This window comes from Pristiophorus japonicus, chromosome 4, assembly GCF_044704955.1.
Source record: "Pristiophorus japonicus isolate sPriJap1 chromosome 4, sPriJap1.hap1, whole genome shotgun sequence".
Taxonomy (NCBI): Eukaryota; Metazoa; Chordata; class Chondrichthyes; family Pristiophoridae; genus Pristiophorus; species Pristiophorus japonicus.
Window position 1 is genome coordinate 82,035,655 of NC_091980.1, and position 72,089 is coordinate 82,107,743.

At 45.1% G+C, this 72,089-nt stretch overlaps 1 long non-coding RNA gene across 1 annotated transcript; it reads right to left on the reverse strand.

The window, feature by feature from the left end:
* Nucleotides 1-14,373: 14,373 nt before the first annotated feature.
* Nucleotides 14,374-47,135, reverse strand: LOC139262975 (uncharacterized). Its single transcript, XR_011593013.1, has 4 exons — nucleotides 47,087-47,135; nucleotides 30,711-31,091; nucleotides 15,379-15,535; nucleotides 14,374-15,145 (listed from the first exon to the last, which is right to left on the reverse strand). It is a non-coding gene; the product is annotated as an uncharacterized lncRNA (long non-coding RNA).
* Between the last annotated feature and the right edge of the window lie 24,954 nt (nucleotides 47,136-72,089).

Here is a 72,089-nt window from a genome sequence, read left to right on the forward strand (position 1 = left end):
AGAGAGGCACCACTAGGTTTGTGGTCCAGGCCCTCCAGACGATGGTCGAGGATCCATGTCGACTTTGCGGGCCCGTTTCTATGTAAAACATTCCTGGTGGTGGTGGATGCTTTTTCAAAATGGATTGAATGTGAAATAATGTCGGGAAGCACTGCCACCACCACCATTGAAAGCCTGAGGGCCATATTTGCCATCCACGACCTGCCTGACATACTGGTCAGTGACAACGGGCCATGTTTCACCAGTGCCGAATTTAAAGAATTCATGACCCGCAATGGGATCAAACATGTCACCTCGGCCCCGTTTAAACCAGCCTCCAATGGGCAGGCAGAGCAGGCAGTACAAACTATCAAACAGAGCCTTAAACGAGTCACAGAAGGCTCACTCCAAACCCGCCTGTCCAGAGTACTGCTCAGCTACCGCACAAGACCCCACTCGCTCACAGGGGTGCCCCTGGCTGAGCTACTCATGAAAAGGACACTTAAAACCAGACTCTCGCTGGTTCACCCAAACCTGCATGATCAGGTAGAGAGCAGGTGGCAGCAACAAAATCTAAACAATGGTCCCACGACTGTGTCACGGGAAATTGATCTGAATGACCCTGTGTATGTGTTAAACTATGGATGTGGTCCCAAGTGGATCGCGGGCACGGTGATAGCTAAAGAAGGGAATAGGGTGTTTATAGTCAAACTAGACAATGGACAAATTTGGAGAAAGCACCTGGAGCAAACGAGGCTGCCCTGAACAACCCACAGCAGACACCACCTTTTTCGAGCCCACAACACACACCCAAAGGATCAACAGCACCACCCCGGACCAGGAAATCGAACCCATCACGCCCAACAGTCTAGCAAGGCCAGGCTCACCTAGCAGCCCTGCAGGGCCAACAACACGCCAGCCCAGCGAGGGCACAGCCAACACACCAGAACAGGCATTTGTACCGAGGCGGTCCACCAGGGAAAGAAAGGCTTCCTACCGCCTCACCTTGTAAATAGTTTTCACTTTGACTTTGAGGGGGTGGGGGGGGTGATGTTGTGTATCTGTAAAGCATGCACTCCCATGTTCCGCCACCAGGAAGCTCATCCCCTGAAGTCCCAAGGGATCCCAGCATCCCTTGGGAGCACTGTATATAAGACGGCCCCTAAGGCCTGTTCCTCACTCTGGAGTGTCTTATTAAAGACTGAGGTCACTGTTACTTTAACCTCCCTGTGTGCAGCCTCATCTGTGTTCGGAACACAATAGCTATGATTTTTAATATCAGTTCTTCCACCCTCCCTGGGCCCGACTCCATCCTCGGCGGCACTTGGGCGGCAAGAGCCTTTGCCGCTGAGATTGAGAGCTCCCGCCCGCTGCCGCCCAGACATTTGCCATTGTTTGGCATAAGCCATTGTTTGGCCGCCGGGCAGTACTGCCACCTCTTTTAGAGGAATCTTCCAGGCAAAGTACCGCCCAGTCTCTCAGCGGCCATCGGCGGTCCTTTGGGCAGCACTTGGGCGGGCCTTGGCTTCGACCGAGTTTGGGCCCTATGTAATTTGAACAGATCAATGATTTTTTTAAGTGAGAAACAGGAAATAATGTATCAAAATAAATGTTAAAGTGAAAAAGAGACATGAACAGATTAATGAAAAGGTAAACGTAAAGAGGATAACTATAGCAGCTCTTCCCCAACCCACTCAACTCAACCCAGCCCAACCCAACCAAATGGTGAAGGAATACAAACTAGGTTGATGGCCACTGTATATTTGGAAGCTAGTGCAAGATGATTTGCTTTTGGAACTCCAAGCATTTTGCATTTGAAGATTTGACAATAAATAAAAATAGCATGAGATTCTCATTGTGCTGCCACCCTCAAGCAGCAGTTTAATTGAAATTATAGCCTATTAGTGTTGGCAGGAATCCAGTAATGTTTTTAACTGAATGTGATTAATATTGAACACCAAACTGTGACAGCAGCAATGGTCAATTATTGATTGATGCCACTGTTGCAGTTTTATGTTCAATATTAATCATGCGGAGTTGCAAACTCACCGAGCTATTCCATCCACTGCTGCTGGTCCACCTACACATGATTCATATGTATATCCAGTTAGATAGCCTGCTGTTTGAAAAAAAAGCTCAGTTTGATTCTAATTACATTTCTATTTTCACCAAAGCAGGAGATTGTAAACTTGTAAGAACTGCATTCAGTGATTTTTTTTTTGTTACTCAAAGTGGAATATGGATGCTTACCATTAAATAAAACTTGTTACACAGATAATGATGATTACAATATGATTTAACTTGGTAAATCAGAGGTTATTTTTGATTTATTACACATTAAGAACCATATAACCTCCATACAGCCATATAGCTGATGGCCATATAAGCTCCAAATGCTTATCAATCATGTGCAATAAATATAATATCGGCAGCCCATCCATCAGCTTAAACATCCCCTCCCTTGGTGCGCTCAACAGTGCACCAAGGCTTCAGTGTAAACTATCTACATGACACATTACTGCAATCCCAAACTTGTGACCTCCTCCAACTGAAAGGACAAAAGCAGCAGGTGCACGGGAACACCATCACCTTCAATTCACACACCATCCTGACTTGGACTTATATCGCCATTCATTCATCGTCACTCAGTCACTGGAAGTCCCTACCTCATGGCATTGTGGGAGTATCTTAACAAGAAGATGCAGTAGTTCAAAAGTCAGGCTCACCACCAACTTCTCGGGCAACTAGCAATGGGCAATAAATAGAAATGCCAGCTTTGTCAGTGATGCCCACATCCCAAGACTGAATCTTAGAAAAAATCTCTGTCTTGTGGAATCAAATATGTTGAGGTCAACTTCTACTTAATGGAACGGCATTTAAGATTTTTTGAAAAGATAGATTCAAACTCAAACTGTAATTTTTAGTTTTTTCAAAATAAGTAAATGTAATCAGTCATACTTGGATAAGCTATCCCAATTTTTTTAAAAGAATGAAGTTTGCCCAGATATCTTAATTTATGCTAAGCATCAAAGCCAATTTGTACTGGTCAATGACCTTTACATTACAAAAGCAAATTACTGCGGATGCTGGAAATCTGAAATAAAAACAGAAAATGCTGGAAATACTCAGCAGGTCAGGCAGCATCTGTGGAGAGAGAAACAGAGTTAACGTTTCAGGGCTGTGACTTTTCATCAGAACTGGAAAAAGTTAGAGATGTAACAGATTTTAAGCAACTACAGAGGCAGGGAAAGGGAGAGGGGAGAGAAGAACAAACGGGAAGGTCTGTGATAGGGTGGAAGGTAAAAAGTATTATGTTGAGAGACAAAGGCGGGGGGCGTAATGGTACAAGAGAAGAAACAAAAGATGGGTTTAGAGGAACTGTAAATGGCAACAGCAGAATAATTACCAGTAACTGCTGACTGAAAAAATGGGAGCAGCGATTATGATCTGAAATGTTGAACTCAATGGTGAATCCAAAAAGCTGTAAAATGCCTAATCAAAAGATGAGGTGCTGTTCATTGAGCTTCTGTTGAGCTTCATTAGAACAGTGTAGGAGATCTAGGACAGAGAGATCAGATTGGGAATAGGGTGGAGAATTAAAATGACAAGCAATCAGAAGCTCAGCATCACTCTTGTGGACTGAATAGAGGTGTTCCACAAAGCGATCATTCAAGCTGCGTTGGTCTCCCCGATGTAGAGGAGAGCTCAGTGTGAGCAGCGAATTCAATGGCCCAGAAATCTCGGCCTCCCCGGGTCCGTACGGAGTGTGTAGGACCCAGGAAGGCATCGTAGAAGCCGGTTTTCAGCGCACAATAAACATGCACTGAAAGACAGCTTTTCCGATCTGTCAAGCTGTGACAGATTCTCCGCATTTTGCAAGCAAGGACATTCGCATGGGCAAGATTGCGATATTTACCCATATCTGACTGCAAGGGACCGACATTTGTCTTTGCTAATCTTTTTCTCTTCACATATTTATAGAAGCTTTTGAGGTCAGTTTTTATGTTCCCAGCAAGCTTCCTCTCATACTCTATTTTCCCCCTCCACATTAAACCCTTAGTCCTCTTCTGCTGAATTCTAAATTTCTCCCAGTCCTCGGGTTTGCTGCTTTTTCTGGCCAATTTGTATGCCTCTTCCTTGGATATAACACTATCCTTAATTTCCCTTGTTAGCCACGGTTGAGCCACCTTCCCCGTTTTATTTTTACTCCAGACAGGGATGTACAATTGTTGAAGTTCATCCATAAGAGTTTTAAAACACACTAAAACATCATAAAATAAAATTGAAAAAACACATTTTATTGTTTAAAAACCCTGCCCACGATGGTAAGTTTATTTTAAACCATAATAAAAAAAACTTTTTTAAAAATTGGAAAAACAAATTTTTTCCATGATATGTATTAACTTTAATTTCAATTAATTTTAATTACGTGAGATGTTTTTTAATTTTCTATTATGGTGTTTAGTGTGTTTGTTTTTTCTCATTTATAGTAATGAGAACTCGTAGATACAGAGTTCTCATTGCTATTAATGAGAAAGCTGTGGAATACTGTACCTGATTAGTTGTGCAGTCACACGTGACTGCATCTTCTGCGTGGGAACCTGGAGGATGGGAGTGCGCTTCGCAGCGCGGGAAGCGAAGGCCTCCCCACCGGAATCCCACGCTCCACCAGGACCACCAGGTACTTTCGTAAAAATTCTCCGGTCAGAGGTGTTTGTCCGAAAGAAGCCTCCGACTGGAATTTCAGGGCCACTATACTTAATTGAATGAAGTACAAGTAAATCAATGTTTCACCTGTAAGGAGTGTGTGGGGCCTTGGACGGTGGGAAGGGACGAGATAAAAGGGCAGGTGTTGCATCTCCTGCGGTTGCATGGGAAGGTGTTGTGGGAAGAAGAAGGGGTGTTGGGGATATTAGAGGTGTAATATAGTTCCACCTTATGGACTACTGCTCCACCTAGTGAACTACTGTGGTTATGCTGCCATTGCTGTTTACAAGAATAAACAAGTCGGGTCACCTGACAAGTTCCTGAGTTAACAGCCATCTTGGACTCTCTGCATTTGTTTGGTCGTAAACAATATGTCACAGGAAGAGTGGTCCCTTTGGAATGCTGAAAGGGGAGGGAAAGGGAAGATGTGATTGGTGGTGGCATCACATTAGAAGTGGTGGAAATAGCAGAGGATAATCCATTGAATGTGGAGGCTGGTGGGGTGGAAGGTGAGTACAAGGGGAACCCAATCATGGCTCTGGAGGTTGGGGGATGGGATGGGGTGAGAGCAAAAGTGTGGGGAATGGAACGGAAACAGTCAACCACGATGGAGGTGATTTCTTGGTTGCGGAAAAAGAAAGATATATCTGAAGCACTGGTATGGAAGTGTTCAGCAAAGTGATCATTCAATCTGCATTTGATCTCCAGTGTGGAGTAGCGAATATAGTATATTAAATTGAAAGAAGTACAAGTAAATTTCTGTTTCATCTGGAAGGAGTGTTTCGGGCGCGGGGAAGGAAGGAGGTGAAAGGGCAGATGTTGCATCTTGCACGTGAAGTTGCCGTGGGAAGTGGAGCAAGTGTTGGGGGTGATTGAAGGAATGGTCCCTTTGGAATGCTGAAAGGGGAAAATGTGTTTGATGGTGACGTTGTGCTGAAGGTGACAGAAATGGCAGAGGATGATCCGTTGAATGTGAAGGCTGGTGGGGTGGAAGGTGAGGACAAGGGGAACCCTATTATGGTTCTGGGGGTGGGGGGGATGGGAAGGGGTGAGAGCAGAAGTGTGGGAAATGGGACAGAAACAGTCAACCACGATGGAGGTGAATTCTTGGTTGAGGAAAAAGGAAGACATATCTGAAGCATTGGTATGAAAGGTGTCATTGTGAGAACAGATGCAACAAAGAATTGGAAACTGAAAGAATGGAATAGAGTACTTAGAGGAAGTAAGGCAGGAGGAAGTATAATCAAGGTAGCTGTGGGAGCCTGTGGACTTATAGTAGATATTGGTTGACAGCCTATATCCTGAAATGGAGACAGAGAAGTCAAGGAAGGGAAGGGAAGAGTTGCAGATGGACCATGTAAAGGCAAGGGAGGGGTAGAAATTGGAAACAAAGTTGATGACGTTTTCCAGTTCGGGTCAAGAGAAGGAAGCAGCATTTATACAGTCATCAATGTGCTTGAAAAAGAGGTGAGGGAGGGGACCTGTGTAGGACTGGAACAAAGAATTTTCCACATTTTCCATGAAAAATTAGGTATAGCTAGAACGCATACGAGTTCCGATAGCAACGCCTTTTATTTGGAGGAAGCGAAAGGAGTTAAAGGAGAAGTTGTTCAATGTAAGAACAAGTTCAGCCAGGCAGAGGGTGGTAGTGGTGGATGGGGACCAGTTGGGCTTCTGTTCAAGGAAGAAGCAGAGGGCCCTCAGGCCGTCCTGGTGGGAGATGGATGTCTAGGTGTACGTGGGGATGGAGTTTAAGGATCTTGGCTCAGAAGGTCAGGAAGTAGAATCGCTGAGGGTGGTGATAAAAAATAACAGGAGGCAGAAAACACTGATGGGAGTCGTTTTTAGGCCCCTTAACAGTAGCTATACTGTTGGACAGAGTATTAATCAACAAATAATAGGAGCTTGTAACAAAGATAATGAAATAATTGTGGGGGACTTTAATCTTCATATAGACTGGACGAAGGAGGACGAGTCCATGGAATGCATTCAACACAGTTTCCTAGAACAACATATCATGGAACTGACCATGATATGTAGGTGCAAAGTTAAAGCACATGGGGTGCAAAGTTAAAGCACATGGGATTGTGGGTAGTGTGCTGACATGGATTGAGAACTGGTTGTCAGACATGAAGCAAAGAGTAGGAGTAAATGGGGACTTTTCAGAATGGCAGGCAGTGACCAGTGGGGTACCGCAAGGTTCTGTGCTGGGGCCCCAGCTGTTTACACTGTACATTAATGATTTAGACGAGGGGATTAAATGTAGTATCTCCAAATTTGTGGATGACACTAAGTTGGGTGGCAGTGTGAGCTGTGAGGAGGATGCTATGAGGCTGCAGAGCGACTTGAATAGGTTAGGTGAGTGGGCAAATGCATGGCAGATGAAGTATAATGTGGATAAATGTGAGGTTATCCACTTTGGTGGTAAAAACAGAGAGGCAGACGATTATCTGAATGGTGACAGATTAGGAAAAGGGGAGGTGCAAAGAGACCTGGGTGTCATGGTACATCAGTCATTGAAGGTTAGCATGCAGGTATAGCAGGCGGTTAAGAAAGCAAATGGCATGTTGGCCTTCATAGCAAGGGGATATGAGTACAGGGGCAGGGAGGTGTTGCTACAGTTGTACAGGGCCTTGGTGAGGCCACACCTGGAGTATTGTGTACAGTTTTGGTCTCCTAACCTGAGGAAGGACATTCTTGCTATGGAGGGAGTGCAGCGAAGGTTCACCAGACTGATTCCCGGGATGGCGGGACTGACCTATCAAGAAAGACTGGATCAACTGGGCTTGTATTCACTGGAGTTCAGAAGAATGAGAGGGGACCTCATAAAAATGTTTAAAATTCTGACGGGGTAAGACAGGTTAGATGCAGGAAGAATGTTCCCAATGTTGGGGAAGTCCAGAACCAGGGGACACAGTCTAAGGATAAGGGGTAAGCCATTTAGGACCGAGATGAGGAGGAATTTCTTCACCCAGAGAGTGGTAAACCTGTGGAATTCTCTACCACAGAAAGTTGTTGAGGCCAATTCACTAAATATATTCAAAAAGGAGTTAGATGAAGTCCTTACTACTAGGGGGATCAAGGGGTATGGCGAGAAAGCAGGAATGGGGTACTGAAGTTGCATGTTCAGCCATGAATTCATTGAATGGCGGTGCAGGCTAGAAGGGCTGAATGGCCTACTCCTGCACCTATTTTCTATGTTTCTATGACCAGGGATCAGGCTATTTTAGATCTTGTATTGTGTAATGAGACAGGGTTAATTAGTAATCTCATAGTAAAGGATTCTCTGGGGAAGAGTGATCATAATATGATAGAATTTCATATTGGGTTTGAGAGTGAAATAATTCAATCTGAAATTAAAGACTTAAATATAAATAAAGTCAATTACATAGGTATGAGAGGTGAGTTGGCAAAGGTAGATTGGGAAATTAAACTAAAAAGTATGAAAGTAGATATGCAGTGGCAAACAGTTAAATAAATATTCCCAAATTCTCAATGAATATACATTCCATTGAGAAATAAAAACTCAACAGAAAAGTGATTCATCCATGGCTAACTAAAGAAGTTAAGGATAGTATTAGATTAAAAGATGCAGCAAAAATAAGCATTGGTTCCTTAGAGGCTGAGACAGGACAAATTATAATGGGGAATAAGGAAATGTCAGAGAATTTAAGCAAATATTTTGTATCTATCTTCAAAGTAGAAGATACAAAAAGCATGCCAAAAATATTAGGGAAGCAAGGGGCTAATGAGAGTGAGGAACTTAAAATAATTGAGATCAGTGGAGAAAAAATACTTGAGAAACTAATGGGACTGAAAGCCAACAAATCCCCAGGATCTGACGGCCAACATACCAGAGTTTTAAAAGAGGTGGCTGCAGAGATAGTGGATGTATTGGTTGTGATTCTTCCAAAATTCCTTTGATTCTAGAATGGTCACAGCAGATTGGAAGTTAACAAATGTAACCCTGCTATTCAAGAAAGGAGGGAGAGAGAAAACCAAGAACTACAGACCAGTTACTCTGACATAAGTTGTCGGGAATCTGTTGGAATCCATTATTAAGGAAGTGGGAACAGGGCATTTAGAAAGTGATAATATGATTAGGCAGAGTTAACACAGTTTTATGAAAGGGAAATCGTGTTTAACAAGTTTATTAGAGTTGTTTGAGGATAACTAGCAGAGTAGATAAAGGTGAACCAGCGGATGTAGTATATTTGGATTTCCAAAAGGCATTCAATAAAGTGCCACATAAAAGATTGTTGCGCAAGATAAAGGTTTATGGGGTTGGGGTAATATATTAGCATGGTTAGAGGATTGGTTAATGGACAGAAAACAGCTAGTATGGATAAACGACCATCTTCAGGTTGGCAGGCTATAACTAGCGGGGTGCCACAAGGATCAGTGCTTGGGCCTCAACTATTTATAATTTATATTAATGGCTTAGATGAAGGGACCAAGTGTAATGTATCCAAGTTTGCTGATGATACAAAGTTAGTGGTAAAGTAAGCTTTGAGGAGAACACCAAGAGCCTTCAAAAGGACATGGATTGGTTGAGTGAGTAGACAGATGGAGTATAATGTGGGAAAATGTGAGGTTATTCGCTTTGGTAAGAAGAATAGAAAAAGAGAATGGCCCACATTTTGCGGTTGAAGGTCGATTCCTCCGACCTGCAAACAATCTATGAACTTACCTGCTGTTCTGAGTGGTTCAGTGACTTGCGGTCCTGGGCTTCTATGCGTAGGCTTGCGAAGAGGCCCATGTATCCCAGGAGCACAGGTGCTTTGGAAACGCTCGGGGATCATGTGGGCCAGCCCAATCAATGAAAGTAGGGGAATCCCCATTCATATTTATTGCTAGTTCCTTTTCTACCTAGGTGCCATACGTATTAATGGGAATGCCCACAAAAACACACAAACACAATAAATACACTTTTAAAAATTACATATTTAAAATTAAATAAAATGCAATTTAATTAAATATTTTATACAAACATTTATTTTTTTGAATTTTTTTGATATGTTTTAACAGAGCTAAGAATAAACTTACCTTAATGGACAGGGTTTTTAATATATAAATGAATGATAAAATTTTATTTTTCTATTTTTTAGAACTCTTCTGCTGGTAAAAGCAGATCTACCAGGCATAAGAATCTGAAGGGCATTCATGGGCAGAAATTGGAAAAATAGCCCAACTCTCTGTCCGCGGATGCGTGCGAAGTTCTGGGTTTCGGTACATGCACAGTGCATGCCTAAACCCGAAACTTGTGGGGGCCTTACAGACACGTGTGCACCTCGTACACACCCGTATAAGCTGCGAATTCAACCCTGACATTTTTAAATAATGAGAAACTAATAAATGTTGGGGTTCAGAGAGTATTAAGTGTCTTCGTACAGGAAATACAGAGAGTTAACATGCGGCTACAGCAAACAATTAGGAAGACAAATGGCATGTCGGCCTTTATTAAAAGGGTTTGGAGGAGAAGTGTAGGAAGTCTTGTTACAAATTTACAGGGCTTTGGTGAGACCACACCTGGAGTACTGTGCACAGTTTTGGTCTCCTTATCTGAGGAAAGATATACTTGCCTTAGAGGCCGTGCAACAAAGGTTTACTAGATTTATTCCTGGGATGAGAGTGTTGTCCTATGAGGAGAGATTGAGTAGATTGGGCCTGTACTCTCTGGAGTTTTGAAGAATGAGAGGTGATCTCATTGAAACACAAGATTTTGAGGGGGATTGACAGGGTGGATCCCGAGAAGTTGTTGCTCTTGACTGGAGAGAGTAGAACTAGGATACATAAGGAGAAAAATTCAGTACCGCCCCATTTGGAGGCAGTAACAGTCGGGAGGTGTGAGTCTTCGCACCAGGCACTGAAGTCTCGCCCTCTCCAGAAATTCAGCATACCGCCTCGGAAGGAAATGGAGTACTAAATCAAGCGCTCCACTTCCTTCCTGGGGTGCTAATGGGGCGGACGCCTCAGCAGCACTGTGCACTGGGCCCCGCAACGCTGCCGCAACCGAGGAGCCCTTCCCTCACTTAAAGGGAAGGGCCCACGCTGCTAACTCTGCATAAGAAAATGGGTTAACATAAGAACATAAGAAATAGGAGCAGGAGTAGGCCATATGGCCCCTCCAGCCTGCTCCGCCATTTAATACGATCATGGCTGATCCAATCATGGACTCAGGTCCACTTCCCTGCCCGCACCCCAGAACCCCTTATTCCCTTATCGGTTAAGAAACTGTCTATTTCTGTCTTAAATTCATTCAATGATCCAACTTCCACAGCTCTCTGAGGAAGCGAATTCCACGGATATACAACGCTCTGAGAGAAGAAATTCCTCCTCATCTCAGTTTTAAATAGGCGGCCCTTTAGTATAAGATTATGCCCCTAGTTCTACTCTCCCCTATCAGTGGAAACATCCTCTCTGCATCCACCTTGTCAAGCCCCCTCATAATCTTATACGTTTCGATAAGATCACCTCTCTTTCTTCTGAATTCCAATGAGTAGAGGCCCAACCTACTCAACCTTTCCTCATAAGTCAACCCCCTCATCTCCGGAATCAACCTTGTGAACCTTCTCTGAACTGCCTCCAAAGCAAGAATATATTTTCTTAAATATGGAAACCAAAACTGTATGCAGTATTCCAGGTATGACCTCACCAAACCCTGTATAACTGTAGCAAGACTTCCCTGCTTTTATACTCCATCCCCTTTGCAATAAAGGCCAAGATTCCACTGGCCTTCCTGATCACTTGCTGTACCTGAATACTACTCTTTTGTGTTTCATGCACAAGTACCCCCAGGTCACGCTATACTGCAGCACTTTGCAATTTTTCTCCATTTAAATAATAACTTGCTTTTTGATTTTTTTCTGCCAACATGCATAACCTCACATTTTCCAACATTATACTCCATCTGCCAAATTTTTGCCCATTCACTTAGCCTGTCTATGTCCTTTTGCAGATTTTTTGTGTCCTCCTCATACATTGCTTTTCCTTCCATCTTTGTATTGTCAGCAAACCTGGCAACTTTACACTCGGTTGCTTCTTCCAATTCATTAATATAGGTTGTAAATAGTTGGGGTCTCAGCACTGATCTCTGCAGCATCCTAATGGTTACTGATTGTGAACCATTTATCCTGATTCTGTTTTCTGTTAGTTAGCCAATCCTCTATCCATGCTAATATATTACCCTCAACCCCGTGAACTTTTATCTTGTGCGGTAACCTTTTATGTGGCACCTTGTCAAATGCCTTCTGGAAGTCCAAATTCACCACATCCACTGGTTCCCCTTTATCCACCCTGTTCGTTACATCCTCAAAGAATTTCAGCAAATTTGTCAAACATGACTTCCCTTTCATAAATCCATGCTGACTCTGCTTGACTGAATTATGTTTTCCAAATGTCCTGCTATTGCTTCCTTAATAATGGACTCCAACATTTCCCAACCACAGATGTTAGGCTAACTAGTCTATAGTTTCCTGCTTTTTTTCTGCCTCCTTTTTTAAATAGGGGTGTTACATTTGCAGTTTTCCAATCTGCTGGGTCCTCCCCAGAATCCAGGGAATTTTGGTAAATTACAGCCAATACATCCATTATCCCTGCTGTTACTTCTCTTAAGACCCGAGGATGCAAGCCATCAGGTCCAGGGGATTTATCTGCCTTTAGTCCCATTATTTTACTGAGTATCACCTCCTTAGTGATTGTGATTGTGTTAAGTTCTACCTAGACCACCAGGGAGCGGGAGTTTCACGCGAATAGCCCAGCACTCAAGCAGAGTACAGGGCTGAGCGATCGCGGCCAGTACTCCACAAAGAAACCGGATCTGGAGCGGGAAAACGAAGGTAAGTTTGTTTTATTTTTGACTTGGTCACTTTGCCGTTAATTTTCACCCTGGAAGCGGCCGGCTGCCCGGACCGTGCCTCCTGCAGCTGCTGGTGTTTTTGCACGGTGTTGCTGCAGGGAGCAAAAGTCAATTTTGGGGCTGGGGCACTAACAAGGCAATGCACGCAGTGATGACATCACGATCTCCGGGCGCAGGAAATCGGGGTGCAACGTCATAGTGCCAGCCCTAAACTCCTGCCCAATATAACGGTAGTCATTAACAGCACCGCACTCGGTCGCAAACTGATTTGCGCTCAGTTAGCACCGCAGGGAGGCACAAATAGTTGAATTTCTTCTCAGGATAAGGTTCGGCCATTTAAGACTGAGATGAGGAGGAATTTCCTCACTCAGAATGTTGTGAATCTTTGGAATTCTCTACCCCAATCGGTAGAGATGTTGTGGCTGTTGAATTGTTGAGTATATTCAAGGCTGAGATAGATAGATTTTTGGACTCCAGGGGAATCAACTGCCTTTAGATCTTCATAAGATTTGCTTCTCAACAGCTCATTGTTGTTCTTCTCAGACACAGTATCAAACAATTTCAACCGTTTTACACAAATCAGTTCCAATGCTGGGACTTGTTTAATGCATTCACAGATAATCCCTTAGCATTTCATGCTAAAGGGAAGATTTCATTTTCACATTAAAAAAAAGTGTGGTAGCTGCATTCTAGATCTCCAGCTTTGTGGCTACTGTATTATCCTTTGTTTCCAGATTTTACACACTGGGGGGATAATTGCAGTTGCAGGCTTCCTGCAGGCGAACGCCTCCGACCAAATTTTTTAAAAAGAAATTACCTGGTGGTCCCGGAGGAACGTGGGATTGCGCTCCGAGACTGAGTTGCACAGTCCCGCGTACGGGAACATGTCTTCCAGGATGGTATCACGTCCTAGAATCACATGTGTCTGGACCACCAATCACAATGTAGTAAGAATACCCCTAAAATCAAATAAAACACCAACATAAATTTTTTTTAAAACTTCACTTTTAAAAATTAAAGAGAAAAATGTATTTTTTTGAAATTTTTAATAGTGTTAAAAATCAACTTACCTTCTTAGACCTGGGGCCCAAAATTCATCATATTACCGCCCACTATCACCCACTTATCACCCAGAAATGCGAATTTGATCAAAAAAAATCATTTACTGTCCACTTACCGCCCACATTGCCGCCAGCGGGAAATTCATCAGCTATTTACCACCGACAGTAGTCCATACTGCCCGCCCATCGGAGAAGGCCCAAAACGCAAATTTGATCACTAATATCCATTTACCGCCGGGCCTAAATACCATTCTAAAAAGTAAGGTTTTAAATCATCTTAGCCGATCTTAAGCAGACAGTAGTAGTGTGCCATGGCAGCTCCCCCCTCCACCCCCCCCCACCCCCCCCCCCCCCACCAACACAGGCTTTGTCTGCCCACTGGCTGGAACCATCATAACTGTTACCCTTCATTTTCTAAAAGTTAGACACTGTACAAGTGGTTAAATTCAATAAAAAGATTTAGATAAAATTGTAAAACATTCAAAAACATTTAAAACTTGGAAAACTTTCAGAACTTTCAAAAATGTCAACAGTTTAAAACTTAATAAATTATTTTTAACAATTTACAATGAACACTAATAAAATTTTTAATCGAACAACAACATATTAAACACCAACACGAACATCAACAACATGTACAAAAATGACCAACACCCAACCCTTTAGTCACTCCCACCGCCTCTCTTCCCCCCACTTCCCGTTACACCCCCTTTCTTCTTCTCATTTTGCCTACCCCCAGACCGACCCTCACCCCTGCCCCTCCCCGCATTGGGACCAGGATGTTGTGCAGCACTGGATCCGGAGCGCTGCTGCCATTGTTGGTGGGAAGACAATGGCGGCGCCATGATTGGACTCACAGGAGCAGCTCGGGATGTGGAAGGCCCGGCTGGCTGCTATGGCACAGGGGGGCGCGCGGGGGGTATTTGCGTGCTATATCCTGAGACAATCAATTGCCGCATGGCATTGACTGGCTCAGTGTTTCGCTCCACCATGGCAATCAGCCTCGACATAGACTGCTCATGTCGGTCTGAAAGTCCCACGACATGCCCAGCTATCGCAGCCATGGCCTGGAGGAGCTCTCGACCCATCATCCTCGACAGTTCAATCATGTCCTGTTGAGCAGCCCCCTGTCTTGTAGCATTTCCTCTTTGCTGCATCAACCACCATTGATGCGGCATAGCGGCTTGAACACTAGGGGTGCATTGTTGCACACCACTTGGTCTCGCTTCTTCAGTATCATTTCCAAAGCTATAAAACTCCGACCCCGATGCAGAGGTATTCGTGCCCACAGGTGCAGAGACAAAGGTTGAAAGAATGGACTGCTCCTCCTCCTCCCACTCCAGTTGAAGTGGCTCAGACAGTGCCCCTTTGTCCTCTTTTTCCTCCTGTTCTTGGTCTCCCTGGGTGGCGGAGATGGAGGCGGGGGGGGCTCTCATGGAGGTGGGGGGTCTGAAGAAGTTTGAGGCGAGGGGTCTGGCAGAGGCTCTTTGGGAGCTAGATGTTGAAGCGGTGGCTACCTCAGTGTCATCCGAATTAGCATCTGCAAGTACAAAACATTTCAGTGGTTAGCAGCAGGGGAGGAGTCAAGGTGACATGAGTATCGTCACGTAGCACAGTCTTATTTCAAGGACCACCACTGCTGCATTACTACATTATATATAGCTGACAGACAATACATTAAAATGCATGACATTACATTACGTTACATTACATGATCCCAACATTACAGTACATTTCGTTATTTTGAGATGATATTACATGACTGCAACTTACCATAATGTGTAAAGGGATCAGCAGCATCGTGGGTGGTTGCACGGGTGTGCCCACCCACCAAGGCTAAGGCACGCTGCTCCAAGTCACTTATCTTCAGCACTTCTGGTGGGCCTCCTCCCGTGCACCGCTGCTTGGAGGCGTTGGTTGACAATATCTTCTGTAGAAATGAAAGTAGTAATTTTTAACCAATTTGTACATGCAACACACACACACACACACACACACACACACATACACACACAAATAGCCATCAAAACACTAGTCATTATTTTTATGTTCCATTAATCCCATTAAGAGGCATGCGGTTCTTGAGCAAGATTTCTAAGTACAGAACCATCTTCTTAGATCTCAAAAAAAATCATAAAAAGATCATTTATTCATTGATGGCAAATATGGTGTGACACTAAGCCTAGATTTACATTGTAAGTAGTAAGGGAGGGCATCAATAAAATCATTACTTACTCTGGCCCGGTCAAAACCTTCCCTGGTGGCCCAGTGGCCGAAGATTTAAAGTAACAGAATCTCTCCCCTTTAACGGAGGGGAGAGAGTGTGGTGACGTGCTGTGATGTCACCACTACTCCACCGCTGACAGGGGCAGAGTTCCTGTCTGACCGATTTTCAGCCACTCAGCCTGATTTTAAGTCTATGGCCCGCCCTCATTAAGAGTCATTTCCTGTGGGACTTTGAAAAAATTTCAAAGTCCTGAAAATAGCTCTTCTGATCACATCGGAGCTTCCAACGGTAAGTACCACTCTAAAAACCATAGGTGCACCAGCTTTCTGGCGCACCTGAATTTCGGCCCCTTTATGTATTTAAACATATTTAAATGATTGCCTGAAAACTGATTGCCTGCAGCCAGTCTCATTTAATATTTTTATTGGATAAAATATTGAATGGACCTGAGAATGCAATGCACTGATATAATGTTTGATGTTGTATATAGACATTTCCTATATTACAAAAGTGACTACAGTTCAAAGTATGTAATCATTCATGTAGCGTTTTGAGACTCCTGAGCTCTTTATAAATGCAAGTTCTTGCTTTATTATTTGAAATGCACAGGGAATAATTGGATAATTAGGGATGTGTGCAATAAAGGTACAGCAGTTATCATGGGCAACTTTAACCTAAATATTGATTGGGCTAACCAAATTGTTAGCAATGCAGTGGAGGAGGATTTCCTGGAGTGTATTAGGGATGGTTATCTCGACCAAAATTTCGAGGAACCAACTAGAGGGCTGGTCATCTTAGACTGGGTGAAGTGTAATGAGAAAGGACTAATTAGCAATCTTGCTGTGCGAGGCCCCTTGGGGAAGAGTGACCATAATATGGTAGAATTCTTTATTAAGATGGAGAGTGACACAGTTAATTCAGAGACTAGGGTCCTGAACTTAAGGAAAGGTAATTTCGATGGTATGAGATGTGAATTGGCTAGAATAGACTGGCGAATGATACTTAAAAGGTTGATGGTGGATAGGCAATGGCAAACAATTAAAGATCACATGGATGAACTTCAACAATTGTACATCCCTGTCTGGAGTTAAAATAAAACGAGGAAGGTGGCTCAACCGTGGCTAACAAGGGAAATTAAGAATAGTGTTAAATCTAAGGAAGAGACATATAAATTGGCCAGAAAAAGCAGCAAACCTGAGGACTGGGAGAATTTTATAATTCAGCAGAGGAGGGCAAAGGGTTTAATTAGGAGGGGGAAAATAGAGTATGAGAGGAAGCTTGCTGGGAACATAAAAACTGACTGCAAAAGCTTCTATAGATATGTGAAGCAAAAACGATTAGTAAAGACAAACGTAGGTCCCTTGCAGTCAGATTCAAGGGAATTTATAATGGGGAACAAAGAAATGGCAGACCAGTTGAACAAATACTTTGGTTCTGTCTTCACGAAGGAAGACACAAATAACGCTCCGGATATACTAGGGGACCGAGGGTCTAGTGAGAAGGAGGAACTGAAGGAAATCCTTATTAGTCTGGAAATTGTGTTCGTGAAATTGATGGGATTGAAGGCCGATAAATTCCCGGGGCTTGATAGTCTGCATCCCAGAGTATTTAAGGAAGTAGCTTTAGAAATAGTGGATGCATTGGTGATCATTTTCCAACAGTCTATCGACTCTGGATCAGTTCCTATGGACTGGTGGGTAGCTAATGTAACACCACTTTTTAAGAAAGGAGGGAAAGAGAAAACGGATAATTATAGATCGGTTAGCCTGACATCAGTAGTGGGGAAAATGTTGGAATCAATTATTAAAGATAAAATAGCAGCGCATTTGGAAAGCGGTGACAGGACCGGTCCAAGTCAGCATGGATTTATGAAAGGGAAATCATGCTTGACAAAGCTTCTAGAATCTTTTGAGGATGTAACTGGTAGAGTGGACAATGGAGAACAAGTGGATGTGGTGTATTTGGACTTTCAATAGGCTTTTGACAAGGTCCCACACAAGAGATTGCTGTGCAAAATTAAAGCACATGGTATTGGGAGTAATATGCTGACGTGGCTAGAGTACTGGTTGGCAGACAGGAAGCAGAGAGTCGGGATAAACGGGTCCTTTTCAGAATGACAGGCAGTGACTAGTGGGATGCTGCAGAATTCAGTGCTGAGACCCCAGCTATTTACAATATACATTAATGATTTAGCTGAAGGAATTGAGTGTAATATCTCCAAGTTTGCAGATGACACTAAGCTGGGTGGCAGTGTGAGCTGTGAGGAGGATGCTAAGAGGCTGCAGGGTAACTTGGACAGGTTAGGTGAGTGGGCAAATGCATGGCAGATGCAGTCTAATGTGGATCAATGTGAGGTTATCCACTTTGGGGGCAAAAACACGAAGGCAGAATATTATCTGAATGGTGGCAGATTAGGAAAAGGGGAGGTGCAAAGAGACCCTGGTGTCATGGTACATCAGTCATTGAAAGTTGGCATGCAGGTACAGCACACGGTGAAGAAGACAAATGGTATGTTGGCCTTCATAGCTAGGGGATTTGAGTATTGGAGCAGGGAGGTCTTACTGCAGTTGTACAGGGCCTTAGTGAGGCCTCACCTGGAATATTGTGTTCTGTTTTGGTCGCCTATTCTGAGGAAGGACGTTCTTGCTATTGAGGGAGTGCAGCGAAGATTCACCAGACTGATTCCCGGGATGGCAGGATTGACATATGAGGAGAGACTGGATCGACTGGGCCTGTATTCACTGGAGTTTAGAAGGATGAGAGGGGATCTCATAGAAACATATAAAATTCTGACGGGACTGAACAGGTTAGATGCAAGAAGAATGTTCCCGATGTTGTGGAAGTCCAGAACTAGGGGATATAGTCTAAGGATAAGGGGTAAGCCATTTAAGACTGAGATGAGGAGAAACTTCTTTACTCAGAGAATTGTTAACCTGTGGAATTCCCTACCGCAGAGAGTTGTTGATGCCAGTTCATTGAATATATTCAAGAGGGAGTTAGATATGGCCCTTATGGCTAAAGGGATCAATGGGTATGGAGAGAAAGCAGGAAAGGGGTACTGAGGTGAACGATCAGCCATGATCTTATTGAATGGTGGTGCAGGCTCAAAGGGCTGAATGACCTACTCCTGCACCTATTTTCTATATTTCTATGTATCTATAACAATGACCAATTTCTATTTATAAAATTAAGATCACCCTCAAGCTGGACACAGAAAAAATAGAATCTCTTGCATTCATCTCTCATAGAGGCAATCAGCATAACGTGAGCAAAGTTGATCTGGGGTTAAGGTTGGGGGAATTACATGAATTTGTTAGAAAGAATGTGCATTTATATGCACCTTTCATGACTTCAGGACATCCCAAAGTGCTTTACAGTCAATGAAGTACTTTTGAAGGATAGTCACTTGTAATTAGAACAGTGACTGCCCTCTAAAAAGTACTTCAAAGGCTATGAAGTGCTTTGGGGCGCCCTGAGGTCATGAAATAAGTTATATAAATGCAAGTCTTTCTTTCTTAGGAAAACAGGGCAGCCAAATTATGTAGCCAAGGCTGTTTACCTTTGATCCAGACAGATATTTTCATGCACACATCGCTTTAAAAGTCTATCTTTTTAACTCTGGGCATAACTCTTGCTATTTTTAAAAAAATGTTTGCAGAACAGTCACAGCCCATCACAGTGGGTTTTGTTGCAAAGAATGGTCCAAATTCTAAACATCAAAATTTAACCGTGAGATATTTTTTGAAACAGTTACCTAAAATACAATGTCAGTCGACAGCCAGATTGGTACGTGAAACCGATTGGAATATAAAGGACTGTTCTAGCTCAGAGTACAAGTAAAATCTGACATTACCTTTCTCTCTTCACTGCAATCAACCTGTTGGCCAATTGCTGAAAGATTTTGATGGATGAAATTAGCAAGTGTGCAGCAAGAATAAATCCAACTTCCTCCTATCTGTAGGAGTTTGGATGACAGATGATATGAAGATAGTGATGAAGATTGGAACTAGGAGAATGAATAGGCATGCAAATATACAAATGTAAAGTAGGCAAATCTGTGGTGAACAAAATAACAACTCTGACACTTTGAACACAATTCAGCCAACAGGTACAAATGGAAATCACATTCTTAAGCTGTGTTCATACTGGAAGTTGTTTTCACCCTGGGATGTGAAGCTAATTTAAATGTGCATAAAAAGCCTGTTAAAAAGAGATAGCTTTTCTATCCGTGTTCAAACTAACAAATTGCTTTCTACCACATTCCTGATTAAACTGTTTTGAAGCACAATTGGTGCTGGACAAGCACACTACTTTCCACTTCATTTCAACAAACACACATTTGATTGCGTTTTTCGAGGAGGTAACCAGGAGGGTCGATGAGGTCAGTGCGTATGATGTAGTGTAAATGGATTTTAGCAAAGCTTTTGATAAGGTCCCACATGACAGACTGGTCACAAAAGTAAAAACCCATGGGATCCAGGGCAAAGTGGCAAGTTGGATCCAAAATTGGCTCAGAGGCAGGAAGCAAAGGGTTGATGGGTGTTTTTGTGACTGGAAAGATATTTCCAGAGGGGTTCTGCAGGGCTCAGTGCTGAGTTCCTTGATTTTTATAGTATACATCAATGACTTGGACTTGAATGTTGGGGATATGATTAAGAAGTTTGCAGATGACACTAAAATAGGCTGTGTGATTGATGATGAAGAAGAAAGCTGCGGACTGCAGGAAGATATCAATGTACTGGTCAGGTGGGCAGAATAGTAGCAAATGGAATTCAATCTGGATAAGTGTGAGGTAATGCAAGTGGGGAAGTCTAACAAGGCAAGGGAATCCACATTAAATGGTAGGATACTGAGAAGCGTAGAGGAACAAAGGGACCTTGGAGAGCAGGTCCTCAGATCCCTGAAAGTAGCAAGCCAGGTAGATAAGGTGGTTAAGAAGACATATGGAATACTTGCCTTTATTAGTCGAGGCATGGAATACAAGAGCAAGAAAGTTATGTTTGAACTGTATAAAACACTGGTTCGGCTGCAGCTGGAGTGCTGTGTGCAGTTCTGGTCATCACATTACAGGAAAGGTGTGATTGCACTGGAAAGGGCACAGAGGAGATCTACAAGAATGTTGTCTGGACGATTCTTTGCTATGACGAAAGATTGGAAATGCTGGGTCTGTTTTCTTTGGAACAGAGGAGGTTGAGGGGAGATGTGATTAAGGTGTATAAAATTATGAGGGGGCTGGGTAGAGTCGATAGGAAAGACCTGTTCCCCTTGGCAGAAGGGTCAACACCAGGGGGGGTGGGGGCTGGGTCCGGGCAGTGGCCGACCAGGGTGGCCGAGCAGGGGAGAAGTCCTGAGGTAGGTCCCGAGGCAGGTGAGGTCCGGCGAGGTTCTGAGGTGGACAACGTAGGTCCCGAGGCGGGCGAGGTCGGTCCAAAGGCGGGCGAGGTCCCAAGGTGGCCACGGTAAGTCCCGAGGCGGGCGAGGTTCTGTGATACCCTGAAGTGGCCGAGGTCCGGTAAGGTCCCGAGGCAGGCAAGGTCTGGCAGCAGAGCAGGGGAGTCCAGCTGTGGGTCCAGATTTCGGAACATCTTCCAGATTCCGGACAACACCGCCATGGATCGGCCCGGTGTCCGGATTCCGGAACATTCCGAATTTCGGAACTCCAGATTTCAGACGCTCAACCTGTATTAGCGATGCTCCTGGATTTTTATGCATTTATATACATTTTGCACCTCCAAACATACACGCATAAATGCACAACAGTGAGAGAGCGGATTATTGAAATTTAAAATAAAACATACCTTTTTTTTGCTTTTAGCTCCAGTCAAACAAAGTGCTCAAACTATCATTATAACACAGCAACTATTGATGAGACCTGTAATCATTTAGCTGTACAAGTGTTTCACTGTAGCTTATTTGAAAGGGACAAGCAAACCAGAACTTTAATTATTGAAATCAGGTTGGTTAATAACAATCGGCAAACTAAGCTGAATTGGACAAATGTAGTTTACTTTGAGCTTTAGAATTCAGTTCACATGAACCCATAAAAAGAAAAGGCCACTTGGCCCATCAATGCTTTCCCTGTCCTGTACCAGTGTGCTCGAGTCTCATTTCATAATTTCTTGGGAGGGACAACATTCATTGTACAAATGCACCACTGTTGATGCACACACTCTCAATTAAAACATCTGCTGAAAATCATCAAACTAGAGATGGATAGCCGACACATGAACAAAACCAAAAATACAAAAGTCATGCCTGATAGCATGCACACTTTTCAGGTGAGACTTGTTATATTTAGTTTTGAAACTTAGGCTCTTTATTTATGTTCTACAGCTTTACTATTATTTATTGGTGTAATTTATGGTGTGTGTATATATGTATATATTTATGTATATATATTCTCAATCAACTCACTATGAGAAGTGCATTTACAAAATATCAGGTAGCCTAGTAACCTAATAACTAAACTTTCCTCTGTGTAATGGCAATTGGATGAATCTTAGAATCATACAGCACAGAAGGAAGCGTGTCTGTGCCAGCACTTTGAAAGAGCTATCCATTTTAGTCCCACATTACAGCTTTATCCCCCCAATCCTGCAAATTTCTCCTCTTCAAGTACATGTACAAATGCCTTTTATAAATTCTTATGGAATCTACTTCCACTACCTTTTTAGGTAATGCACACAAGCCGTGGTGTGAAAAAAATTCTCATTTTCCCTCTAGTTCTTTTGTCAAATATTTTAAATCTATGACCTTTGGTTACCAACCCACTTGCCCAAGGAGACAGTTTCTCATTATTTGCTCTATCAAAACCCCTCAATTTTGAATGCATCTGTTAAATCTGCTCTTAAACTTCTCTGCTCTAAGGTGCACAATCCCAGCTTCTCCAATCTCTCTATATAATTCCAAATCCCTCATCCCTGGTATCATCCTGGTAAACCTCCTCAGTACCCTCTCCAAAGCCTTGACAACCTATGTAAGTTACTACCATCCCTTTAACACAGTGTGGTTCTATTTTCAGAACAAATCTGTTTTGTGGTACTTTATCAAATGCCTTTTGAAAGTCTATACATACATCTACAGTACTACCTTCATCAAAGAACTCAATGAGGTTAGCCAGATACAATTTGTCTTTACCAATCTGCTCTGACTGTCCAGTATTAGCCCACGCTTCTCCATGTGAGAATTGATTATATCCTTGACAATGGTCACTCAGTAGTTTTTGCACCACTGACTTTAAACTGAATGGCCTGTAGTTACCAGGTTCATCTCACTCCCCTTTTTTGAACAGGGATGTAACATTTGCAATCCTCCAAGCCTTTGAATTTATCGGCGCGGATTTTAAAATGCCACTGATGGTATATGCACAATGTACACCGTCGCAAGTGCCCTGCAAGTTCCGAATTTCCACATGCGCTGTGCATGCATGAAAACCCAGAACTTGCAATCTGTCAAGTTTCTCCTTGTCAGATTGTACCTATCCACCACAAATTAATTTTGCTGGTGCAGAGTTGCCCAGCGATTGCCCACAAAATTCTTACACCTGGTAAAAGCAGGTGTAAGGCCTTCTTTCACCAGCGTAATGGTTAAAATAAATGTTAAAATAAAATGTTTTAAATGATTTAAACATTCACTTACATTTAAAATTAGTTTTGGTTATTTTTGTCCCGCTTAAAAATGTTTACATTTATTTTTCAAAAAATAACAATTTTATTTTAAATTATTAAATATTTTAAATTATTTTAATTAATTTTGAACCTGTGATTATTATTTTTATTTCAGTTTTGTTAAATGTTATTTATTAGGTGATTTCTGTTATGCTTATGGGGATTCCATACGTAAATGGAACATAGGAAGAGGAGCAGGCCAATCAGACCCTCGAGGCTGTTTCGCCATTCAATGAGTTCATGGCTGATCTGCAATCTAACTCCATATACCTGCCTTTGGCCCATATCCCTTAGTACTTTGGTGAACAAAAAGCTATCAATCTCCAATTTCAAAATTAACAATTGATACAGCATCAATTGCCGTTTGCAGAAGAACATCAGAACATAAGAAATAGGAGCAGAAGTAGGCCATACAGCCCCTCGAGCCTGCTCCGCCATTTATATGATCTTGGCTGATCCGATCATGGACTCAGGTCCACTTTCCTGCCCACTCCCCATAACCCCTTATTCCCTTATCATTTAAGAAACTGTCTATCTCTGTCTTAAATTTATTCAATGTCCCAGCTTCCACAGCTCTCTGAGGCAGTGAATTCTACAGATCCACAGCCCTCTGAGAAAATTAGTTTCTCCTCATCTCAGTTTTAAATCGACGGCCCCTTATTCAAAGATTATGTCGCCGAGTTCTAGTCTCCCCCATAAGTGGAAACATTTTCTCTGCATCCACCTTGTCAAGCCCCCTCATAATCTGATACGTTTCGATAAGATCACCTCTCAATGTTCTGAATTCCAGTGAGTAGAGGCCCAAACTACTCAACCTTTCCTCATAAATCAACCCCCTCATCTCCGGAATTAACCTGGTTAACCTTCTCTGAACTGCCTCCAAAGCAAGTATATCCTTTCGTAAATATGGAAACCAAAACTGCATGCAGTATTCCAGGTGTGGCCTCACCAATACCCTATATAACTGCAGCAAGACTTCCCTGCTTTTATACTCCATCTCCTTTGCAATAAAGGCCAAGATTCCATTGGCCTTCCTGATCACTTGCTGTACCTGCATACTAACCTTTTGTGTTTCATGCACAAGTACCCCCAGGTCCCGCTGTACTGCAGCACTTTGCAATCTTTCTTCATTTAAATAATAACTTGCTCTTTGATTTTTTTCTGCCAACGTGCATAACCTCACATTTTCCAACATTATACTCCATCTGCCAAATATTTGCCCACTCACTTAGCCTGTCTATGTCCTTTTGCAGATTTTTTGTGTCCTCCTCACACATTGCTTTTCCTCCCATGTTTGTATCATCAGCAAACTTGGCTACGTTATACTTGGTCCCTTCCTCCAAGTCATTAATATAGATTGTAAATAGTTGGGGTCCCAGCACTGATCCCTGCGGCACCCCACTAGTTACTGATTGCTAATCCGAGAATGAACCATTTATCCCGACTCTCTGTTTTCTGTTCATTAGCCTATCCTCTATCCATGCTAATATGTTACCCTCAACCCCGTGAACTTTTATCTCGTGCAGTAACCTTTTATGTGGCACCTTGTCACATGCCTTCTGGAAGTCCAAATACACCACATCCTTAATTTTAGATGAGGCTCACAAACTCCCATTAGCAATCTGGAATGTTCCAGATCACTGGTTATCGGCAGAAATCCCAATGGCTGTGGCTGCCAAGACCATGACGCCTTGGGCCCAAATTTCCCCATGAGTTGCACCGTTTGTTTTGGTGTAACTTGATTTTTCTGATGTATCTTTTTCATTGCAAATATGGCCATTTAATTTGCGCCAGTGTAAGTGAGTTAGTTAGGTTTTTGTTAGGTCAGTTTTTTTTTCAAAAGGGGGCGTTCCCAGCCACTTACACCAGTTATGTCAATTTGGCCAGAAAAAAGTTGTACTAACCTAACTTAGGGCAGCGTATGTGTCCACTTTTGTCTGCACAGAAAGACCTTACTTACAGTTAAGGAATTGGCGCAAGTAACATTTCAAGCACCACCAAGCACCAAACAAAGCACAAAAATTAATAACAATTCAATAAAAAATAAGAAGTGAACTAAAGAATTAAATTAACAAATTAACGTACTGAATCAAATCCTATCTTAAACTGAACTATGCAGCAGCTGGCCGTGCGGGAGTCCGTTCAGCCAGGGCAAGGTGCGGGACACCGGTAAGCCCTTCGGCCAGGGCAAGAATCAGGAGAACGCGGCATACCTGGGCTGCAGAAGGGAGGAGTATCAATGGAGAATGCGGCAGGCTGGTGGGGGTGTGCTGATGGTGGTGGGAGGGAGGGAGAAGGCTGAACTCTGCAGGCTTGGTGGGGCGGGGTGGTGGTGACGAGGAGGGATAGAGAAGTCACATGACTGGAAGGGGTAGAAAACAAAAGACCTTTGGGTTTCTTACCTTGTTTGGGGAGTGAGAAGAGCTGGGCTGTGTTGCCATTTTGCACCTTCTTTAACCTTTGAAAGTTTTAATTTTACTTTAAGGATGGGTGCATCAATCTCAATGCCGCGGATTATTCAATGGTTATGCGTCATTGTGCTACGTAGGAAAGAATTGATTCGAGCTCATCCCATCAGGAACATCAGAGCCCATAGGCTGCTGGGCAGGAGGCATTACACACCTCGGAGATTTCGAGTCAGGCATTCCTACCTGGACCTGAGTGAGACAAATTGTGTCAGAAGGCTGCGTTTCCGCAGAGAAGTTGTCCGTGAGATCTGTGAGTTGCTGAGACCACAGTTGTAGCTGAGAAGCAGCATGTGGACTGCCTTGTCTGTTGAAGTGAAGGTTAGGGCTGCACTTTCCTTCTATGCCTCGGGAACATTTCAAGGTACAACTGGAGATGTGTACTCCATCTCTCAAGGTGCAATACAGGTCTCCATTTGCCAGGTCACGGCTGCGTTGTATGCGTGGAGGAATGACTTCATCAAGTTCCCAATGACTGCACAAGCAATGCGTGACAGGGCTGTGGGCTTCTGCAGGATTGCTGGCTTCCCAAAGGTACAGGGCTGCATTGATTGTACCCACATCGCCTTGCGAGCACCTGTGGAGGATGCCGAGCAGTTCAGGAATAGAAAAGGCTTCCACTCCATTAATGTGCAGCTCGTGTGTGACGACAAGTATCGCATCATGTCAGTCAATGCAAGATACCCTGGTAGCACCCATGATGCGTTCATCCTATGCGACAGCGCTATATCTGACATGTTTGGGCAGCAATCAGAAGGGCAGAGCTGGCTACTGGGAGACAAAGGGTACGGCCTCGCCACCTGGCTCACGACGCCCCTACGCGTAACCCAGACGGAAGCTGACCATCAATACAACATGTCGCACATTAAGACACACAGCATCATAGAGAGGACCATTGGCATCTTGAAACAGTGTTTCTGATGCCTGGACCATTCTGGAGGCAACTTGCAATATTCCCCTGAGATGGTCGGTCACTTCACTGTTGTGTGCTGCATGCTGCATAAATTAGCCATCATGAGGCAGCAGCAGCTGATAGTTCAAGAAGACCCACCTGCGGTGAGAGTGCCTGATGATAATGATGTGGAAGATGCAGGTGACGAGCAGGAGGAGGAGGAGCTGGAGGAGGATGATGACGAGGATCAGGAGACCATGCAAGTGCCTGAGGCCGGAGCACGATGTCGGAGTAGGGCGGACCACCGTGCCCCTTTAACGATTGCTCGAGCCTTGTGCCAGCAGCTCATCCATGAACGCTTTACTGATGCCTGAGGGCTCAACAACAATTGTTCCGCTTTGATATGTTTATTTTTTGCAGCTGTTCCTAAATGTTGTGTTGCGTTAATGGAACATGATTCAATGTCAATGTAAAAAATATTTTATTGAAAATTTTAGAATGGACTTCATTTTAGTGTAATAAAATAATTTTTTTATCAAACTGTATTTTAATATGACTTTAAGATCACTTAAAATCTTTAAGGTCACTTTAGTCTTGTAAAATTACATCATTTACAAAACAATTTACATTAGAAAAAACTTGCACTGTAAGATCACTTAAAAACTTTAAGGTCACTTTAGACTTGTAAAGTTACATCACTTACAAAACAATTTACATTTGAAAACAGTTACAAGGGTAAAATCAACAACAACAACAACAACAAAAACAACAGCAGCAAAGAAAGGTTGCAACCATCTCAGATCCACATCTCGGTGAATGTGCACTGTTTCATGGAGGGGTGGTGATGGTGGTGGTGGTGGTAGTAGAGAGGGAGGGGGTTACGGCTTGGGTCTCTACAGAGACTAGTGCGGGGATTGCCGTGGGAGTGGCAGTGGATTGGCCTGGCTGTGTTCCCTTATTGCAGCAGCTAACTCCCTGATGGCCTGTGCCGTCGTTCCCGCTGCCTCTGAAATTTCCTCCCTCATGTCCTGTGTCATTATTGCTATTTCTGCCGTCAGTGCCGTTACCTCATCGCCCACCCCACCGATGGTGTTCACAAGTGATCGGATAAGCTCATTGGTCTCCACACCCAATGCCATCACCTGAGCCACATCTGTTGCACCCTCCATCTCTGGACAGCATGGTACATTTCTCCTTGGCCTTGCCCTGGGTCTGTCTCACAGAACCCCTCCAGTGGGAGACGCAGGCTCGGCCGGTGTGGCCATTGTCATGTTTGTAATCTCACATAACTGTAACCTTTATGTAACAACACTGTACACTGTATACACCTGAGAAATGCACACCTTGACCACAGGGGGTGAACTTGTGGGAGACACTCCTCACCTGGTCATCCAGGTATATAAAGGGAGGTCCCATGCAGGGTCATCACTTCTTGGTCCTGTGAATAATGGTACAGGTCACAGAGTGACCTTGTCTCCATTATGTGCCTCGTGTTGATTTGCTGTAGTATGTAAGGACACAACAGCCATGGGTGTTACAGGCTGCATTCCACCAGCACTGGGAGTCACAGGCTGGGACGGTGGGGCCCTGGGTGTGCCATACTGCATTCCAGAAGCATTGGGACCCGGAACCTCGGACGGTGGGGCATTGAGAGTTCCATACTGCATTCCAGCAGCAGTGGGAGGTGCAGGCTAGGATATTGGGGCACTGATTGTTCCATACTGCATTCCAGCAGCACTGGGAGGCACAGGCTGAGATATTGGGGCACTAAATGATCCATACTGCATTCCAGCAGCACTGGAATCCGCAACCTCTGGACTTTCGAAAGCATCCAATGTCGGACCAAAACTTAAACCATATGCAGGGACTGGGACGAGTTGAAACCACAGAATGTCGAACCAGACCCTAAAGCACGATGCAGGGACTGGGACGAGTTGAAACCACAGAATGTCAAAACAGACCCTAAACCACTATGCGGGGACTCGGGTGAGCTGAAAGCATGGAATGTTGAACCAGACCCTAAACCACTATGCAGGGACTAGGCCACGCTCAAACCACAGAATGATGAACCAGAAATCATGGAAGTGCTTGGCAACGCAAGTTCAAGATTCTCCCCTTCATACCTCTCCATGGCCACCCTCTCCCCCCTACAAAGTTGGTCGAGCTCGCCCGCGTCTGAATCTTCTTCTGTATCTTCAGGATTGGCATCAGGTTCTGCAAAATATAACAGAACAGTCAAATGGTTAGCAGCAGAGGAGGGGGCAGGATGGGTGGCAAGAGTAGGCTCACACGTAGCAGGCCAGGCAGCAGGTTGATTTGAAGGGCCACGAGTAATTTTCAGTACTTACCCGCTCCCTCGTGTGTGGGCCCAGCTTGTGCAATATTGATTGATTTCTCCAGCTAGGACCCATCAAAGCAATGACCCTCTGTTCCAAGGGTGTCAGTGGGTGCAGATTTGGCGGGCCTCCTCCTGTTCGAGTTCTTTCCCTTTTGTTGTGGGCCAATTTCTTCTGCAAAGATGAAAACATAACTTGTTAGAGAGGGTGTCTTTCTGCTGGGTGGAACATATACAGATGGTCACATTCACAGGTGCAATTCCATTGATAATTGAAAATATTACTTACACTAACTGCTTGACTAAGGTCCTGCCATTTCTTTTTACACTGCCTTTCACTTCTTGTGGTATTCACCACTGCACAGTAATCTTCTGCAACTTTGTTCCAGCGTTTATTAATTTCTTTGGGTGGCACTTTTGTGCGACCTCTGTTGCTCGCATCCAGCTCCTGCCATCTTTCCTCAATTACATTAACTACTATCTCCACTTCGTGATGCGTGAAATTCTTCGTTCTTGGCGCACGGTGTTGTGTTGCTCTATTGAATTGACACTCAGTGATTTTTCAAAACACAAATTCCTTATTTTGCTTGCAGCAATGAATGATTGTCACCTATGCAGCACTCCTTGTGGAAGTTTAGCAGCTGATTTCTTGCAGAGTACTCCAAACAGCACTCCTATAGTTTTCAAAACATCAATCAGACATCCAAAACTCAGTGAGAGGTTCTCCCTTTAAAAATGGCCGATTGCCAATGTTAATGCCCCACTGAGGATGGGCGAACGCTGCACTGAGTATGCGTGTGCTGCCGGCACACTCTCAGGCACTCCGATCAGACCCCGCCCCCCCTCCCCGCTGGCTCTGCACGGCCAGCACGGACCTATCCCCACCACCCTCTCTGTGTTCTGTGCCACGCCAGCTCGGCAGACGGCCCAAGAATCGGCCATAATTGCAAGTCTTTTTTTGGTGCTGCTTTTGTTCTACAATGTCGGCGGGGGGCTCGAAGGTGCGCCGTTTTACCTTTGTGGGGAAATTTGGGCCCTAAGAATGGTAGCTGCCACCAAACTGTTCCAATTCTCTGAGATTTGTAGGAAGTCTCTTGAGCCATTGACCAATAAAATAAATGTGATATTTTGTCTTCTGGATCAACTTCACTGCACCAACAGAGAGTGACTGAGTGGTTCCATTCATGAGCCACATGTGGTCAAATAGAAAAATGCTACCTAGTAAAAAGAGGAAGAAGAATTTTTTGCAGGGTTATGGGGAAAGAACAGGGGAGTGGATCTAAGTGGATAACTCATTCAAATAGCTGGCATAGGCACGATGGGCCAAATGGCCAATTTTTGTGCTGCAAGATTGTATATTTCTATGATTTTTAGCAGCACAGTACTTCTAGATCTAAAGCAGCAAAGAGAGACAAAGGTGACTTCACAAAAGACCAAAACAGCAGAGAAAATGAAAACCAGAACAGAAAAGGAGACACAAGATTGCTCGTAAAGAAAGAAAGAAGGAAGAAAGACTTACATTTATGTAGCGCCTTTCACGACCACCGGACGTCTCAAAGTGCTTTCCAACCAAAGAAGTACTTTTGGAGTGAAGTCACTGTTGTAATGTGGGAAACGTGACAGCCAAGTAATGCACAGAAGATCCCACAGACTGCAATGTGATAATGACCAGATAATCTGTTTTTGTTATGTTGATTGAGGGATAAATACAGACCAGGACATTGCACTTCTTCAAAATAGTGCCCTGGGATCTTTTACGTCCACCTGAGAGAGCCGACGGGGCTTCGATCTAATGTTTCATCTGAAAGACGGCACCTTTGACAGTGTAGCACTCCCTCAGCACTGCGCTGGAGTGTCAACCTAGATTTATGTGCTCAAGTCCCTGGAGTGGGACTTGTACCTACAAAAAACACAATGAAACAAAGATTAGTAAAATGCCAATAAAAAAGAAAAGAAGTTCAATAAGAAAGAAGCAGGGACTGTAAGTGAAGCTAGGCATCAGAAAATGCACTTTAAAAAGTTTTTATTTGTCTTTAATGTTTCTTCTCTCATACTTCATTCTCATAAACTTCTGTAGTTGAGGCAACTGGCAAAAGGCTATGGACCCGAAATTGATGAAGGGCAAGGCCCACCCAAGTGCTGCCCAAAACACTGGCGATGGCCACCGAGAGACCGGGTGGTACTTTGCCAGGAAGATTCCTCTAAAAGAGATGGTGGTACTGACTGGTGGCAAAATAACAGCTTATGCCGTCAATCTGGGTGGCAGCGAGCGGGACCCAAGTGCCGCCGAGGATGGAGTCGGGCCCAGGGAGGGTGGAAGAGCTGGAAAATAAAAGCATTAGAAAAAAAAACAATGTAGCACCTTCAGGGGATCCCATTTAGGTAAGTCACTGTAAGAAAATGTTTAAAATTATGTTCACTAAACTTTTTTTCTCTTCTTTGTACCTACCGTCGGGCCTAGAACAGTCTCCATGCAGCAGTCCTTCCCCCTGCTGCCGTGGACTCCTGCACCAAACTGGCATCTCGGCGGGCGGGCAGCCACTTGTGCTACGTGGCCACCAGAGGACGTCAGCGGGCGGTTCCCGATGGTACCACCCTCCCACCTGCTCCAGCCCAAGTGGAAACTGGGAGAGAAAGGAAACTGAAGGCAAAACTCGGTGGCAGTCGGTGGCAGTGGCCGGTAATATATTAGCATGGATAGAGGATTGGCTAACTAACAGAAAACAGGGAGTCAGGATAAATGGTTCATTCTCGGGTTGGCAATCAGTAACTAGTGGGGTGCCGCAGGGATCAGTGCTGGGACCCCAACTATTTATAATCTATATTAATGACTTGAATGAAGGGACCGGAGTGTAGCGTAGCCAAGTTTGCTGATGATACAAAGATGGGAGGAAAAGCAATGTGTGAGAAGGGCACAAAAAACTTGCAAAATGACATAGACAGGCTAAGTGAGTGGGCAAAAATTTGGCAGATGGAGTATAATGTTGGAAAGTGTGAGGTCATGCACTTTGGCAGAAAAAATCAAAGAGCAAGTTATTATTAAATGGAGAAAAAATGCAAAGTGCTGCAGTACAGCAGGACCTGGGGGTCCTGGTCCACAAAAAGTTAGTATGCAGGGACAGCAAGTAATCAGGAAGGCCAATGGAAGCTTGGTCTTTATTGCAAAGGGGATTTTTTGGGGAGTGGAAAGGGAAGTGGACTCGAGTCCATGATCAGATCAGCCATGATCGTATTAAATGGCGGAGCAAGCTCGAGGGGCTGTATGACCTACTCCTGCTCCTATTTCTTATGTTCTTATGTTTTCATGTTCTTATGTAAGGCCACCAATATCGGGCCCTATCAATCTCTATCAATACTGCTGTGTAGATCAGTATTTTGATGTATGTAAGCATGGCTAGAGGTGATTGCCCCTCCCAACAATATCACATTTATTTAATTGGTCAATGGCCTGTAATGTCTTAAATTGTAGGAGAAACTGGATTTTTTAATTTCTTCAAGCAGCCTCATACAGAAATAATGGGTGTAATTTTTACCTCCAACAATGAGTGAGTTTAGGTTGGGTGGGATATTAACATTTAAAATTCTGAAACACAACCCCAAACCTCCTCTAACCCACTCATTTCCGGAACTAATGGAGCTGGGATGGGGGCCGTGGGCAATCAACCCAGAAATTTGTCAGGTCTCAGCAAAACCTGGCAACTAAAGGGAGGCAAGGACTGTATTGTGGAAGTGGAAGTGCCTTTGCTGCGGTGCTTGTGGGCCAAGAGGAGCAGACGTGCTTCCCCCCTCTCCCACAAAGCTAACCTTCTTCCTTGCCAACATCAGACAACCGCCCCAAACCAGGATTCAAAGACCACCCCCGCCACCCGCAATCGGAGCCCACAACCTAACAGGATCAGGTTTCACACCCTCCCCAGATCAGAGTCGGGACTCCCCCCAGATTGAATCAAAACTCCACTGTGCTCGAGGAAATCCGAACTCAGCCAAAACACTGTCGCACCCCCCCACCCTTGCCCACAAGACCCGCCCCAATAATTATTGGGGCTAACATTTTGGACTGGAAATGTCTACAAAGCCACAGCTTACTTACTAAAGTAATGGACAGGGAATGTTTATGGATGTTATTTATTTGGATTTCCAGAAGGCATTTGATAAAGTCCCACATAAGAGACTGTTACATACATAAGAGGGCCAAAATTGCCCACTGGTGGAAACGGGACGCACCGACACTGTTTCTGTTGATTTTACCAGCGCGGTGGATGCGGTGGCCTCTTGAGCAAAATTCCGCTCTTTGGCTTTTTTTTCCCGGTGGACTGAAGTCATAATGGGGACCGAAGTGGGGCAGTAAGCGAAAGTTCGGAGTCCGGAGGGTCAGATGATGGGGGCGAGCGGAATGACCGCCGCTGTCAGTCATCAGCGTATAGTCCACTGCGCCACCATGGAGGGTTTCAGTCGGGCCAGCGGCCTGGCACCCAAGAGGGGATGCCAGCTGCCTGTTGGCGGCCTGGCCGAACCTAGGCGCATAATTGTCAGCCCGACATGGCAGTTGGCCGACAAAAAAAACATGGCGGCAGCGGCAGTAGGTCCTCCCCTTTAATGGGAGCTGCACCGCCATTTTACAAAGACTACAACCTCACTGCACCAGCAGAAAAAAGCAGCTTTTGGCACCGCTCGGCGGGGACAAGATTTTTTTCGGCGGAATTTCGTCATCGGTGGGGAACATCGGCAGTGCGCACTCTGATGACGAACTTCAGATGGATTTGCAGCAGCGGAGCAGTAGTGGGGAGCAGGTCACCGCCGGGTTACCGCAGGAGCGGAATTTTCAAAATGGCGGCCATTACACGAAAAATCGGCGGCCATTGCACTCCGCAGCGTGGCCGCTGATTTCCGGCGGTAACAGGCCTTAAGGGAAGGGGCAATTTCAGCCCCAGGATTTCTTCGGATATACAGCACAGAAACAGGCCATTCGGCCTAACCAGTCCATGCTGGATTTTATGCTCCACTTGAGCCTCCTCCCATCTTTCCTAATCTAAATCTATCAGTGTAACCCTCTACTTCCTTCTCCCTCATATGCTTGTCCAGCCTCCCCTTAACTGCATCTATACTATTTGCTTCAACCACTCCCTGTGTAGCAAGTTCCACATTCTCACCACTCTATTACATTTCTTCATGACTATTTAATATTGATGGCTTCTAGTTTTGCTCTTCCTCACAAGTGGAAACATTCTCTTTGTATTCACTCTATCAAAAACTTTCATAATTTTAAAGACCTCTATTTGATAACCCCTCAGCCTTTTTTCAAGAGAAAAGAGACTCAGCTTGTTCACCCTCTCCTGATATGTATACCCTCGCATTTCTGGTATCATCCTTGTAAATCTTCTTTTCATCCTCTCCAGTAGCGCTATATCCTTTTTATAATATGGTGACCAGAACTGCAAGTATGGTCTAACCTAGGTTTGATACAGGTTTAACATAACTTCCCTATTTCTCAATTCTATATCTCTAGAAATAAACCCTAGTGCTTGGTTTGCTTTTTTTATGGTCTTACCAACCTGTGTCTCAACTTTTAATGATTGGTGTATTTGTACTCCGAGATCCCTTTCTTCCTCTACCCCACGTAGACTCGCACCTTCCAAGTAGTAAGTGACTTCCCTATTCTTCCTACCAAAATGTACTAGCTCACATTTATGTGTTGAACTTCATTTGTCAATTATTTGCCCATTCTGTAAGTTTATTAATGTCCTCCAGTAATTTGCTGCAGTTCTCTTCAGTATTGATTATCCCCCCCCCCGCCCAATTTGGTATCTTCCGCAAATTTCAAAATTGTGTTTTTGATTCCGAAGTCGAAATCGTTTCTGTAAATTGTGAGCAGCAGTAGTCCCAGCACTGATGCTTGTGGAACATCACTATCCACCTTCTGCCACTATGTATAGCTACCTTTACTCCCGCTCTCTGCTTTCTGGCTTGAAGCCAGCTAGCTATCCATTCTGCTACTTGTCCCCTGACTCCACACTTTCTGACCTTGATCATCAGTCTATTTTGGGGTACCTTATCGAAGGCCTTTTGAAAATCTAGATAAATTACATCTAATACTTTACCATTTTTTACTCTCTGTTACCTCTTCAAAAAATTCAAGAAGATTGGTCAAGCAAGATTTTCCCTTTTGAAATCCATGCTGACTATCTATTCATCATTATACTTTTCATTTCTAGATTTTCTTCTATTTTCTCCTTTAGTAGAATGTTGTTATTTTTCCTACCACTGATGTTAAGCTGACTGGTCTATAATTCCCTGGACATGTTCTATCCCCCTTCTTAAATATAGGTATTACGTTAGCTGTCCGCCAGTCCTCTGGCACTACACCTTTTTCTAATGAATTATTAAATATGTAATGCCTCTGCTATTTCTTCTCTAGATGCTTTTAAAATTCGGGGATGCAATCCATCCAGACCAGGGGTTTTATCCTCTTTGAGTTTGATTAGTTTATTTAATATAAACTATTTTTAAATTGTAAATGCACTTAGCTTATTCCCCATCTCATCATCCGATGTCATGTCTACCTGTTCTATCTCCCTGGTAAATACCGAAGCAAAATAATTCTTTAATATTTCTGCCATCTCCCCATTGTTACCTGTGGTATTGTCCTGTCTATCCCTTAATGGTCCTATTCCCATTCCAACCTTCCATTTTTTATTGATGTGCCTGTAAAATATTTTACTATTTTGTTTTATGTTCCTTGATAATTTAATTTCATAGTTCCTTTTTTCCTTCCTAATTGTTTTTTTTTCTTTTCTCCTAATCCCTTCATATTATCTCTTATCATGCTTTCCTCTGCTATCTATGTACTTAATGCACTTTACCCTCAGTTGTTCCCTTATGTCTTCATTCATCCATGGAGTCTCATTAGTGTTTAGTTTGTTCTTTCCTTTTAACGGAATATATTTTTCCTGCACCCTGTTGAACACTGTTTTAAATGTTTCCCATTGCTGTTCTACATTTTTGTTTGCCAATATTCTTGCCCATTTTATCTTCCCAAGTTGTATTCTCACCTCCTCAAAATCAGCTTTTCTTCAATCTATTAATCTGGTTTTCGTCATACTTATGTCCTTCTCTATCATCATCTTGAAGCATATTATGTTATGGTCACTATTGCCTAGATGTTCCCCTATTTTTACATCTCTTACCTGCTTTGGTTCATTCCCCATTCCTCCCTTGTTGGGCTTTTTACAAATTGGATTAGAAAGGAGTCCTGTATACATTGTAGGATCTCCTTTCTCTTATCTCCTTTACCTACCTTTTCTGCCCAATTAATATCAGGGTAGTTGAAAGCCCCCATGATTATTGTTCTATGTTTTTTACTCATTTCCATAATTTGGCTACATAGTTCTTCCTCCACCTCCCTTCTACTATTACGTGGTCTGTAGACTATAACTAGTAGTGTGATTGATCCTTTATTATCTTTTATCTCTATCCATGTGAATTCTATTTTTGTCTTGCTGATAGCTGCATCCCTTTTTTCTACAGTCATTATGTTATCCCTAATAAGTACAGCTACTCCACCTCCCCTTTTACCCGCTCTGTCTTTTCTAAATATGTTATACACTGCAATGTTTAATTCCCAGTCTTGATTTTTCTGCAGCCATGCCTGGTTCCTCGCAATGCATGACTGCCTCCAGCTCCACTGTTTTATTACGGACATCGTGTACATTGCTGTAGAGATAGTTTAACTCATTTTTAATAGGATTTCCTCCCACTTTATGTTTAACCTTCTTTGTAGACTCCTGTTTTATAACTCTATTTAATTCCTTACCATCAATGTCTTTCCTTATTTTATTCTTTCCTATGCTCTCTTTTCCGGTTTTGCTTATATTTGGGCTGCTTATATTTCTTGTAGGTCCCTCTCCCCTTAATACTAGTTTAAAACCTTTGCCACCTCCCTTTACTCTTTCCGCTAGGACACGGGGGTCCCATTCCGGTTAGATGGAACCCGTTCCGTTGGTACAGCTCTTTCCTGTCCCAGAACTGGTGCCAGTGTCCCATGAAAAGAAATCCCTCTTTCCCACACCTCTTTCGCCACGTGTTAATTCTGCTGCTATTTCTGCTTCTATGCCAATTTGCACGTAGCTCGGGTATTACCTTCGAGGTCCTGCTTTTAAATTTAGAGTTTAACTCTGATATTCTTTCAGCAGAATATTCTCCGTCCCTACCTAAGTCATTTGTTCCAACATGGACCACGACAACTGGATTTACCCCCCTCCCTTTCCAAGTTCCTCTCCAGCCACCGTGAGATATCCCTTACCCTGGCACTGGATAGGCAACACACCCTTTAGGATTCTCATTTTTGGCTGCAGTGGAGATTATCTATCCCCTAATTATAGAGTCCCCTATCACTACCACATTTCTATTCTGCTCTTCCCCACCTTGGACAGCTTTCTGAGCCACGGTGCCTTGGTCAGCATTGTGACTGTCCTCCCTGCAGTCTGTCTCCTTGTCCTCACAGGTACCTGTTGGACAGGACCAGTGTCTGCGAGATTTCCTTCTCAACTTCTTCGAAATCCCCGCTACCCGGTCCCTAACAGTCACACCCTCCCATTCCTGAACCTGTGCTTTCCTCTGGGGTTTGACATTGATTCTGGATAAAACTCTCCAGGAATTCCTCTCCCTCCCTGATGTGTTGGAATGTCGACAACTCACAGTCCAGCTCAATGGAGCCAAAATTGGTGAAGGCCAAAGGCCGCCCAAGTGCCATCCAAAGGACCACCAATGGCCGCCGAGATACCTGACGGTACTTTGGGTGGGAGTTTTGGCAAAAGGGTCCTTGAAAGGGCGCCCGGTGGCAAAATAGGAACATGCCCTCAACATGGGCGGCAGCAGGTGGGAGCTCCCAATCTTGGTGGCAAAGGAGCTTGCCACCCAAGTGCTGTTGAAGATGGAGTCGGGCCCATGGTAGGTCGAAGAGCTGAAAAGTAAAATCAATGCAAAAAGAAAAAAAAACGGAACACCTTCAGTTGACACCATGCAGCTAAGTTGCTGTAAGAGATTTTTTTTTAATGTTCACTAACCTTTTTTTGCAGGTCTTCATAACTACCATTGGGGATACACCAGCAGTCCTTCCCCGTTCTGGCGCCGACTCCCGCCCGCACCAATCTGGCATCTTGGCAGGCGGGAGATCACTTGCACCACTTGGCCATCAGCGGGCAGTTCCCAGTGGTTCTTCCCTCCCGCCCGCTCCAACCCAAGTGCAAACTGGCACAGGGTGGAACCCGAAGAGGAATGTCAGTAGATCTTGGCGACAGTCGGTGGTAAGGCCATCAATTTCAGCCCCTCTAACTCTGAGCCAGAGAGATTCGAGCTGGAGACATTGGCTGCAGTCGTGTTTACTCGGGACAGTCTCGCCATCCAAAAACTCCCACATACTGCAGTTCAGACACACAACCTGTCCTGCCATATTTTAGACTAGCCTTACTTTATTTATTTAATTAGTTCATGTCCTTATTCAAAGATAATTTATAGTTATATTAATTAGATTAACTAGTTAAGCGATAAATGTAATACAGTACGTTATAGTTTCCCGGTCCTAGTTTAAACCACTGCCCTAATTTAGAGAAAAAAAATCTGAATATTCACCAACCAATTACTGACCTGCTGAGTGATGTCACTCCGTGATTCTTGTTTTTTTGGGGGGAAATACACCGTGGAAGGTTCCACTGCTGCTGGTGTCTCCCGTTGTTCCCCACTGTTTTATGCTCCACTACTTAGCTAAAGTTGAAGCTCAAAGGATTGAAGGCAATCTATTGATCTGGTTAGGAAATTGGATAAGTGGCAGGAGACAGAGAGTAGGGATAATGGGTAGGTACTGTAATTTTCAGCATGTGACTAGTGGTGTCCCGCAAGGATCTGCATTGGGGCCTCAACTACTTACTGTATTAATTAATGACTCAGATGATGGGATTGAAAGCCACATATCCAAGTCTACTGATGACACAAAGATAGACGGCATTTTCAGTAGTGTAGGTGGAAGCATAAGATTACAAAGCAATATTAAAAGATTAAGTAACATTAATTCTCATCTATATGCTGCCCCTTGCCGATATCATCCAAAAACACGGAGTCAGTTTCTACATGTACGCTGACGACATTCAGCTCTACTTCTCCATCATTTCTCTCAACTCCTGCTTGGTATCTAAATTGTCCAACATCCAGTACTGGATGAGCAGAAATTTTCTCCAACGAAATATTGGAAAGACCGAAGCCATTATCTTTGGTCCCCGCCACAAACTGTGTTCCCTAACCACTGACTCCATTCCTCCTTGCATCAATCTGAGGGTGAACAAGACTGTTCGCAACTTGGATATCATATTTGACCCTGAAATGAGTTTCCAGCCACATATCCGTGACATAACTAAAACCGTCTTTTTTCACCTCCGTAATATTGCCCGCCTCCGCCCCTGCCTCAGTTCTTCTGCTGCTGGTGCCCTCATCCATGCATTTGTTACATCTAGTCTTGACTACTCCAACTTACTCCTGGCTGGCCTCCCACGTTCTACACTACGTAAACTTGAGGTCATCCAAAACTCAGCTAACTCGCACCAAGTCATGATCACCCATCACCGCTGTGCTTTCTGACCTACAATGGCTCCCAGATAAACAACGACTCGATTTTAAAATTCTCATCCTTGTTTACAAATCACTCCATGGCCTTGCCCCTCCCTATCTCTGTAACCTTTTTTAGCCTCACAACCCCACAAGATGTCTGCACTCCTCAAATTCTGCCCTCTTGAAGAACCCTGATTATAACTGCTCAATCATCAGTGACCATGCCTACAGCTGTTTGGGCCCTGAGCTCTGGAACTCCCTCCCAAACCACTCCGCCTCTCTACCTCTCTTTCCTCCTTTAAGATGCTCCATAAAACCTACCTCTTTAATCAAGCTTTGGTCATCTGCCTTAATTTCTTCTTTTGTGGCTCAGTGTCAAATTTATCTGTTTTGTCTTGTAACACTGCTGCGAAGCACCTTGGGACATTTTACTATTTTAAAGGAGTTATATAAGTTGTTGTTGTTGTTGTAAGTGACTGGGAAAAACTGTGGCAAATGGATTTCAATGTAGGCAAATAAGAAATTAAGAATTAGGAACAGGAGTAGGCCATCTAGCCCCTCGAGCCTGCTCCGCCATTCAACAAGATCATGGCTGATCTGGCCGTGGACTCAGCTCCACTTACCCGCCCACTCCCCAGAACCCTTAATTCCCTTATTAGTTAAAAATCTATCTATCTGTGACTTGAATACATTCAATGAGCTAGCATCAACTGCTTCCTTGGGCAGAGAATTCCACAGATTCACAACCCTTTGGGAGAAGAAATTCCTTCTCAACTCGGTTTTAAATTGGCTTCCCCGTATTTTGAGGCTGTGCCCCCTAGTTCTAGTCTCCCCGACCAGTGGAAACAACCTCTCCGCCTCTATCTTGTCTATCCCTTTCATTATTTTAAATGTTTCTATAAGATCATCCCTCATCCTTCTGAACTCCAACGAGTAAAGACCCAGTCTACTCAATCTATCATCATAAGGTAACCCCCTCATCTCCGGAATCAACCTAGTGAATCGTCTCTGTACCCCTTCCAAAGTCAGTATATCCTTCCTTAAGTAAGGCGACCAAAACTGCACGCAGTACTCCAGGTGCGGCCTCACCAATACCCTATGCAGTTGCAGAAGGACCTCCCTGCTTTTGTACTCCATCCCTCTCACAATGAAGGCCAACATTCCATTCGCCTTCCTGATTACCTGCTGCACCTGCAAACTAACTTTTTGGGATTCATGCACAAGGACCCCCAGGTCCCTCTGCACCGCAACATGTTGTAATTTCTCCCCATTCAAATAGTATTCCCCTTTTTTGTTTTTTTTCCCAAGGTGGATGACCTCACACTTTCCGACATTGTATTCCATCTGCCAAACCTTAGCCCATTCGCTTAACCTATCTAAATCTCTTTGCAGCCTCTCCGTGTCCTCTATACAACCCGCTTTCCCACTAATCTTTGTGTCATCCGCAAATGTTGTTATACTACACTCTGTCCCCTCTTCCAGATCATCTATGTATATTGTAAACAGTTGTGGTCCCAGCACCGATCCCTGTGGCACACCACTAACCACCGATTTCCAACCCGAAAAGGACCCATTTATCCCGACTCTCTGCTTTCTGTTAGCCAGCCAATTCTCTATCCATGCTAATATATTTCCACTGACCCCGCGTACCTTTATCTTCTGCAGTAACCTTTTGTGTGGCACCTTATCGAATGCCTTTTGAAAATCTAAATACACCACATCCATCGGCACACCTCTATCCACCATGCTCATTATATCCTCAAAGAATTCCAGTAAATTAGTTAAACATGATTTCCCCTTCATGAATCCATGCTGCGTCTGCTTGATTGCACTATTCCTATCTAGATGTCCCGCTATTTCTTCCTTAATGATAGTTTCAAGCATTTTCCCCACTACAGATGTTAAACTAATCGGCCTATAGTTACCTGCCTTTTGTCTGCCCCCATTTTTAAACAGAGGCATTACATTAGCTGCTTTCCAATCCGCTGGTACCTCCCTAGAGTCCAGAGAATTTTGGTAGATTATAACGAATGCATCTGCTATAACTTCCGCCATCTCTTTTAATACCCGAGGATGCATTTCATCAGGACCAGGAGACTTGTCTACCTTGAGTCCCATTAGCCTGTCCAGCACTACCTCCCTAGTGATAGTGATTGTCTCCAGGTCCTCCCTTCCCACATTCCTGTGACCAGCAATTTCTGGCATGGTTTCTGTGTCTTCCATTGTGAAGACCGAAGCAAAATAATTGTTTAAGGTCTCAGCCATTTCCACATTTCCCATTATTAAATCCCCCTTCTCATCTTCTAAGGGACCAACATTTACTTTAGTCACTCTTTTCCGTTTTATATATCTGTAAAAGCTTTTACTATCCGTTGTGAGGTCATCCACTTTAAGACCAAAAAGGATAGAACAGGGTACTTTCTAAATGGTGAAGTCCAAAGAGACTTGGTACATAGATCATTAAAATATCATGAACAGGTACAGAAAATAAATAAAAAGTCTAATGGAATGCTAGCCTTTATATATAGAGGACTAGAATAGAAGGAGGCAGAAGTTATGCTGCAGCTATATAAAGTCCTGGTTAGACCACACCTTGAGTACTGTGAACAGTTCTGGGCACCACACATTAGGAAGCATATGTTGGCCTTGGAGGGAGTGCAGCATAGGTTTACCAGAATTATACCTGGACTCCAAGGGTTAAAATATGAGGAGAGGTTATACAAACTAGGGTTGTATTCCATGGAATTTAGAAGGTTAAGGGCAATTTTGTTGAAATTTTCAATATATTAAAAGAAACAGATAGGGTAGAGAGTCTAGGGCTTGGGGACATAGTCTAAAAATTAGAGTCAGACCTTACAGGAGTGAAATTAGGAAACACTTCTACACAGAAAGGGTGGTAGAAGTTTGGAACTGTCTTCCACAAATAGCAATTGATGTTAGATCAATTGTTAATTTTAAATATGAGATTGATAGATCTTTGTTAACCAAAGGTATTAAGGGATACGGGACAAAGCCAGGTATATGGAGTTAGGGCACAGATTAGCAATGATCTCATTGGGCTCAAAATTGGCCAGGAGTTGCTCCATTTTTTTTGGAGTAACTTGATTTTTCTGGAATATCTTAAAAATCCCCATTTTGCACATTCAATTTGCACCAGTGTAAGTGAGTTAGTTAGAATTCTTTTAGTTTAGTTTAGATTTTTTCAAAAGGGGACGTTACCAGCCACCCACGCCCGTTTTGGCCAGTTAGGCCACTTTGGACAGCTAATAGTTACTCCAAACTAACTTAGGCCAACGTATGTAGCCACTTGTGGCCGCACAGAAAACCATTGCAGAGAGTTAAGAAATCAGTGCTTGTAAATACAGCGGAGGCCAGCAGAACTTAATGACTTGACTAAAGAATGTGAATAGGATCCAACAGCTATACAAGACATCATATGACAAACTTCGCAAAGTTAATTTACTATACAACAGAAGTCTTCATGGAATCTTAAACTACAAAAATAAAAGAAGTAAAGAGATAAAACATATTTACATAATTTTTTCAAAATATCCAAATAAAAAATAGAAGTACCTCCTGCTCATAATTCTTATGTTCTCCCAGCCGCCTAAGCTCACCCACCACCAGCCTGCCCCTTACAAACAACCCTACCTCCCGGGGTTAGGGATCAGACCCTCCAGATCAGAACAGCACCTGGGGTCAAAGATTGGACACGTCTGGGGATCAGATCTTCCCTAGAGGTCGGGGATCAGACCGCCCATGGAATCAGAACCCCCTACCCCCATGGGGTTGGTGATCGAACTCACCCTGCGGTTCGGAATTCTCTTCCCCGCCCGGGGATTAAAACTCCACCCTCCCCCCGGATCAAAACTCCCCCCTCCCGGGATCAAAACTCCCACCCCGCCTCGGATTAAAACTCCCATCCCGCCCCAGATCAATACTCCACCCTCGCCCGGATCAAAACTCCCCCCTCCTGGGATCAAAATTCCCACCCCGCCCCGGATCAAAACTCCCACCCCGCCCCGGATCAAAACTCCACCCCCCCCCGGATCAAAACTACCCCCTCCCCCGGGATCAAAACTCCCACCCCGCCCCGGATCAAAACTCCCCCCCCCACCCTGCCCTCCAGGATCAAAACTCCCCCCCCCCCACCCTCTGGGATCAAAACTCCGCCCCCCCCGGATCAAAACTCCCCCCTCCAGGGATCAGAACTCCCACCCCGGATCAAATTTCCACCCCCCCCCCACCCTCTGGGATCAAAACTCCCCCCTCACCCCGGATCAAAACTCCCCCCCGCCCCACATCCCCGCTGCCCCAGCTTGAGCCCCGCACCAACCTGCTTGTTGTAGCCTTCTAGCCCGGGAAGGCAGCAGCCAGCCTGTGCGGGAGGCCACTTGGCCTGGGATAGGGGCGGGATGCATCGGGTCCCCCGCTGCAGCACGCACACAGAGGCTGGGGGCAGGAGCTACTGCACATGCGCGCACATGCCAACGTGCATGTAGAGAGCTGCCGGCACTGTTTCTCGCACAGGGCCCTAGCGCCACCCCCCAATCAACTGGCCATGCCATGCCAAGCCTCGGGAGAGGCAACACAGTGGCCAGAATCGGGGGACATTTTATCGGCGCCCTTTTCAGCCCACAAAGTTGATGCATCTCTGCTGAGTGCACCAAAAAAAGGGGTGGGCCAATTTTGAGCCCATTGAATGCTGGAATAGGCCCGAGGGGCTAAATGGCCTATTCCTGTTCCTATGTTCCTTCTATGTTCCAATTGGTATCCATGACCTAAAGGAATGTTGACCTGTGCTGGATCTCTCACTGATGGAGGTCTGTTGCTGAGGTCACTGAGCAACTCTGCAGCATGTTTAAGACCCATAACCCCAATTCCTCTGGACAAGAATAATGTTCACTACTTCTATCAGGCAGATGATTATTAAAATCTATTTTTTAACGTAACTGTAGGAGTATTTTCTGTTTGCTTACGATCATCTTTCCTTTAACCTTTTTCATTATTTATCTACTTTCCTTAGTACTCACAGTCCTACCCCTCCAGATTCCACCCACTCCCCCACTGACCCACCCCCACCCACCCCCCAGAATATTTGTGGATGTATACAACACAAAAAGGCACTTCAGGCTGAATAAACCACCCGCGAAAGATGATTGAAGGATGTTACGCTGCTGACCTCTTCCAGTCACCTTTTGCTAATTGAACAGGCAGCAACCAGGTTACCATACTGAAATGTATATAGCAAATAAACCAGATACTTTACGTAAATTAGATGAAGGCTTCTCAAAGAATGTTTACATTTCAAATAAGAAACAGATTTCCAGCTATTTGGAGAGTTTGACTTTTGCTAAAGTCTAGATATCGTTACTGAAGGGGTTCACACTACTTCTATAGAGAAGTACCCTATTACAATATACAAGAGGCTGTATAAAGTTTAGTGTGATATGATATTGTGTAAAATTGTGCCAATCAAATCTAAAATTTACAGTATAATATACTTATAAGCTATAGTTAAATGTAGGGAAATTTTGGCCCTGAACTTGCAGCCTCTCTGGGTACGATGTGCACATGCGCCCGAAGAGGCCCCACAAGTTCCGGGTTTAAGCACACGAAGTGCATGCGCCTGTACCAGGCACTTGCAATCTGTCAAATCGCACACATCCCCGGGAGAAGGGCTTTTGCGGGCGGAGATTTGGACTATTTGCCCAACTCTTGCCAGTGAATGTCCTTCAAATATCTATGCCTGGTAAAAGTTGGCATAAGGCCTGCTTTTACCAGCATAAGAGATTTAATAGATGGAAAAAATCAATGTTATTACTTATTTTTCTATTAAAAACCCTGTCTATGGAGGCAAGTTTATTTTTAACACTATTTAAACATTTTTTTTTATTTCAAAAAAATAATTTTTATTTATCTTTGTGTTGTATTTGATTTTAGGTGTATTCTCATTGATATTAATGGGTGCCCGGAGCTCACTACATTGTGATTGGTGATTCAGGCCCACGTGATTCCACAAGGCATGGAATACATGGGCCTCTGCACTTGGCTGCGCATCTAGGCCTCAGAGCACAAGTGTTTGTTCCTCTGGGACCACCAGGTATTTTCGTAAAAAACATTTCTGTCAGAGGCATCCACCCGTGGGAAGCCTCCGACCGCAATTTTTTCCCATACTGATATATGATTTATTTATAAAAGGGAACAATGACTATTCAGCCAATGGTATTCATGAAAATGCTAAAATTGCCTGCCCCGATTGGAAGTCCCTTGCCCCATCTTGATGTCAAGGTATGTTGTACTCTTCTTGATGGCTCACTAGACATCTACAGAGCAATTACAAAATTCTATGCAACAGTCCAGTCTCAGAGCAAATCAGCCCATCAATTTGCACAAGCTGCTGAATGTTACTGCAAATTCCGAACAAAATCCGTCACACTAAATAGTAATATTTTACATTAAATTGAGCAGACGTGGCTTTAAGGAAAGATGTTTGATCTGGGGTCATTTCTGTCTTCAAACTCGCAGGCCATGCCTACCTCAATGCCACCTGTGGATAATGAGATGAACCGCTCTGACTTCCCACTGATGTAGGAATATGAATTTGTAGAGGGAAAACAATAAAGTGAGAGGCTCCTGGCCTTACATGCCTGCACCATGTCATAACACAGCCAACAGGAAGCAGCACGGTATGTGCTGAGAGATGCGCAAGTGAGAAAATTACCTTCCCTCGGCTCCTGCTAAATCAGGCATGTCAGCTTTAATACCAAACAGCTGCTTCAAAAGTGATCATGCATATGAATACAGGTTAATCTGCCTGCATCCATAAATAACGACACGGAAATGCAACCATAAATAAGCGAGTCACGAGTAACAGTAGTTGCTCTCAAGAGCAGTTATAAGAAATAGGCTATCGTAGGATCCAGCTGGATCGTAAAGTGTATCACAATAACGACAAATGATCTCACTGTTGAGTGGCAGTAAGCATCTGGAGTTTTCATTCGATTTTTGCATTAACCTTCAGGATTCTGTTTATGTTGCGTTAAAACAAGAAACTAGATAATAAATTTTATGTACTCAACACATTTGGTTCAAATAGAGGATTCTTATCCATCAGGCTCCCAGCATAAGACTGTTTAATGCACATAAAAACTGTAAATGAATAGAAAATCAGAGCTAACTTCCCTTAAGTGCAGAAATGCAGAAACCAAAACATGTCCAGCGGCCGAGGCTCGGTGTCCAAAGATTCATGGAAACATGTCTCTTACTTATAGTCCGAGATGCCTGAGAAGATCTCACCTAAACAGCAAAACGATATCACTACTTATGGCGAGGACTGCTGATAAAACCACCTTGTAATACAATCAGGGACGGGAAGGGGTTAACTAAAATAGGGCTGAAATTTCGATCAACAGAACTACTTCTAACATGTTCTTATAATTTAGAAGGCTGCAGCTGGACATCATGTAACATAATTGTCTCTTTGGGGCAGTACAAGCTGTTCTTCTAATGTTAAAGCATGTTATTAAAGCACTCAAAAATGATCTTTATTCTCCTTGTAACAGGTGTTCACCTAACAGGGGAGCACTTGGTTTTAGACTGAGTGCAAAAATTGTACCATTTTCCAAAGCACTTTCCTCATTTTGATGAGCACAAAATTCACTGACAATTTAAAGAAAAAAATGGATATTGAAGCCAGCATTACTTTTACGTTCCATCACTGACTCGTTGCAATATTATTGTAACCTCTATTTTTAGTTTTCAGGAAAGGTGATTTATATGGGGTAATAATCTGACTTCATGCTCTCAGCGCAGAGCTTTACCCCTGTACCTACCCCTCCTCCTGTCCCTAACACTCTCCCTCTGTCCCTACCTCCCCCATCCCTACCTCCCTCTCCCTGTCCCTACCCCTCCTCCTGCTGTCCCTAACCCCCTCTCCCTGTCCCTACCCCCCTCCCCCTGTCCCTACCCCTCCTCCTGCTGTCCCTAACCCCCCTCTCCCTGTCCCTACCCCCCTCCCCCTGTCCCTACCCCCCCCATCCCTACCTCCCTCTCCCTGTCCCTACCCCTCCTCCTGCTGTCCCTAACCCCCTCCCCCTGTCCCTACCTCCCTCTCCCTGTCCCTACCCCTCCTCCTGCTGTCCCTAACCCCCTCCCCCTGTCCCTACCCCCCTCCCCCTGTCTCTACCCCCCCGACCCTACCTCCCTCTCCCTGCCCCTACCCCCCCTCCTGCTATCCCTACCCCCCCTCTCCCTGTCCCTACCCCCACTCCCCCTGTCCCTACCCCCCCTCTCCCTGTCCCTACGTCCTCCCCCACCGCCGCCCCCCCACCGCACTCAGCACAGACCAGAGATCAAATCTGAGACCTGGTCTGTTTAGTTTAGTGTTAGACTGTGCTGCTCCTTTACCCACTGGGTCTTCCAGGTTATTCCTTTAGTTAAAAGGCTCTAGTTAAATATTTAGGCACACAGCTCTTTCTACAACACAATCAATAATACTCTTGGTTAAATGTTGCCATACATCAAGGATATGAAACACCCACAGACAGCTATTCTCAAACAGACACCACATGGAATAAAACAATCCCAGAAAATTGAAACGGTATGTGCTATAGCAAATAACATATGCAGGTTTTAATCTTGGGATTCAGATGATGTTTTTACATTGCTCAAGCTTCAGTCTAATGGTTTGCAGCATCATTCGAACCCTTCAATTAGATCAGTTTATAATTCCTCTATATATTAATACTTAGAATGCAGTTGTTCTCAACCTGTTTTCTTCATACTGGTGTCTATTTTCACGTCCTACATGCATACATTGCACAGTTGTGCAGTCGCATTCATACCTCTTTCTAATCAGACAAAGCAAGGCTTTATATGTTATCTACTACAGCAGAGCCCGATCCTCGCTTCCAAATACTGGTCAAATTCTTCAAATCAGAAGTGAGCTGACTATCCAGTTATCACATTTCCAACATTTAAAATGTTAGGCTGTATATTCCACTTTGAAAATGCCCACCCACCGTCAGCTTAAAATCTGCTCGATTCGAAAGGCCCCCCCCCATGTCTCTGTTAACTTGAAGTTCCTTCTGGCATCAGATCTAAACTTACATTTCTTTACTTTATAGTCATGGCCTCTGGACTCATTATCATACTGTATCTTGAATATTCAGATATAATCCATTTAGTATTATATATATTTCAATAAGATCGCCTTAACTGTCTTTTATCTGGCCTGTTGAAATTTAGCTTTTTAACGTGTTTGGTATGATAGCATTGCGGTCATGTTACTGAACTAGTAATCCAGGCTTTCTGGACTAATGATCCATGCGTTCAAATCCCATGGCAGCTGGGGAATTTAAAGTCAGTTAATTAAATAAATCTGGAATAAAAAGCTAGTATCAGTAATGGTGACCATGAAACTACTGGATTGTTGTAATAAACCCATCTCATTCACTAATGTCCTTTAGGGAAGGAAGCTCTGCTGTCCTTACCAGGACTGACCTGATGCCAGACCCACAGCAATGTGGTTGACTCTTAACTGCCTCTCTGAAATGGTCTAGCAAGCCACTCAGCTGTCAAGAAGGTGGCTCACCATCACCTTCTCAAGGGCAATTAGGGATGGGCAATAAATGCTGGTTTTGCCAGTGACGCCCGCATCCCATGTATGAATAATTAAAAAAAACTTTTCCTCACAGCTCATCTCCCTTATACTTGGAATAATTCTTGGTTCTAAGCTCTTCAACCAGAGCTTGCACATTCTTATGAAATGTAGTGACTTGGATTTTACAGAGTACATTGTACTGTCTCAGTAGACAATGTACTGCAGAAAAGGATGACCTATAGACTAGATTTCCCGGTCTCAATCCACATTACTCTTATGTTTAAGGGGAAACAAGTGATAGACCTGACCAGCAGAAGCTTCTTACTGAATACAAGGATAGAATATTAGATTTATTCAGCAGAGAGTGTGTTGTGTATGCAATAACTGTTAGACTGAGTACTGTTTAGCTCCAAGAGGTATGACATTGGCTCTGCTTTATTAAGGCCCAAAGTGACTAATATACAAAATGGCTGGCCTTTTATACGTGCGTACAGCCAAATGGCCTCCAACAGTGATGGCTAGTGATCCCAAAAGTACATACATGACAATAACCCCGTCTGAGATATTAACACAGTCTTTTAGAAATTGAGACGGTCCAGTGTTTTACACTCCCAGGTTGACCGTCTCAGTTCAACTCCAACCTTGGGTGAGTGTTCAGAGTCTGTTGTGACTGGTGGCTGGGTGGCTGATCTGGTGGGAGTGGCAATGGCCATGTCAGGGATTGAAAGCCCATTTTCTTTGAACATGTCAGTGATTGAAAGTTCCAATTCATTAATGACCACTGAGTCCTCTGATGACTGGGGGCAGGTTGGTTGGTTGCTGTTCCTCCGACAGTTCCGGTTTGTCTGTGTGCTGTAGCATTGTCTGATCCATATGTTTTCTGGTATGTTTGCCCATTTTTGAGCTTGACAATAAATACTCCGTTGCCCTCCTTGGCCATGACAGTACCAGCGATCTACCTGGGGCCCTGACCATAATTCAGAACATATACAGGATCATTTACATGACACAGCTGCATGATCGTGATACCCTTGCTGACTTTGTCTTCTATACTCAACATGATTATTCAAGTCAGGGTGTACAAGAGATAGCTTGGTCTTAAGACCTCTCTTCATCATTAGTTCTGCAGGCGAGACCCCAGTAAGCGTGTGTGGTTTTGTCCTGTAACCCAGCAGTATGCATGACAGGCGGGTCTGCAGTGACCCTTGGGTTACTCGCTTCATACTCTGCTTTATGATTTGGACAGCACGTTCTGCTTGCCCATTGGATGCAGGTGTGAATGGTGCTGACCTTGCATGTTTGATACCATTGAGTTTCATGAACTCTTGAAACTCCTGACGGGTGAAGCACGATCCTTTGTCGCTAACAACGATGTCAGGCAGACCATGTGTCACGAACATGACACTGAGATTCTCAATGGTAGCTGTGGATGTGCTGGATGGCATGATTATACACTCTATCTACTTTGAATATGCATCCACCACAACTAAAAACATCTTACCCAGGAAGGGATCTGCAAAGTCTATGTGGATCCTGGACCATAATTTGGACGGCCACGACCACAGATTCAGCGGTGATTCCGCTGGTGCTTTTCTGTGCTGCATGCAAACGTTGCACTGATGCACACATGATTCCAGCTCAGATTCAATTCCCGGACACCATACATGAGACCTGGCGATGGCTTTCATCATTACAATGCCGGGATATGTGCTACATAGCTCACGTACAAATTTGTCTCTCCCCTTCTTGAGCATAACAACACGATTGCCCGACAGTATACAATCTGACTGAATTGACAGTTTGTCTTTGCGACGAATGTAAGGTTTGGTCTCCTCGCACATTTACTTGGGTATGGCAGACCAATCATCTTTGAGGATGCAACTCTTCACGACTGATAACATCGGGTCCTGGCTGGTCCATGTCTTAACTTGTTGAGCCATGATGGGGGTTCCATCACTCTCAAAAGCATCCATAACTAACAATAGGTCCGCCGGTTGTGGCATTTCCACCTCTGGTGTGGACAACGGCAGACGGCTCAAAGCATCGGCACAATTCTTGGTGCCAGGTCTATGGCGAATGATATAATCAGAAGCGGATAATGTCAGCGCCCACCTCTGGATGCGGGATGAAGCATTGGTATTGATACCTTGTTTTCAGAGAACAGTGAAATGAGCGGCTTGTGATCTGTCTTCAGTTCAAACTGAAGACCAAACAGGTAATGATGTATCTTTTTAACCCCATACACACAAGCTAGTGCTTCTTTCTCTACCATGCTAAAGGCTCTTTCTGCTTTAAACATAGAAACATAGAAACATAGAAAATAGGTGCAGGAGTAGGCCAGTCAGCCCTTCGAGCCTGCACTGCCATTCAATAAGATCATGGCTGATCCTTCCTTCAGTACCCCTTTCCTGCTTTCTCTCCTTGATCCCCTTAACCGTAAGGGCAATATCTAACTCCCTCTTCAATATATCCAATGAATTGGCATCAACAACTCCCTGCGACAGGGAATTCACCAGGTTAACAACTCTCTGAGTTTCTCCTCATCTCAGTCCTAAATGGCCTACCCCTTATCCTAAGACTATGTCCCCTGGTTCTGGACTTCCCCAACATCGAGAACATTCTTCCCACATCTAACCTGTCCATTCCCATCAAAATCTTATACGTTTCTATGAGATCCCCTCTCATCCTTCTAAACAGCAGTGAATAAAGGCCCAGTTGATCCAGTCTCTCCTCATATGACAGCCCAGCCATCCCTGGAATCAGTCTGGTGAACCTTCGCTGCACTCCCTCAATAGCAAGAACGTCCGTCCTCAGACCAGGAGACCAAAACTGAACACAATATTCCAGGTGAGGCCTCACCAAGGCGCTGTACAACTGCAGTAAGACCTCCCTGCTCCTATATTCAAATCCCCTAGCTATGAAGGTCAACATACCATTTGCCTTCATTACCGCCTGCTGTACCTGCGTGCCCACTTTCAGTGACTGATGAACCATGACACCCAGGTCTCGTTGCACCTCCCCTTTTTCTAGTCTGTCACCATTCAGATGATATTCTGCCTTCGTGTTTTTGCCCTGAAAATGGATAACCTCCTATTTATCCACATTATACTGCATCTGTCATGTATTTGCCCACTCACCTAATCTGTCCAACTCACCCTGCAGCCTCTTAGCATCCTCCTCACAGCTCACACCGTCACCCAGTTTAGTGTCATCCGCAAACTTGGAGATATTACACTCTATTCCTTCATCCAAATCATTAATGTATATTGTAAAGAGCTGGTGTCCCAGCACTGAGCCCTGCGGCACCCCACTAGTAACTGCCTGTCATTCTGAAAAGGACCCGTTTATCCCGATTCTCTGCTTCCTGTCTGCCAACCAGTTCTCTATCCACATCAGTACATTATCCCCAATATCATGCGCTTAGATTTTGTACACCAATCTCTTGTGCGGGACCTTGTCAAAAGCCTTTTGAAAGTCCAAATACACCACATCCACTGGTTCTCCCTTGTTCACTCTACTAGTTACATCCTCAAAAAATTCCAGAAGATTCGTCAAGCATGATTTCCCTTTCATAAATCCATGCTGACTCGGTCCGATCCTGTCACTGCTTTCCAAATGGGCTGCTATTTCATCCTTAATGATTGACTCCAACATTTTCCCCACTACTGATATCTCTCTCCCTCCTTTTTAAAAAAATGCCGTTACATTAGCTACCATCCAGTCCATAGGAACTGATCCAGAGTCGATAAATTGTTCGAAAATGATCACCAATGCATCCACTATTTCTAGGGCCACTTCCTCAAGTACTTTGGGATGCAGACTATCAGAACCCGGAGATTTATCGGCCTTTAATCCCATCAATTTCCCTAACACAATTTCCCACCTAATAAGGATATCTTTCAGTTCCTCATTCTCACTAGACCCACTGTCCCCTAGTATATTCGGAAGGTTATTTGTATCTTCCTTTGTGAAGACAGAACCGAAGTATTGTTCAATTGGTCTGCCATTTCTTTGTTCCCCATTATAAATTCATCTGAATCCGATTGCAAGGGACCTACGATTGTCTTTACTAATTTTTTTCTCTTCACATATTTATAGAAGCTTTTGCTGTCAGTTTTTATGTTCCCTGCAAGCTTCTTCTCATACTCTATTTTCCCCCTCTTCATTAAACCCTTAGTCCTCCTCTGTTGAATTCTAAATTTCTCCCAGTCCTCAGGTTTGTTACTTTTTCTAGCCAATTTATATGTCTCTTCCTTGGTTTTAACACTATCCTTAATTTCCCTTGTTAACCATGGTTGAGCCACCTTCCCAGTTTTATTTTTACTCCAGACAGGGATGTACAATTGCTGAAGTTCATCCATCTGATCTTTAAATGTTTGCCATTGCTTATCCACCATCAACCCTTTAAGTATCCTCAAACAAACTTTTTGAAGTATACGCGACTGGTTGAAGTTTACCCAACTCATTAGCTTGTTGGAGTACGCAACCAATTCCATATGACGAAGCATCACAGGCCAATACTAAACATTTACATGGGTCATAATGTACCAGCAGCTTGTTAGAGCAAAGCAAATTAGTGGCTTTCTCAAAAGCTCTGTCTTGAGATGCACCCCACACCCAGTTGTCGCCTTTTCTTAGCCGCATGTGCAGTGGTTCTAATAAGGTGCTCAATTTAGATAAGAAGTTACCGAAGTAGTTGAGTAGACCCAGGAACGAATGCAGCTCCGTCACATTCTGTGGCTTGGGTGCATTCTTGATGGCCTTGGTTTTCGTGTCCATGGGCCTGATGCCATCAGCAGCAATTTTCCTCCCCAGGAATTCGACCGCTGGTGCCATGAAGATGCACTTCGAGCGTTTCAGTCTGAGTCCCACTTTGTCCAGATGATGTAGAACCTCTTCCAGTTTGCTCAGATGTACCTCGGAGTCACAACCTGTGATCAGGGTGTCATCTTGGAACCCGACGGTTCTGGGAACGGACTTCAGTAGACTTTCCATGTTCCTCTGAAATATTGCTGCAGCCGAGTGAATTCCAAAAGACTAGCTGTGATAACTAAACAGTCCTTTAAGCATGTTAATGCACGTAAGTCTCTTTGACATCTCGATCAGCTCCTGTGTCATGTAGGCCGACTTCAAGTTCAGTTTGGTGAACGACTTGCACCCGGCTAGCATTTCAAACAATTCATCAGCCTTCGGTAACAGGTACTGATCCTGTTTCGAAAACCTGTTGATCATAGCCTTGTAGTCTCCACAGATTCTGACTGTACCATCACTTTGCAGCACAGGAACAATGGTGCTGGCCCATTCATTAAATTCAACCGGTGATATGATACCTTCACACTGAAGTCTGTCCAGTTCGATTTCGACCTTCTCCCTCATCACATACAGAACTGCCTGAGCTTTATGATGGACGGGTCTTGCATCCGAGTCCACGTGGATCTGCACCTTGACTCCCATGAAGTTGCCAATGCCTGTTTCAAACAGCAAGGGGAACTTGCTCAGTGCTTGGGCACATGTATCTTTTTCCGACGACAATGTCTTGATGTCATTTCAATCGCATCTGATTTTTTCAAGCCAGTTCCTGCCGAACAGCGTTGGGCCATTGCCTGGGAAAATCCATATAGGTAACATGTGAACCGCATCATCATATGACACTTTAATTGTGGCACTGCCAATCACCATTATGAGTTCATTGGTGTACGTGCGCAACTTGTCATTGACTGGACTCAGCCTGGGCCTCACAGCCATAGTATCCCACAGCTTGTCGAATGCCATCTGGCTCATAATCGATTGACTTGCCCCCGTGTCCAGTTCCATCAATACCAAAACCCCATTAAATTTCACGTTGATTTTTATCGGTTTGCTCTTAGTTAGGAACGAGTACAGTGCATACACTTCCTCCTCTGGTATCTCGGATTGCGTATCAGGATCCGCGCTAGTCAGACCATCATCCTCCGTGTGGTGTGTCACAGCACGCTTGCTCATCTGCGGACACGTGCGCTGGAGATGCCCCACTCTCAGAAAGCCTTTGCAACTATATTGCTTAAATCGGCACTGCTGGTGCCGGTGATTTCTCCCATAATGCCAAAACGGAGAAATTGGATGTATTCCCGCTGGCGGACTTTGGGCAGCTACAGGTTTCGCATATGCTGTCGGGTAGGCCCTGCCTATGTGCCGCTCTGCTGAACACCGAATCAATCATTTACAGTACTTGCCGAGTTTCGATTTTTCACTGATATCTGCTTTAGACTTCTATCCGTCGGCATGCATGACTGAGCGATCGTGATGGTCCTGTTCAAGTCCAACGTCTCCACCGCCAGTCGTTTTCACAGGATCACCTCATGGTTGATGCCGATTGCAAAGAAGTCCCACAGCAGGTCTGCCAACATAGCCCCGAACTTACACGGTCCTGCTAGACGTCTCAGGTCGGCAACGAATTCCGCCGCATTCTGGACCTCTGAGCGAACATGCGTGTAAAATCTGAATCTCGAGATGATGATGCCTTCGTCTGGCTTACGGTGGTCCTGTACCAGTGTACACAATTCTTCATGTGTCTTCACTGTTGGACTCACAGGCAGGAGTAGATTCTTTATCAGACCATAAATTTTTGGACCGCAACCCGTGAGAAACAGCGCCCGACACTGATCTGCACCGCCGACCTCCTCCATTTTATTGGCCATGAAGAGCTGGCTCAAATGGTTCACAAAGTCTGCTTAATCTTCTTCCACGAATCGCTCCAACAATCCAATTGTGCTCATTTTTGCATGCAAAGGTTCTTGTTGCCTCATCGCCAAATGTTGTGTATGCAATAACTGTTAGACTGAGTACTGTTTAACTTCAAGAGATATAACCTTGGCTCTTCCTTATTAAGGTTCAAAGTGACTAATATACAAAATGGCTGGCTTTTTATACTTGGGCTGCACGTACGTGCGTGTAACCCAATGGCCTCCAACAGATCCCAAAAGTACATACATGACAATGTGATTGCTGCCAGTTCGAGCATGCATGCATAGCTGCTTTCTCTTCCTCCTTCTCCGACTGCTTAATTGCAACAGCCACTATTTCCATGATCCAGGACAGAATGTATTCACTTTGGTGGTGAAACTTTGAAGTCTCAGTCATTGTTACATGTGACCTACTCCAGGTCTAATCTGAAATTGAAAAATTCCCTTTGAGTATTTCCTACCCAGCGTGACTCTACAAGGGAGTGAAATTCTGCAGGAGCTCTGTGGTAAGATTGACCAAAGATCCACCAATACATCGGGGGAAATGGCAGAAGTTCGCCCCCCTCTCCCCACTTTCATAATGTACCTTTAAATAGGCATTAAGTTAAAAATATGGTTTTATCTCTTACTTTTTGTTTAAGTGTCATAAACCCGTTGGGAGAAACCTGTAGAGGAAACCTAAACCAATGACAATGCTTTCTGCAGGCATTGCAAGCCTTATTATAACTACGTTCTCAATAAAATTATGATCCAGTAAACATTAAACTTTAAGGCAGTTCAGTGGACTGCTTGAAATGTTTCAAATTTGTTAGTGCAGTTATACTGCATCCATACAAAGTCAAAATGGTATGAAACTACCTTGTTTAGGTGGTCTCATATCGTTAGCAAAACCAGGCACACTGCTCATCCTGTCACTGTGAACTGAAAAATGCTTCAGACCCTGTTGTATCTTACATTATTATATATAACTGTATCCTAACATGCTATACATGACTGTAATAAGATATAACCTGTAACCACCAGCATAACTTACCACCAGGGGTGCACTTGCAAGAGACAGGTATATAAGGACAGGTCTCAGGCAAGTGCAGCATTCCAGAGCTGTGAAATAAAGGTGCAGGTCCAGAGTGACCTTGACTTTACTACATGCCTCATGTGAATCTGTACTGAGGGGACAGGACTTTACAGTGGCGACGAGTTACGGGATTACAGAATCCACAGAATGGCGAACAACGGATCAGATGAAAAGTACAATGCGGGAGACAATTGGGAGGACTTTATAGAAAGGCTCCAGCAAAGCTTTGTAACCAAAGACTGGTTAGGCGACGATAAGGCAGACAAGAGAAGAGCCCATCTCTTGACCAGCTGTGGCTCGAAAACATACGCTTTAATGAAGGATTTGTTGGCACCCAAGAAACCAGCAAGCAAGTCGTTTGAAGAATTGAGCACATTGGTAAGAGACCACCTGAAGCCAGCGAGCAGCCTACACATGGCCAGACACAGGTTCTACAAATACAGACGCTGTGTGGGCCAGAGCATACCCGACTTCGTGGCGAAACTTCGGAGGTTGGCTAGTTTATGTGAGTTCTCCGATGAACTGAGGAGAGAAATGCTGAGAGACTTTTTCATTGAAGGTATAGGCCATGCAGGCATATTCCGAAAGCTCATAGAGACCAAGAACCTGACCTTAGAGGCAGCAGCACTGGTTGCACAGACATTCTTGGTAGGGGAAGAAGAAACGATATTGATTTACAATGCAGGTACGACAACTTACGAAATATCAGAACAAGAAGTTCACAGCACTAAACAAGCTGCTACCCCCACACACAGACAAAACCGGGAGAATAGGCTCTTGACAGCAGGCAGAAGCCATCAAGGGCCACAGGAACGGCCGTTCACACCTCATCAACCCACAATGCAAGCAAACAACTACAAACTGAGAGAAGCTCAAGAGAGATCAGCCAGACGCAGCTCATTTTTTGGGAACACTTTGAACAATGGAACAGGTCTGTGCTGGAGGTGTGGGGGTGGGCACTCGTCAAGGGGATGTCGATTTCAGCAGGCTGTTTGCAGAAATTGTGAATATACAGGGCATTTGGCCCGCATATGCAAAAAGACGGCAGCTCTGCTGGTATACGAATCAGATGAGTCAGAAAGCGGACCAGAAGATGGTAGGGACAGTACCCGGGACACCGATGTACAGCGGGTCAACACGATCAATGGCCGCTGCTCCTACAACAGGACGCCTCCTATAATGATGAGGGTCCTACTCAACGGAATATCTGTCAACATGGAGTTGGATACGGGAGCGAGTCAATCTCTCATATGCGCTCAACAATTTGAACAACTGTGGCCGCATAAAAGAGACAGACCAAAACTCACAAGGGTCGACACCAAACTAAGGACCTATACCAAAGAAATCGTACCAGTACTCAGCAGCATCATGCTCTCTGTCACACACAAAGGGACAGTGAACTGACTTCCCTGGTGGATTGTCCCCGGAGACCCCCCAGCACTGCTGGGGAGAAGCTGGCTGGCAAAAATAAACTGGAAATGGGATGATGTCCATGCCATGTCATTAGAGGAACGGACCTCCTGCTAAACAGTTATGAAGCGATTTGAACATCTCTTTCAGCCAGGTGTGGGCACTTTCAAAGGGGCCAAAGTCAAAATCTACATCACACAGGATGTTAGACCGGTCCATCACAAGGCCAGAGCTGTACCTATGTGATGAGGGAAAAGATTGAACACGAACTAGACAGGCTTCTGCGGGAAGGCATTATATCACCTGTGGAATTTAACGACTGGGCAAGTCCCATCGTCCCAGTCATGAAGCCTGATGGATCCGTACGAATCTGTGGGGACTACAAATCTACCATAAACAGAGTCTCCCTACCCGCTGCCCAGAGCGAAGGACTTATTTGCCACATTGGCTGGAGGTAAACTTTTCTCAAAATTAGACCTCACATCTGCGTTTATGACGCAAGAATTGACCGAGCAATCCAAGCTACTCACCACCATCAGCATACATCGAGGCCTTTTCATATACAATCGATGCCCATTCGGCATCAGGTCGGCAGCTGCCATATTCCAGCGCAATATGGAGATTCTGCTTAAGTCCATCCCGGGGACGGTTGTATTTCAAGACGAAATACTTATCACGGGCAGGGACACCGACTCCCATCTCCGTAATTTGGAGGAAGTACTAAAGCGGTTGGATCGGGTAGGCCTACGAGTCAAGAAATCCAAGTGCCTGTTTCTCGCACCCAAGGTTGAATTTTTGGGCAGAAGGATTGCCACTGATGGAATCCACCCAACAGAGTCCAAAACAGAAGCAATTCGCCTGGCGCCCAGGCCCTGGAATGTCTCAGAACTGCGCGCCTTTCTCGGGCAACTCAATTACTTTGGGAACTTTATGCAGAACTTAAGCACGCTGCTGGAGCCTCTCCATGTGCTACTCAGGAAGGGGTGCGATTGGTTTTGGGGGGACGCCCAGGAACGCGCCTTCAATAAGGCACGCAACCTTCTGTGTTCCAACAGTGTTTTGACTTTCTTTGATCCAGGTAAAAAGCTAGTTCTCACATGTGATGCGTCAGCGTATGGGGTCGGGTGCGTTTTGCAACATGTCAATAGTGCAGGCAAATTACAACCCATAGCTTATGCCTCCAGGTCACTTTCGCGGGCGGAGCGCGGGTACGGAATGGTAGAGAAGGAGGCGCTCGCATGCGTGTATGGTGTCCAAAAGATGCACAATACCTTTTCGGGGCCAAGTTCACATTAGAAACTGACCACAAGCCCCTCACGTCCCTCCTATCCGAGAGCAAGGCAATAAACGCCAATGCCTCGGCGCGAATTCAACGGTGGTCACTCATGCTGGCGTCCTACGAATATACCATAAGGCACAGACCAGGCACAGAAACTATGCCGACGCGCTCAGCAGGCTACCCCTGGCGACCACGGAAGGGTCTGACGAGCAGGACTGTGAGATCGTCATGGCAATCAATGCCTTTGAGTCCACAGGCAGTGACTAGTGGGGTACCGCAAGGTACTGTGCTGGGGCCCCAGCTGTTTACACTGTACATTAATGATTTAGATGAGGGGATTAAATGTAGTATCTCCAAATTTGCGGATGACACTAAGTTGGGTGGCAGTGTGAGCTGCAAGGAGGATGCTATGAGGCTGCAGAGCGACTTGGATAGGTTCGGTGAGTGGGCAAATGCATGGCAGATGAAGTATAATGTGGATAAATGTGAGGTTATCCACTTTGGTGGTAAAAACAGAGAGACAGACTATTATCTGAATGGTGACAGATTAGGAAAAGGGGAGGTGCAACGAGACCTGGGTGTCATGGTACATCAGTCATTGAAGGTTGGCATGCAGGTACACCAGGCGGTTAAGAAAGCAAATGGCATGTTGGCCTTCATAGCGAGGGGATTTGAGTACAGGGGCAGGGAGGTGTTGCTACAGTTGTACAGGGCCTTGGTGAGGCCACACCTGGAGTATTGTGTACAGTTTTGGTCTCCTAACCTGAGGAAGGACATTCTTGCTATTGAGGGAGTGCAGCGAAGGTTCACCAGACTGATTTCCGGGATGGCGGGACTGCCTATCAAGAAAGATTGGATCAACTGGGCTTGTATTCACTGGAGTTCAGAAGAATGAGAGGGGACCTCATAGAAACGTTTAAAATTCTGATGGGTTTAGACAGGTTAGATGCAGGAAGAATGTTCCCAATGTTGGGGAAGTCCAGAACCAGGGGTCACAGTCTAAGGATAAGGGGTAAGCCATTTAGGACCGAGATGAGAAGAAACTTCTTCACCCAGAGAGTGGTAAACCTGTGGAATTCTCTACCACAGAAAGTTGTTGAGGCCAATTCACTAAATATATTCAAAAAGGAGTTAGATGAAGTCCTTACTACTAGGGGGATCAAGGGGTATGGCGAGAAAGCAGGAATGGGGTACTGAAGTTTCATGTTCAGCCATGAACTCATTGAATGGCGGTGCAGGCTAGGGCCGAATGGCCTACTGCTGCACCTATTTTCTATGTTTCTATGTTTCACAGGTTCGCCCATGACGGCTCGCCAAATCAGAGCCTGGACGGCCAGCGATCCCACGTTATCCTCAGTAAAAAGATGTGTCCTAACCGGTGACTGGGCAGAGGCACGCGATGCCTGCCCCGAGGAATTAAAACCCTTTCACAGGCGCGTGCATGAGCTATCACTCCAAGCAGACTGCCTGATGTGGGGCAGCCGAGTAGTCATGCCTCTTCGAGGCAGAGAGGCATTTGTCCGGGAGCTCCACCGCGAGCACCCGGGGATCGTTCTCATGAAGGCCATAGCCAGATCCCATGTCTGGTGGCCTGGTATTGACGCGGACTTGGAGCTCTGCGTCCGAAGGTGCACCATTTGTGCCCAACTCAGCAATGCCCCCAGGGAGGCTCCACTGAGCCCCTGGCCCTGGCCTACCAAACCGTGGTGGTGGGTGCACGTAGACTATGCGGGCCCATTCATGGGCAAAATGTTCCTCGTAGTTGTAGATGCATTTTCAAAGTGGATCGAATGCACCATTTTAAACTCTGGCACAACCTCCACCACTGTGGAGAGCCTCGCAACCATGTTTGCAATGCACAGAATCCCTGACATATTGGTCAGTGACAATGGTCTGTGCTTCACCAGCGCAGAATTCCAAGACTTTATAATTGACCATGGCCTAAATCACGTCAAGATGGCACCGTTCAAGCTGGCCTCCAACGGCCAGGCGGAGAGAGCAGTGCAAATCATTAAACAAGGCATGCTTAAAATCCAAGGTCCTACGCTGCAGGGTCGCCTGTTGCGACTGCTGCTGGCATACAGATCTCGTCCGCACTCATTGACTGGGATCCCCCCGCGCAACTGTTGATGAAAAGGACTTTAAAAACAAGGCTCTCATTAATCCTCCCAGACATGCACGAAATCGTTGAGGCAAAGTGCCGTAAGCTGACTGAGTACAATGACAAAAATTCGAGGGGGTTGATGGAATGAGATAGGGGACAAAGTGTTTGTACTAAACTATGGCAGGGGTCCCAAATGGCTTGCAGGGACAATAACGGGCAAGGAAGGAAACAGGCTACTGGTAGTACAAATGGACAATGGCAAAACCTGCCGGAGGCATGTAGACCAAGTCAAAAGCAGATTTATCAACAACACTGCGGAACCAGAGGCAGACTACAATGTGGAACTCGCAGCACTCCTGGTGGACAGACAGAGGGAACAACCTGAGGAAAGGGCAATCCCAACAGACAGCCCAGACGAGTCAACAATAATCACACCAATCGAAACAGACAGCCCAGGTGAGATACCAGCAACCACACCCAAAGAAAAACAGACACCAAGGCAAACAACTGAACCACAACTCAGACACTCAACGCGAGAGCGTAGACCACCTGAGAGACTGAACCTATAAAGACAATGAGACCTTGGGGGAGGGTGATGTCATGTATCTTACATTATTATATCTAACTGTATCCTAACATGCTATACATGACTGTAATAAGATATGACTTGTAACACCCAGCATACCTTACCACCAGGGGTGCACGTTCAAGAGACAGGTATATAAGGACAGGTCTCAGGCAAGTGCAGCATTCCAGAGCTGTGAAATAAAGGTGCAGGTCCAGAGTGACCTTGACTTCACTACATGCCTCGTGTGAATCTGTACTGAGGGGACAGGACTTTACACCCTGTATGAAGCATGCAATATAACTGGCCCATTAGCGCTGTAAAAAATGTACGTGCCTTCTTTACACATCTGAGAAGCATATCAGTGAGGAACAGTACAAAGGATATATACTTAGATTCAGTGAAATACAAGTCATTCTTGATTATGCTTCATTCAACAAGCATTGAGTGTTGAAGAATCCACACACCTTTAATGGACTGACTTATACGTTTATTGACTGTGAAACACTCTCGGACATTCAGTGATCAGGAAAGATGCTGTCTAAATGTAACTGCTTGTTTACTTGCTAAGCATAAACTCCCAATATGAATCTCTTTTTTGAAAAAAATATACATATACTTTTATTTTGTGTTCAAGTAATTCGGAATCATTCCCCTAACCCAGTCAGCCCCACCTCCCTAGATAGAGTATCCAACCATGTGTCTCTCACTGTTACACCCATTATTTGAAAAACAAAGTGCTGGATGGGACTGCACAGTTTCAGACTGTTTGAAGACCAGAGGCTGGATTTTCAGCGCAATTTCAATGTTTCCGGGTGCAATTCGAGGCGGAGCGAAAAATTTAGCGCCGGATTAATGTTAGCGCCAGAGCGAGGAACTTTTGCCGAATGAAAGTTCACGAGGAGCATCAACTCCAGCGGTGCACCACAGACTTTGTGCGGTGGAGCCGAAAGTTCCGCCGCTGAAAACATTAGTCGTTCTGTGCATGCACCAATTTTATGGTCTGGTCTCCTGTCGCAAATGCTAATGCAGGGCACAGCCGTGCGCATGCACAGTTCAACCAGAGCTGTATCAGCCATTTCACATTTGGATTTTGTTCATGGAGTACGACGATTCCAGACAGCGTGCCAGGTGATTCAGCCACGAGGCTAATGAAGCTCTAGTGGGGGCTGTGGAAAACAAATGGCAGGAGAAGAAAATTGCATCTTCAGGGTGGTTCTAGACCACTGCCATCGATATTTAAAATGATTTGGAGGGAGATAGCAGAGGAAGTCTCTGCCTTAGACATTGTGATCAGGACTGACACACAGTGCCGAAAGAAGTTTAATGATCTTATGAGGGTCTCAGAGTGAGTACAATTTTAATTCATGCATTCCTTCATTACTTCAATTATAAATCTAACATACTATTTATTCTCATGCTGTTGGTGCCTCTCAGCACTCTATGGGTTGCCTCCTAAAATGCATGACATATAGGTAGGCTTAATTCGGCATCTGATTTGCCATGAATGATATTTACATATTATTAAGATTGCTTTCTGAGATCTCATAAGATGGCTCCCCACTTTGATGTCCTCCTGATGAACCACAAGGCCATTAAACAGAGGACTCTATTACATTCAGACAGTATGGTATAAGTGCTTTGGTGGCTATCTGTGCCACAAGAGCAGATGGACCCGCTTGTAACCATTCCCATTTTTATCTTTGCAGGCAAAGAACTCTCATAATCGCCACAAGCAGGTGCGGACAGGCAGTAGTCCACCACAGATCCTGCCACTCACCGGCATTGAGGAGAGAGTGACAGGCCTCATCGGCATCACTGGTCAGGCAGCTGCCACTGGGGGCGCTGATCCCACTCAGATACTGAGGGCAAGTCCTGCACACTCTCTGGGCTGGGTTGGGGCAATGTCCTGCAGTGCCTCTGGACTATGGTTAGGGCAATGTCCTGGACACTCCCTGGACTGGGTTGGGGCAATATCTTGCAGTGCCCATGGACTAGATATAATGGAATAGTGGTGGTCCTTTAAATAAGCCTGTGCTATGCAACCTTCCTCATGTCACCCTGCCCCCTCCCCTGCTGCTAACCACTCGTCTGTTGATTTCTACTTCCAGGTGACCTGCCACAGGTGCAGCAACCCTCAAGGAACCACTCCACGTCAGGCCATCGTCAGGAGAGGAGGAAGAGGAGGATACCGATGAGCCGACTCCGGCGCAGCATCAATCGGCCCCTGTTCCACCACCAGCACTAAGCTCCTCTGAGGATGACGTGACGTTCTCAGGATTCCAGGAATCCGAGGCTCCAGGGACCAGTGGCGTACAGCGACGCAGTGCTGGGGTTGAACCCTGCAGGCCATCTCTCCGGAAGATGAGTCGGCAAAGTCGATCTGCCGACAGGCAGGCAGATGTGGAACTGGACATGGTGGGAATGTCCAGGGAGAGCATCCAGATCAGCTGTCAGCTCCTTGATGTCTTGGGTAGAATTCCCGTGAGCATTGACAGTCTAAAAGCAACCATTACGGAGGTAGGGTCACAGATTGTCTGTGCGAGCCATGATACCAGCGAGGGCATCAATGCCCACACAAGGCTGGTGGCCTCCAGCAGTGACACTGGAGTCCCAGAGAGTGTGCTGCGAGCCAGCAGAATATGGTGTATCACAGGCAGAAGCTCTGCTTCAGCTTGGGCAGGTAATGCAGTCCATGCCTGCCTCCATACTCTCTGCATTCCCCACTGCCACTGTTCCGAAGTAGGCCAGCAAGGTGCTCCGGTTGCTAGGGGCTAGCTCCGTCGGCGACTGAGTGGCTCCAGGGTTATGGGACCTGGTGTCATTCCTCTGGATGACAGCATTCCGTCTCCCCCCACTCAGTCGCTAACCAAGCATCAACAATGGTTGTCACCCAAACCACCTGTGACTGGAAACACTGATGAAGAGGCTAGCCAGTCAGAAATCAGGCCTTCCAAGCCACGAGCTGGTCCAGTGCTTGCCCAGACGCTGTCTCTCCCTCCAACACAGCAGCACTCTGGCAACCTTACTGCATGCCATCTTGGTGCCACTTTGGGTAGGAGCAGCAGGCAAGGGAGGGTGATAAGGGAAAGGGGTTCAAAAGACAGTGGGAAAAAATAGTACAGCAGGATATGATGTTGCTGCATTATGTTGTTGATGCTGGATGCATCATATGTTTTATGTTACAGTATTATTATGTTACATATTATTTTACAGTATTACACTGGATTATGTTCTGATAATGTTGTTGAATTATCACACTGCTGGATGCAGCTCATTTTATTTTATTGTATTTAAGTCTCACAATGAAGGTTACAAGCTTACAATGTTACAATGTTCCATAATTTTTTTTCTGTACCTTAACCATTTCTGTGTAGTGTCTCATTTACAGAATAACAGGGAATAGTCAGCAAGGTGGGATAGAGTGGCCAGGGAATGGTCAAATGTGCCCTTCACTTTTCAAGCAAAACAGTCAAATATGAGCTGCCAAAGTAAAGCTGTTGCAGCGGTGAAATCTCCATGATGCCTCCCCTCTGGTTGTGGTGGTGGTGGTTGTGGTGGCATGGATTCCTTGCCAGGCTCCTCTTCCTCGTTTTCCACCTTCTCCTCCTCCCACCCCCTTCCCCCTTTCTCCTGAGGTGTTCCTGCAATCCCCATTGGCAATTCCTGTCCCCTCATGATGGCTAAGTTGTGCAGCATGCAGCACACCACAATGAACTCAGAAACCTGCTGAGGAGAGTATTGCAGGCAGCCTCCAGAGTGGTCCAGGCATTGGAAGGGCTGCTTGAGCACTCCAATTGTCTGTTCGACGATGTTGAGTGTGGCTGCATGGCTCTCATTGTAGCGATGCTCGGCTTCTGTTTGAGGGTTACGGAAGGGCATCATGAGCCAGGTGGCGAGGCCGTAATCTTTGTCCTCCAGCATCCAGCACTGGCCTGTGGTTGACACTGGAATATGCATGGGACACTGCTCTCAAACAAAATGAAAGCATCATGGATGCTCCCTGGATATTGGGCATTGACTTCCATGATGTGTTGAGTATGGCCGCAGATGATCTGTACGTTCATGGAGTGCAATCCCTTTTGGTTTTGGAAAACCTCTGCATTTTGTAAAGGTGCGCGCAGGGCGATGTGCGTATTGTCAAGGGCACCCTGAACCTTGGGGAAGCCAGAAAATCATCTAAAATCTACAACCCTCTCAATTTAGGTCTCCCTGGTCATTGGGAAGTTTATGAAGTCCATTCTGCGTGCGTACAGTACATTAGTCACCTGCCGAATGCTGCAATGTGTAGCATACTGCGAGATGGAGCATAGATCCCCCAATGATGCCTGAAAGTAGCAGGAGGCATAGAAGGCAAGTACCGTAGTCACCTTCACCTCGATGGGCAGTGCAGTCCAGTTGCTGCTGGTAGGCTGTAGGTCTGCCTGTATGAGCTGGCCATACCACTTTACGTACATAGTTATTCAATGCACAGCATTTCAAGCTGTTTGATCTTGAAATTCTAAGTGATTTGCCAGTGGCACAGTCCAGTCAACTGTATCAGCTGTGACCATCTCTTTTCAGAAGTGCAGCCTTCTAACGCACTGTGCCTCAGAGAGCTGGAGGAATGAACGATGTTTTCTGTAAACTCGTGGGGAGTAAGATCTCCTCCCCATACATCTGCAGCCTCTTCGATTATGTTGCAAATGATCAACAATAAGCCTTTTTCCAGCTTGAAGCCTTATGAATATAGCAGCCGGAATTACTGGCTCCTGACCTAGGATGGCTCCCATCTTTTACAATGTCCTTAAATATCCTTTATAAAACAAACTAGAAACTCACATAAATTTCACAATCAAAAGTATTCAGTAATGCAGCGTTCTTCTCCCAATCCTTTTAGCACTCACAATTGTGACTTTCTCCTTCGCTGTCAACATGGCGGCATTAGTGCCTCGGGCAGACGCTAAATCAGGCGAAATGCTCGAAAGTTCTGCCTGGGTTGCTAGCGCAGCGATGCACAATGACTTACGTCATCCCAATGATCAAAACAGCGGCGGAACGTTAAGTTTTAGTGCTGCCGCAAAACCATTGCCGACAGTTCTGCCCGGGCACAAAATCATGTGCGCCTCGTTTCACGCCCCCAAAAATTATTTTTGTGCCCCATCGAGGCGCCAAATTGGGCGCAAATCAGCCTAAGATCCAGCTCTAGGATCTCAAACCCTGCACCCAGCTCATGGTCTAAAGTGCAGTAGTGATACCCGCCTTCCGATATGCTTCAGAGACATGGACCATGTACAGTTGGCACTTCAAAGCACTGGAGAAGTACCACCAATGCTGCCTCCATCAGTGTTCTCACTCAGGCCAACATCCCCAGCATTGAAGCATTGACAACGCTCGATCAACTCCAATGGACAGGCCACATCGTCCGCATGCCTGATACTAGAATCTCAAAACAATCGCTCTACTCAGAGCTCCGACATGGCAAGCAAGTCCCAGGTGGTCAGAGGAAATGCTTCAAGGACACCCTCAAAACATCCCCACTGACACCTGGGAATCTCTGGCCCAAGACCACTCAAAGTGGAAGAGAAGAATCCGGGAAGGCGGCGAACACCTGAAGTCTCTTCGCCGGGAGCATGCGGAAGCCAAACACAAACAGCGGAAGGAGCGCACGACAACCCAAGTACCCCATCCACCCGTCCCTTCAACCATCATCTGCATTATCTGTGTCAGCGATTGTAGATCCCACATTGCTCTCATCAGTCACCTGAGAACTGATATTAGTGTTGAAGCAAGTCATCCTCGACTCCGAGGGACTACCTAAGAAGAAGAAGTGTGTTCAATTCATTCACACACAGAATGATAATTAGTCAGGAGATGGTTGGGAGGAGGTTAGCAGAATGCAGGACTTCTCGTAATTGATCTTTACTTTTTTTAAATAATCATAGGAGAACCAAGATATTTTGCCACCAATAGAATCAAACTAAGGCTCTCAGCATCCTTTTAATAATTTGGCTGTGCAGCCGATTGCTGAGAAATGTTACAAATTGCAAAGTTTATTTGCAAGTCTTAGAATTCACAGAATCCAAGGTATTAAGGGCCCGAGTTTGCCGAAAGCTAAGTTCCGCCCAAGTACCGTCCAAAGGAGCGCTGAGATCCTGACGCTAGTTTGGATCCTGACGGAAGTTTCATGGAAAAATCTGGGAAAGACCGTCCGGTGACAAAAATGGGACTTACGCCCCGATTCTGGGTGACAGCGGGTGGTAGCTCCCGTTCTTGGCAGAAAATGTAATCCTCGGTAAAGTATGGCCGAGGATTGAATCGGGCCCAGGAAGGGGGGAACTGATGAGATAAAATAAATTCTAAACATGAAAAACAAACACTAGAAATCCTTCAGGGGACCTGAATCCCTGGAAAAAAAAAGAAAAGAAGTGGACTCACCTTTTTTTGCAGGTCTTCATACTTACCGTGAGGTCAGACCTGCCTCCACGAGGCGATCCTTTCCCCTGCTGGAGTGGAGGACCGCCCGGACCAAACTGGCAGCTTGGCAGGCGGGAGGACTCTTCTGGGTGTTTCACGCCGGCGCACGCCAGCGGACGGTAACAGCGGTCTTCTCTCCCCACCGGCGGGAGGCCTCCACCAAACTTGCTCGGAGGGGAGACCACCCAGAAACCAGAGAGACCGCCGAGAAAACTCAGCGGCAGCAGAAGGTAATCCACCAATTTCGCGCCCTTACTCTCCAAATGAATAACATATAGCCCATTTCCACAGTGGAAGGAAGTTGGTTTCTGTTATGTATTTAACCCCTTGTAACCTGTATTACACTATCACCAGAGGGCCTACCTGTTGGAGTCCCAAGGTATCCCAGCATCCCTTGGGAGCACTGTATAAAAGCAGGCCACCCACGAGGTACCTGCACTCTGGAGTCTTATCAAAGGAACTAAGGTCACACTTGCTCATTGTACACAGTACTCAGTTTCATCCTTTATTATGAGTGCACTAATTGGCAACGAAGTAGCGAAAATGCAAAGAGCAGTTGGTATCCTGGAGAAGTTCTCAGAGGGGGACGATTGGGAGGCCTTCATGGAGAGACTCGACCAATATTTGTGCCTAACGAGCTGGAAGGGGACGAGAATGCTGCCAAAAGAATGAGCGATCCTCCTAACTGTCTATAGGGCAACAACCTATGGCCTCATGAAGAATCTCCTAGCTCCGGCAAAACCAACAGAGAAATCCTGTGAAGAATTGTGTACGCTGGTCTGGGAGCACCTAAATTCTAAGGAAGGCATTTTGATGGCGAGATATCAGTTCTACACGTGTCAACGATCGGAGGGCAAGGAAGTGGCGAGGTATGTCGCTGAACTAAGGCGCCTCGCAGGACATTGTGAGTTTGAGGGATTCCTAGAACAAATGCTCAGAGACATTTTTGTACTGGCCATTGGCCATGAGACAATCCTTCGCAAACTGTTGATTAGAGAAACTCCGAATCTAAGTAAAGCCATAACGATAGCCCAGACATTTATGTCCACCAGCGACAAAACTAAACAGAGTAAAGAAGTTTCGGCCAGTACTGTGCAGAAAGTAACGTCGGTTTCAAGCAGAAATATACATCGCAGAACAGACACGCCGGCTGCTGCTGCCCGAACTCAGATGACCCAGAGTCTGCCATCAATCGTTAATGCGAGGCAGTTAACACCTTGTTGGCGTTGTGGAGAAGATCAGCAGCAGCATCAATGCTGCTTCAAGCACTATGCATGCAACAGTTGCAGAATAATGGGACATCTCCAGCGAATGTTCAGGCGAGCGGCAAATCCTGAAAATCCTGCAAACCACCACTTTGCAGATGAAGAGCGATCCGCTGAGGAGCAGGCTGAATTGGAGACTCGTACCGAGGAGGCAGAAGTGTATGGTGTTGTGTATCTGTAAAGCATGCACTCCCATGTTGCACTACCAGGGAGCACATCCCCTGAAGTCCCAAGGGATCCCAGCATGCTTTACAGATACCAGCAGCATGTAAAGCCTGTTCCTCACTCTGGAGTGTCTTAATAAAGACTGCGGTCACTGTTACTTTAACCTCCCTGTGTGCAGTCTCATCTGAGTTAGGAACAGAATAACTGGCGCCGAATATACGAATCCAACGCAAAGATGCAGCAAACTGTGGGCAGCCTGGAGAAGTTCTCGGAGGGTGAGGACTGGGAAGCCTACGTTGAACGGCTAGACCAGTACTTTATAGCCAACGAGCTGGACGGAGAAGGAAGAGCTGCAAAAAGGAGAGCGGTCCTCCTCACGGTTTGCGGGGCACCAACCTACAGCCTCATGAAGAATCTTCTGGCTCCGGTGAAACCAACAGCTAAGTCGTATGAGGAGCCAAGGGAGAGCGTGCTGATGGCGAGGTATCGGTCCTACACGTGCCAGCAATCTGAAGGTCAGGAAGAGGCGAGCTACATCGTCGAGCTAAGGCGACTTGCAGGACAATGTGAGGAGCAAATGCTCAGAGACTTTTTTGCACTGGACATTGGCCACGAGACCATCCTACGAAAACTTTTGACTTTCGACCCTCAGTAAGGCCATTGTGATAGCACAGGTGTTTATGTCCACCAGTGATAACACCAAACAAATCTCTCAACACACAAGTGCTAGCAATGTTCATAAATTAACTGGAACAGTGTTTGCGAGCAGAAATGTACAGGGCCGAAACCATGAGTCTGCAATTGCCCACAGGCCTCAGGTGACCCAAATGACTCAGAGTCTGCAACAAAGGATGAATGCAAGGCAATTCACACCTTGTTGGCGTTGTGGAGGCTTCCATTCAGCCTATTCATGCCACTTCAAAGGGTATGTTTGCAAGAGCTGTGGAACAATGGGGCACCTCCAACGAGCTTGCAGATGAGCTGCAAGCTCTGAAAAACCTGCTAACCACCACGTGGCAGAGGAAGATCGGTCCATGGTGGATCAAAGCAATTTTGAGCCTCAAAGAGAGGAGGCAGATGCTGAAGTACAGGGGGGGCACACATTTTCGATGAAATGTCCACCTATAATGCTAAATGTAAAATTGAATGGCTTAAGCATGGCCATGGAAATGGACACTGGTGCTAGCCAATCCATCATGAGTAAAAAGATGTTTGAGAGACTGTGGTGCAACAAGGCACTCAGACCAGCCCTGAGCCCCATCCACACGAAACTGAGAACATACACCAAAGAGCTTATCACTGTCTTGGGCAGCGCCATGGTCAAGGTCACATATGAAGGCACGGTACACGAACTGCCACTCTGGATTGTCCTGGGCAATGGCCCCACACTGCTTGGAAGGAGCTGGCTGGGCAAAATCCGCTGGAACTGGGATGACATCCGAGCGCTATCATATGTCGAGGAGGCCTCATGTACCCAAGTTCTTAACAAATTTTCTTCCCTTTTTGAGCCAGGCATTGGAAACTTTTCCGGGGTGAAGATGCGGATCTACTTGGTCCCAGAGGCACGACCCATTCACCACAAGGCCTGAGCGGTACCTCACATGATGAGGGAGAGAGTGGAAATCAAGCTGGACAGGCTGCAACGCGAGGGCATCAT